The 66,161-nt window shown below is 51.3% G+C and overlaps 8 protein-coding genes across 13 annotated transcripts in view; 5 read left to right on the top strand and 3 right to left on the bottom strand.

Moving 5' to 3' along the window:
- Positions 1–6,701: 6,701 nt before the first annotated feature.
- Positions 6,702–10,321, top strand: Grep1 (glycine rich extracellular protein 1). Its single transcript, XM_050136126.1, has 11 exons — positions 6,702–6,728; positions 6,827–7,151; positions 7,278–7,322; positions 7,629–7,670; positions 7,784–7,813; positions 8,753–8,812; positions 8,907–8,936; positions 9,027–9,086; positions 9,231–9,332; positions 9,578–9,622; positions 9,719–10,321. Exons 1-11 carry the CDS (start codon positions 6,702–6,704, stop codon positions 10,009–10,011), a joined length of 1,059 nt encoding a protein of 352 aa, XP_049992083.1. The 3' UTR covers positions 10,012–10,321.
- Positions 10,322–24,235: 13,914 nt separating this feature from the next.
- On the top strand, positions 24,236–25,766 carry Cldn9 (claudin 9). The gene has a single exon (XM_050134519.1). It carries the CDS (start codon positions 24,583–24,585, stop codon positions 25,234–25,236), a length of 654 nt encoding a protein of 217 aa, XP_049990476.1. The 5' UTR covers positions 24,236–24,582; the 3' UTR covers positions 25,237–25,766.
- Positions 25,767–25,833: 67 nt separating this feature from the next.
- On the bottom strand, positions 25,834–29,064 carry Cldn6 (claudin 6). 2 transcript variants are annotated; one of them, XM_050134504.1, is made up of 3 exons: positions 28,960–29,032; positions 28,544–28,618; positions 25,834–27,115 (listed from the first exon to the last, which is right to left on the bottom strand). In XM_050134504.1, exon 3 carries the CDS (start codon positions 27,098–27,100, stop codon positions 26,435–26,437), a length of 666 nt encoding a protein of 221 aa, XP_049990461.1. In that variant the 5' UTR covers positions 27,101–27,115; positions 28,544–28,618; positions 28,960–29,032; the 3' UTR covers positions 25,834–26,434. The 2 variants fall into 2 exon arrangements, with proteins under 2 accessions (XP_049990461.1, XP_049990455.1); XM_050134498.1 differs by lacking the exon at positions 28,544–28,618 and having other exon boundaries at positions 28,960–29,064.
- Positions 29,065–30,319: 1,255 nt separating this feature from the next.
- Tnfrsf12a (TNF receptor superfamily member 12A) lies at positions 30,320–32,328 on the top strand. The gene is made up of 4 exons (XM_050134527.1): positions 30,320–30,478; positions 31,179–31,283; positions 31,493–31,627; positions 31,720–32,328. The coding sequence occupies exons 1-4, from the start codon at positions 30,385–30,387 to the stop codon at positions 31,773–31,775; spliced, it is 390 nt and encodes a 129-aa protein (XP_049990484.1). The 5' UTR covers positions 30,320–30,384; the 3' UTR covers positions 31,776–32,328.
- A 230-nt stretch (positions 32,329–32,558) lies between these two features.
- On the bottom strand, positions 32,559–33,871 carry Hcfc1r1 (host cell factor C1 regulator 1). Its single transcript, XM_050134538.1, has 3 exons — positions 33,724–33,871; positions 33,115–33,243; positions 32,559–32,902 (listed from the first exon to the last, which is right to left on the bottom strand). Exons 1-3 carry the CDS (start codon positions 33,807–33,809, stop codon positions 32,767–32,769), a joined length of 351 nt encoding a protein of 116 aa, XP_049990495.1. The 5' UTR covers positions 33,810–33,871; the 3' UTR covers positions 32,559–32,766.
- Thoc6 (THO complex subunit 6) lies at positions 33,858–39,976 on the top strand. Of its 3 annotated transcripts, none has more exons than XM_050134495.1 (13): positions 33,858–33,954; positions 37,595–37,710; positions 37,819–37,883; positions 37,971–38,074; positions 38,163–38,200; positions 38,283–38,331; positions 38,418–38,489; positions 38,578–38,680; positions 39,001–39,050; positions 39,125–39,187; positions 39,268–39,378; positions 39,463–39,597; positions 39,675–39,976. In XM_050134495.1, the coding sequence occupies exons 2-13, from the start codon at positions 37,628–37,630 to the stop codon at positions 39,753–39,755; spliced, it is 954 nt and encodes a 317-aa protein (XP_049990452.1). In that variant the 5' UTR covers positions 33,858–33,954; positions 37,595–37,627; the 3' UTR covers positions 39,756–39,976. The 3 variants fall into 3 exon arrangements, with proteins under 3 accessions (XP_049990452.1, XP_049990444.1, XP_049990454.1); XM_050134487.1 differs by lacking the exon at positions 33,858–33,954 and adding an exon at positions 34,129–34,275; XM_050134497.1 differs by lacking the exon at positions 33,858–33,954 and adding an exon at positions 37,009–37,112.
- Positions 39,977–40,016: 40 nt separating this feature from the next.
- Bicdl2 (BICD family like cargo adaptor 2) lies at positions 40,017–48,211 on the bottom strand. The gene is made up of 10 exons (XM_050134479.1): positions 48,125–48,211; positions 46,596–46,890; positions 42,998–43,213; positions 42,753–42,869; positions 42,530–42,676; positions 41,640–41,831; positions 41,375–41,524; positions 40,933–41,063; positions 40,593–40,713; positions 40,017–40,495 (listed from the first exon to the last, which is right to left on the bottom strand). Exons 2-10 carry the CDS (start codon positions 46,875–46,877, stop codon positions 40,334–40,336), a joined length of 1,518 nt encoding a protein of 505 aa, XP_049990436.1. The 5' UTR covers positions 46,878–46,890; positions 48,125–48,211; the 3' UTR covers positions 40,017–40,333.
- Positions 48,212–63,029: 14,818 nt separating this feature from the next.
- Positions 63,030–66,161, top strand: part of Mmp25 (matrix metallopeptidase 25) — a 17,016-nt gene continuing 13,884 nt past the window's right edge. For 2 of the 3 annotated variants that reach the window (XM_050137419.1, XM_050137434.1), the window contains exons 1-2: positions 63,857–64,293; positions 64,711–64,843. In XM_050137419.1, coding sequence (XP_049993376.1) covers positions 64,189–64,293; positions 64,711–64,843 — 238 coding nt within the window. In that variant the 5' untranslated portion in view covers positions 63,857–64,188. Of the gene's footprint in view, positions 63,836–63,856; positions 64,294–64,710; positions 64,844–66,161 lie in introns of those variants that run through there. The other variant, XM_050137427.1, reaches the window with a different exon arrangement.

Here is a 66,161-nt window from a genome sequence, read left to right on the forward strand (position 1 = left end):
CTTCTTTTTCTACTCCTCAAACTCTCGGACTACATCCAATTTTTCCCTTTAGGATTTGGCAATGGAAACAGTCTGGGGGCTCAGCCAGGTAAGTGCACTGGTGGAGAGGCAAGTGGGGGGCTCACCTGGGGACCCTAAGGCAAGGTTTTTAGGAGGTCACACTCATTTAACCAATCTCCCAAATGTGTCCTTGAGCCAGACCTGGTGCTGAGCCCCATGGACACCAATGTAGCCCAAGTTCAACTATACACAGACAGGAGAGTTCACTTTATGGACCAAGACCCAAAACTCCTGTAGGGCATGGTGGCTCAAGCCTGTAATTCCAGTGCTCAGGAGGCCAGGAGCAACAAGAGTTCCAGGTCAGCTTGGGAGGACAGTGAATTCCAGGCTAGACTGAGCTACAAAGCTAAATCCTGCCTCAAAAAACAGCATCGTCAGGTGGTGGTTGCTCACGCCGCTAATCTCAGCACTCTGAAGCAGATGCAGGTGGATTTCTATGAGTTCAAGCCCAGCCTGGTCTACAGAACTAGTTCCAGGACAGCCCAGATGACACAAAGAAATCCTGTCTTGAAAATCCAACCAATCAAACAACAACTAACAGAGAAAAACAAAACAAAACTTGAAAACAGGGCATGGTGACACAAGTAATCCTAGGATTTGGGAGGTAGAGACCCTTTATCAAGGTCACCCTAGGCTAATGGTAACTTAGGGGCCAGCCTGATACAGGTAACATTGTTTCTAATACAAAACAAAACCGACAAAACTGAGCTTAGTGATAAGGCCCGTGTGTGTGTGTGTGTGTGTGTGTGTGTGTGTGTGTGTGTGTGTAGCCCAGGCTATCTTAGAACTCACTCTGTAGACCAAGCTTTCCTCAAACTCAGAATTCCACCTGCCTCTGCCTCCTGAGTGCTGGACTTGAAGGCTTGTGTCACACTGCCTGGCTAATGATGAGGGCCTTTAATCCCAGCACTCAAGAGGCAGAGACGTGACCATGAGCTCTCCAGCCTACTCTACATAAAGAGTTCCAGACCAGTTAGGGCTACACAGGAGACCCTGTCTCAAATCAAACAAACAAAAAAGAAGTAAAGATCCAACCGGGAAGGAATTTAAAGGGTCAAGAACAGGTCCATGGACCGGCAGATGGAGCCAGGAGCTGACCAGTGTCCGCTCCGCACCCATTCAAGTGCATCCGCACCTCCTATGCCAGCTCCCTCTACCCCCTGGTCAGGTCCTGCAGCTCAGAATGGCTTTGGAGCAGGTAAAAAGAGGACAGAAGCAGGGTGTCCCAGGCTGAGGAAAGAAGGGAGCCCAGAAATGAGGGTACCTCCCTTACGCGTCTCTTCCAGGCTTTGGAGGGGTTGGAGAACCCCAGAAACCAGATGAGCTCTTGCGGTGCCCATCCTTGGGCTTACACCCCTGCATTTCTCCTGACCCCCGATATCATTTTCTTTCACTGTTTCCCCAGGACTTGGGAATGGAAATGGGCAGGGTGCCGAGGCTATCCCAGGAACTGGAGCCCAGCCAGGTGAAGCACTGTGATTTTTCAAGCACGCCTGGGTGGGAGTGCAAAGGTGGAGTCTAAAAGTCTCTCTCCTTCCCCAGGCCTTGGAGAAGGACTAAAACCCCAGAAGCCAGGTGAGACCCACCTGTTTGCTTTCAGACTTAGCCTCACACAGCAACCGCTCATCCAACAAACCACACCCATTCCGGGCTGGTCAGGTGTGGAGCCCAAGGCATGATGGGAAAACAGACAGGACATTGGCGCGGTACTGAGGTTGTCACGAGAGCCACCCTGAGCATTCCAGAACAGAGGAAGTAGAAACTGGGGAGTTTGCTGTGGTTCACTATAAACTGGTGGAGACCGGAGGAGCATGGTAGAGACGTCCACAGAAAAAGGTTGCGGGCCCTAGAAATGGCTGAGGGGCCAAGAACGCAGAAGATAGTGTGGATAAAGGAGAAAGATGGCATCGAGAGCTTTCGAGGGGCAAGACCTAAAGGAGGTTAAAGGCACATCGCGGAAGACAGAACCATCACTTTCCAGAACATGAGCAGAAGAAAGGAACCAGGAAAGAGACTGAGCAGCAGAGGACAGACAAGGGGCAGGAGTGAGGGATTGCCAGAGGCAGACCTGGGGACAGAATCCGGGAAGTACTGCCATGAGCATTGCGGATACTCAGGGGCCACAGGATTGGCTGCCTCAGGGTGGGTGTCAGGAAGGTGTCAGGAGAGAGCACACAGCATTGACTCACGCTAGGACCCTTGCACAGCTGTCTGGAGCTCCAGGCCTTGGGTAGAATTTCAGGAAGAAGCCTGATATTTAGTCTCTTTCTTTTCCCCTACTAGGTCCTGCACCTCAGAATGACTATAGACCAGGTAGGCTGGGCTCCTTGGGAGGCCCCCAAATGGGAATCCCAGGTCCCTCACCTTGATCTTTGTCTCTCCTCCAGACTATGGAGGTGTGAAACCCCAGAAGCCAGGTGAGCCTTGTCCTGACCTGTTCCTCTGCTAGTCTCTCCCTGGGCCCTGAATTCCCCTTCATTCACACTTTTCTTTGCCTCCAGGATTTGGCAACTGGAATGGACTTGTCCTGGGAGCCCAGCCAGGTGAGGGTGTTGGGCTGTCTTAGGGGCAGTCTGCATGCCCACAGCCCACCTTCCCTCTCAGACTTCAGAGGATAGGGCCAGCCAGTGAGGAGGAGGGTTGGGCAAGTCCTCAGGAACCCTGGTTTTTTTTTTTTTTTTTTTTTTTTTTTTTTTGCATGACTTTGAAGTGGGGGCTGACTGAGGGCCTTTGCCCCTTGTTCACTTTGCCCGTTGCCACAGGTCCTCCAGCTCAAAATGGACACGGACCAGGTATAGGAGGGGATGAAGGAATTGGGGTGTGTGCTAGGGTTGGGGTTCTGAGGAACTCTTAATTCCTTACCTAGTCCCTATTTCTTTCTTAGCTATCAGAGTGGGCATGAAACCTCCAAAGTCAGGTGAGGTCTTCCCTGCCCCAGTGTCCCTGTGCGGCCCACTCACCTCTGCATAGCCTGGCCTCCCCTTACTCTCTACCACTGTCTGCCAGGATTTGGCAATGGGAACGGAATTGGACCTGCAGCCCAGCCAGGTAAGGCACCAAAAACCTGGGAGGAGTTACAACCAAGGTACTAGGGTTCTAAGAGAGGCATTCCTGGAGTTCTGACTGGTCCCCATTTCTCTCTCATGCTTTGGATCGCCTGCAAAACCCCATAAGGTAGGTGGTACTCACTCCTGCCAATGATTTTGTCTCCTGCCAATGATAGTGCTCCCTCTTAAACCATCTCCATAACAGTGCTCCCTCTTGAACCATCTCCACCATAATAGTGCTCCCTCTTGAACCATCTCCACCATAATAGTGCTCCCTCTTGAACCATCTCCACCATAATAGTGCTCCCTCTTGAATTGTCTCCACCTTCACTTATCCCTCCAGGGTTATGGTAATGGACTGGGAGCCCAGTCAGGTGAGATAAGACCTGAGGGACCCACATCTGGGGTGTCCTTCTGTGCTCCCCTCCCAGGCCTCAGAGGGCCAGAGTTGGTAGAGAATTGAGGCAGTGCTGAGAGCAGGCTTCTAGGACTCTAGATTTCTAGTTTTGTACAAGAGAAAAGTTGCACCTCCACCTCAGTCGAACCCCACATCCTACACTTCCCCCTTCACACAGGTCTGGCAGCCCAGAATGGATTTGGTGTAGGCAGGTGGGGGTCCCAAAGGGACTGGCAGACTTTTATACAGTGTGTGTATGGGACAGGGGTGAGCAAGCAGGGTTCCTCAGATGTGTGTGTCTCCTACAGGTTTTGGAGGTGGCAGGAAACCCCAGAAGCCAGGTGAGTACTATCTACTTTAGGTCTGTCCCTGCCTTAGTTTGGGTTTCTATTACTGTGATAAAACACCACGACCAGGGTGGGCAGTGGCACGGTGGTGGCGCAGGTCTTTAATTCCAGTACTTTGGAGACAGAGGCAGGTGGTTCTCAGTGAGTTCAAGGCCAGCCTGGTTTACAGAGTGAGTGCCGGGATAGCCAGGCTGTTACACAGAGAAATCCTGTCTCAAAAAAAACAGAAAGATGACGCTGGAGAGATGGCTCAGAGGTTAAGAGCATTGCCTGCTCTTCCAAAGGTCCTGAGTTAAATTCCCAGCAACCACATGGTGGCTCACAACCATCTGTAATGGGGTCTGGTGCTCTCTTCTGGCCTGCAGGCATACATACAGAATATTGTATACATAATAAATAAATAAATAATAAAAAAAGAAATGTTTAAAAAAAAAAAAAGCTAGTTCCAGGACAGAGATACCCTGTCTCGCAAAATCAAAAAAAAAAAAAAAAAAAAAAAAAAAAAAAAAAAAAAAAAAAAAAAAAAAAAAACACCAAGCTGGACGGTGGTGGAGCACGCCTTTAATCCCAGCACAGTCAGAGTTTGNTTTTTTTTTTTTTTTTTTCCCCTTGGAAAGATTTTATTTAGGCTTAGATGTCCTGGTCACAGTCCATCATGAAGGGCAGACAGGACAAGAACTAAGGCAGAGGCCATGGAGGGGCACTGATTATTGGCTTGCTTCTCTTGGCTTCCTCAGCCTGCTTTCTCGCTTTCTCACAGCATAGCCCCGCCCACAGTGAGCTGGGCCCTCCATCTCCATCAGGAAAATGCTCCACAGATCAATCTGACACATTTCTCAGTTCAGAGTCCCTCTTCCCAGAAACTTCAGGCTTGTGTCCAGTTGACAAAGCCAGCCAGCACAGGGCCCCCGGCCATGCCCCTGTGCCTCCCTCTCTGTGACAATGGACTGGGACAGGAAAGATGAACACCTACAGCACAGACAGGCCGGCCTCTTAAAGAGCCTAACTGGAGGCTTAGATTCTGTGTCTTCCTTCACCTGGGAGGGGTATGAAGCCTCCTGGCTGGAGACTTGGGAGTCCAGAGGAGGGGATAGCCCTTATTCCCCCTGGCCCCTCCTCTGGAGGTCCTGTCTCACCCCATCCCCTTTCTCCCCAGGTTATAGGAATGGAAATGGACCAGATGCCCTGTCAGGTGTGGTCTCCTGGGCATGTGTCTTACAGTGATGTTGGGAAACTGGACAGATGGGGAGGAGGATTAGGGACAGATTTCAGGAGGACAGAGGGTTGAGGGGACTCCGGTCAGACCCTTTCTGTCTCTTGCCAAATGTAAGAGTAGGCGGGAAGCCTCAGAAGCCAGGTGAGGATAGCCCATGTTCTTTCTCCTATCTCTGTCCTCACCACCCTAGCCCCTCAGCTCATGGTGGGAAGGGGGTCTCCTAGGCCTGTCTTCAAGGAGTCCGGCCTTAGGTCCTATGAAGGAAATATATAAATCAGTAGGAATGCTGGGGATTATGAAGCCAGGGAGGGAGGTTAGAGGCGCTAAGGGGCCCCTCATTCTGGCCTCTTCTTCCACGGCTTACCTATAGCATCTTCCCTGTCCTCCCATAGGCCCTGCTGCTCAAAATGGCTACAGACAAGGTAGGAGCAGGGTAGGCTTATGAGGCCCAGAGGCAGGGGACCCAGCATCCCTCACCTGTACCCTGTATCTCTTTCAGACTATGGAACAGACACGAAGCCCCAGAAGCCAGGTGCGGCCAGCTCTAGTCTGAATTTCCACCTATCTGCCCCACTTCCCCCCACCAAACTTCCCTCCCTCTTTAATGCCCCCCTCCATCTGTATCCCCAGGATTTCAGAATGGACATGGGCATGGAATCCAACTGGGTAAGGGAGTTTGTATTTGGTGTCCAGTCACTGTCCCCCGTCAGGTCTGCAGGTCCAAAGGAGTCTCTAGCTTCTGGCCTGACTAAAGGGGAGGCCCAAGTCCCTTCCTCTCTAACGCTAGTTCCATCTTCCTCCCAGTTCAGAGCGGCAATAAGCAGGTCCTAGGGGGTTGGGGGGTAGGGAGCGAGGGGCTGGAAAAGTCGAACAGAGGAAGCAGTGGATAGATATTCACTAGGACCTACCTGAAGGACCCCTGGCTTCTGCAAAACCTGTCCTCCATCTCTCTGCCCACTAGACCCTGCAGTTCCCATCAACTACGGACCAGGAAGGGGAGGAGGCATAGATGCGTAGCTCAGATGCTAGACACAGATCAGAGAAAGGTCTTCGGAGGAGGGGTAACCCCATTTGTCTCCACAGGGTACAGAAATGGGCTGGGAACTAGAACCGTCCAAGGCAAAGGACCACAGCCAGGTAAGGGGCACAGAAAGGGGAAGAAGGCACCTCAGGCACAGATGGTCCTCGGAAGGGCAGGGGCGGGGCGGTCCCCATGGGTGGGGTCCCCATGCTCTGTTTATCTCACCTCAGGCCTGGAAACCTTCTGAAGCTAGGTGAGGCCCTTTCGGTCCCTCTTGCTGCCTCCCTTGTAATTCCCACACCCAGTGGTAGCCCAGTTCTCATAGCCTGCTTTCCTCCCAGGGTACATGCCCGAGAACAGGCTAGGGGTCTTCACAGGTGAGTGTCGGGGGCGGCAGAGGTGGGGAGGGATGAAGGTGGGTGGGGTAGGGGGGGAGGGAAGGGTGTGTGTATGTGATCAGTTCTCTGTCTCCACCAGGCCTGGGAGGGGCAATGAAACCTCCAAAGACAGGCAAGTGAGAACCCCCCTCCCACCTTCCGTCCTCCCCTGCCTCCCCTGCAGGCCCGCCCCAGCCTGCCCTTCATTTACTGCGTTCCCTCCCCAGTTTACAGCAATGGACATGGAATGGCAGCCCAGCCAGGTGAGTACTCCAGTCTGGTCAGGAGAGGGGTCAGAGGGCATGGCTGGGAGGTGGAGGGGTTGGGTGGGCTGACAGCAAGCGCCCTTTGCCTGGCTTAGCTACCCTATGCCTCTGAGCAGTACGGCCCACAGAACTTGGCTGTCTCGCCAGGTAGATGTCTCTGGGAGTGCTGTGAATGTCCTGGAAGCCACTGCAAACCATGGCTTGTCCTGACCCAGGTGTCCCGAGTGGTACAGGGTGAAGAGCCACCCGGAGCCAGCTCCTCACACTTTGCCTCCCGCTCTCCCTCATTAGGTCCCTGCAGTGGTAGGGTGGCCTCACCACAGCTCCTCCCCAGGTCCCCCACTCCAGGAGTCCCTGCAGACAAAGGAGGTAGCCTGAAATTGCAGCTCCTACCCCCAGTGCAGAATAGTAAATTTCCAGGTCAGTGTGGAGCCTGGGGGTAGGGAGGCGCCAGGAGGCACGTGACTGTGACGCCCGGAGGGGCTGGGCCTGGCTGAAGTTCTGAGAGACCCTGCTCAGGGCTCATTTCTGTGTCCCTCATTCTAGCACCAACCCCTGCCACCCAGTGGGGACCGAAGCCTCAGAAAGCAGGTGCGAGTCTGTCTGTCTCCAAGTCCTGAATCTCAGAGGGACAAACCCTCAGCTTCTCTATTCCTGTCTCTCTCGGGTATCAGGTCCTCCCACCATCATTATGGTCGAGCTGCCTCGATACCCTAAAGCCAGGAAGACCCCCCTGCAGTCTACCTCAAAGTCTCTTGCCGTTTCTAAGTTCTTTGACTCTGTTCTGTGTAAGCAGGGCAGTTCCTGCTACTTCCTCAAGGCTCCTAATGTCAGCATATGTCCCTTAGGAGATCTGCGGTCTCCACCCTCCATCACTAGCCTCCACCCTTTTCACAGGTTACCAGGCCTTCAATGGCTATGGAGCTGAAGCAGAACCCGGTGAGAATGATGTTTCTCTGCCCCTTCCCTTCCTCCATCTCTTTCCTCTGTGTTCCAGAAGAAGGGAGGGAAAGGCCAGGGTCATTTCTGACCCACAGTCTCTTTTCCCTCAGGCTTCCACGGCCTCAAGCTGCAGAAAGTTGGTAAGCCCTCAAGCAACTGTCTCATGGACAGACTTCTTATTTCCGGCTCTCTCTCTCTCTGTCTTTGCTTTCTGTCTCTCTGTCTCTCTCTTTGTCTCTCTGTCTCTCTCTGTCTCTGCTCTCTGTCTCTCTCTCTGCTCTCTGTCTCTGCTCTCTGTATCTCTGTCTCTCTCTGTCTCTCTCTCTCCCTCTCTAAGACAGAATCTCACAGTGTCGCCTTGACTGGTCAGAATTCATAGCAATCTGCCTGCCTCTGCCCCTCTGCCTCTAGAGTGCTGGGCTTACAGGCATGTGCCACCACTGTTCTATTTCTTATTCATCCAACCTCCACTCCTCCACGGTGGTGGCCAGTGACTGTTGTGACCCTGTCTGAGGTGGGTACGGTGACAGTCAGAAGGAAGTTGGGGAGAAAGCAGCTTTAGAAGTTGCCCAGGAGGGAAGTCAGGGAAGCCTTCTGGAGAAGCACCAGGAAAGCAGAACTGGGGAAGGCTGGATGAGGAGGTAGATGAGGGAGCCAGGAGGATGGAATCTTTTGGCTGACCTGTCTCCCGAGTACTGGGATTAAAGGCGCATGCCACGACTGCCCAGCACCAGAGGACAGCTTTATGTAGTCAGTTCTTCCCACCTTTATGCGGCTTCTGGGAACTGAAGTCAGCACATCAGGCGTGCAGAGTAGGCGGCAAGTGCTTTATTGGCTGAGCCATCTCAGCAGCCTTGCCTTTCTGTTTGGAGACAGGGACTGGTGTAGCCCAGGCCGACCTTGAGATTTTGGTTCTCTTCCCTAGGTCTCCCAAGTAGCTGAAATTCCATGCCTGCGCTACCAGGGGTAGGGGTGGGATGGGGTTGGGGCTCTGCCTCTTCAATCTGTATCTCCTTGCTGAGAGCTAACTATCTGGCTGCCCTGCCCTGGCCCTCCCTGCTCCAATCTTTCTCCTGCAGGTTTCCATTATGGAAATGGAGCTCTGGAAGCTGGAATTTTCCCTGAGATCCTGCAGTCAGGTGTCTGAGGAGGGGATGGGTGTGGGGGCTGAGACGTGGGGCAGGAAGCTAGACTTATTACCACCCTCACTAAACCTTCTCTTTCATTCTCCAGGGTTCCCCATAGCCAGTAGTTTTAGGAATGGTGAGTTGGACCCAGGGTACCAGATACAGTGAGGAAGGGGATGGACCATAACCAGGAGCTGGGTAGGAATAAATAACGGATCTTTTGCAGGATTTGGGGAGGAGACTCGTCTGTATCCTAAGACAACAGTTCCAACCCTACAGAGAAATGGTAACATGATCATAATGATGATGATGATGATGATGATGATCCAGCAAGGGCAGTCAAGAGGGTTCCAGAGCCAGAGAGGGACAGGGACCTCCTGAATGCCCATTTCTGTGGGATAGTGTACCCATACTAGTTCTCCCCCTGCAGGTCAGGCTGAAGCCCTGCAGGGCTCCCCCTGGCCAGCCCTCCAGCCCTGGGGGGCTGGAATGAAGCCAGGCTATGGATATGCAGGCCTTGGGAACCAAGCAGGTAAATGGGGTGTGTGAATGAGGGTGGGTAGGCGGTATCAGGCCCTGAGTCCAGGCCTCACCCACAGCTGTGTGTAGGGAAGGAGGGAGCATACCCATGGCTGAGGTATAAGAGGGACTGAAAAGGAAAACATAAAGCTAATTCAGGGAGGCCCTGAGCCCAGCCTGAACGCTGTGCTGAGATTTGGAGGAAAGGAAGGGGACCCAGGGCTGTGTAAGTTGGCTACCCTAACCCTTCTTTCCCAGGACCCTATGGGCACCTGGGGCCAGAGCTGGGACTGGAACATTTTGGTGAGTGAGCATCTCTACAAGTCTGGGGTGCAGGAGCGGGGTAGGCAGAAGTCCCCTGGGGTCCCACAAGCCCCTGTCTTGTGGTCTGTGTTGCAGGGGGTCCTGAAGTGAAGGCTGATACCAAGAGCCAGCTAGGAAACCGTTACAGAGGTGAGAGGAGTCATGGTGGGCCACTGGCTCCATTCAGGGGCCACCACTGTCATCTCTCCAGGTGTCCCCAGTCCTTGGCAGGGATAGTAGACTCCATGGCCCTTAGACTGCTGAGTGATGACCTCAGAGACACCCCCAATGCCCGAGATGCTGTTCTGCCTCTCCCCAGGACACTGCCCTTCTGGGAAATGCTGAGCACGGAGCTTGACCCCTGCCCGCCCCAAGGGTCTCTGCATTAGATCATGGCTGGGGGAGCACAGCCGGGGATCTCAAGACTTGCCCAGGACACTGCCCTGCCTGTGGTGTCCTCTGGACTGAAGTATCAATAAAGCCGTGTGATTCTTTGTTGCCTCCATCTGTGTCATGGAGAAGTGCTGATTTGATGAGGGTGGCACAGCCTGACTCACCGCTCATCAGGTGACAATGGACTTTGCCAGACGCTCTACTCAAATGGAAGACATGACAACAAACCAGACTGTCTCCAATCTCGGGAAAACACATCCAGTTTAGGGGTCTTTTGGCTGGGTGTGTTCCTCAGTGGCAAGTCCCTGTCACGTTCAAGACCCTGGGTTTGGCCTCCAGCACTGGGGAAGAAAGACTGCCCCTGAATAGGGTCCCGGGGGTCTAGAATTTAGGGAGTGTTTGCCACGCAAAAGAACACTTTAGAACTTGTTTTAATTTGTAATCATTCACCTCAAGTTGTTAAAGACGCTGGGTGTGGTGGCTGTACTCTAACCTTGAAAGGTAGAAGCAAGGTGAGAAACTGACCAGGAGAATTCAGAGTTCAAGGCCGAGCACAGGCTACTACAGGTGGTGACCCTATCTCAAAAACTAAGGTGGGGTCTGGAGAAATGATTCAGCTAAGAGCATTTGGCTGCCCTTCTAGAGGACCAGATTTCAATTCTTAGCACTCACAAATCGGCTCACTGCCGTCTGGAATACCAGCGATTTAACTCCCTCTTCTGGCCCCCAAGGGTACTGCATGCACATAGTATACAGACACATCCAATGCACATAAAATAATAATTAAAATTAAAAATAAAAATATCATGTTTTCTAGTTTAATTTAACTTACTATTATTTTGCATGTGTATTATATTGTGTGATTGTCAGTGCGTGTGTACCATAAAGCAGAGGCTGGAAGACAACTTTTGGGAGGTAGTTCTCCCCTTCTTCTGTGGGTTCGAGTCCTTAAAGCCTGGTTACATGTCAGGCTTATATGGCAAGTACTTTTGGCTGCCAAGCCATTTGGAGACAGGATCTTATGTAACCCAGTTACATGAATTAGAAGCTGGCCTCTAATTTGCTATATAGCTGAGGCTGGTTTTGAACTTCTGATCTTCCTGCTTCTCTCTCTCTCTCTCTCTCTCTCTCTCTCTCTCTCTCTCTCTCTCTCTCTTTGGTTTTTCGAGACAGGGTTTCTCTGTGGTTTTGGAGCCTGTCCTGGAACTAGCTCTTGTAGACCAGGCTGGTCTAGAACTCACAGAGATCTGCCTGCCTCTGCCTCCCACGTGCTGGGATTAAAGGCGTGTGCCACCACTGCCCGGCCCTGCTTCCATTTCTCAAATGGTGGGATTCCAGGTAGGAGCAACCACACCAGGCTCAAAAACATTTTCTCCTGGGATCGCAGCCGCCCAAATGAATTTCAATCCCTTTGTGACTTCTGACCGAAGCAAGAGCCACAGACGGCATTTCAGTGTACCTTCTCACGTTTGAGGGAAGATCGTGTCTTCCCCTCTTCCCAAAGAGCTGAGACAGAAGCACAGTGTTTGATCTGTGCCCAGTAGAAAGGATGATGAAGCTCAGGTTGTCCAAGGTCACTACAAAGGCCAGCAGATTGGCAAAGTGGTCCAAGTATACAGGAAGAGATATGTCACCTACATTGAACAGGTGCAGCTAGGAAAGGCTAATGTCACAACTGTCCATGTGGGCATCCACCCAGCACGGTGGGTATTACCAGGATAAAGCCGGACAACAAAGACCGCAGGATGATCCTGGAGCCAGGCGGTGGTGGCGCACGCCTTTAACCCCAGCACTCGGGAGGCAGAGGCAAGGAAAGCCAGGTCCTGAAAAGTAGGGAAGGAGAAGGGTAAATACACGGAAGAAATGACTGAGAAGATACAGACGTGGGGGCGTTTATACATAGTTTTCATTAAAACTGCTTACGTTCTTTTTTAAAAAAAAGGTATTTTTTCCGAGTCGTGACCCAGCCTCAGAGGAAGCAAGATGTGACTGCCTCACGGAAAAAGGTACCAAGCCACATGGCTAACATAGACAAGAATTACGGGCTAATATAAGTTATAAGAGTAATAAGAAACCTGAGCTAATAGGCCGATCGGTTTATAATTAAAACAGTGTTTTTCCTTATAGATGTCACTGAATTAATAATTTAGTTATAGAATTTACTTTCACATTCTTTGACTAATGATCATTAAAGTACAGATACTTTAGAACGGCTTACAAACTTGATGAACTAAATTAGCTATCTCAAACAATTACAGACACCAGGGACCAGGGATATAGCTCAGTCACAGAGTTCAAGTGTGTGGATTCAGGCACCAGAACAATAACAACAAAAATAAGTAAATAAAAAATCACCTCAATTAAAAATACTATCTACTTGAGTCTATTGACCTCTAAATAGTGTGAGGGCACAGGTCCCACAATGCCTTCCCCAGCAGCCAAGGCCTCTTGAAATCCTTACTTTGGCAGATTACAGAACACTTCCAAATATTTCTTAAAGCCAGTCACTCGTCCTTACCCCATGTTAGCTCATGCTGCTGGGTGTTTTCATTTCCTCCTCTTGGAGCTGCAAATATGGACACACAGGCCTCCAAGGAAAGGTTCAGAATGAGGTTAAGAAGTTGAGCCCAGCCCTCCAAGGGTTATCTCCCAGATTCTCCTCATCTCACTATATGTTCTACTTCACAAGGCTTTCCTCCTTGCTGGAGAGCAGGATTGTGAGCCTACACCACCTGCTCCCAGTGGCAGCTCTCAGGGAGGTCCATAGACGATACCCCATATCCCACGCTGGAGATGGAGTCCAGGGTCTTGAACACGCTAGGGATGCACACTGTTGCAGCCACTCTCCCTGGGCCACCCAGCCCATTAACCCTAGAACCTTCTGGTGTCACTAATAAAAGCTCTACTATTAGCTGGGCGATGGTGGCGCATGCCTTTAATCCCAGCACTCGGGAGGCAGAGGCAGGCGGATCTCTGTGAGTTCAAGACCAGCCTGGTCTACAGAGCTAGTTCCAGGAAGGCTCCAAAGCTACAGAGAAACCCTGTCTCGAACCCCCCCCACAAAAAAGCTCTACTATTCCAATTCCAAATTATTATTATTATTTTTTAAAAAATATTTATTTATTTATTATGTATACAATATTCTGTCTGCATGTATGCCTGCAGGCCAGAAGAGGGCACCAGATCTCATTACAGATGGTTGTGAGCCACCATGTGGTTGCTGGGAATTGAACTCAGGACCTTTGGAAGAGCAGGCAATGCTCTTAACCACTGAGCCATCTCTCCAGCCCCAAATTATTATTTTTTTTAAATTTTGTTTGTTTGCTTGCTTTCAAGACAGGGTCTCTCTGTGCAGCCTTGGCTAACCTAGAATTCCCTCTGTAGACCAGGTTGGGCTTGAACTCAGAGAGATCTGCCTGCCTCTGCCTCCCGAGTGCTGGGATTAAAGGTGTGTGCATCACCGTGGCCTGGCATCCAAATTTTCTTTTAATTTTTTATTTTTGTTTATTTATTTTTAAAAAGCTTTATTTTAGCTTTATTTCATGTGCATTGGTATAATGATATCAGATTATCTTGAACTCGAGTTACAGACAGCTGCAAGCTGACATGTGGGTGCTGGGAATTGAACCTGGGTCCTCTGGAAGAGCAGTCAGTGCTCTTAACCACTGAGCCATCTCGCCAGCCCCTCCAAATTTTTTTTGGTTTGTTTTGTTTTTCAAGACAGGGTTTCTCTGTGGTTTTGGAGCCTGTCCTGGAACTAACTCTTGTAGACCAGGCTGGTCTCGAACTCACAGAGATCCGCCTGCCTCTGCCTCCCAAGTGCTGGGATTAAAGGCGTGAGCCACCACCGCCTGGCCCCTCCAAATTTTCTTAATTTTTAAATCTTATTTTATATGTGCTGACTGCCTTGTCCAAATGTATGTATGTTGAAAGAGGGCACTTGATCCCATAGAACTGAAGTTACGGATGACTATGAGGCACCTTACAGTTGCTGGGAATCAAACCCTGGTCTTCTGCAAGAGAAACAAATGCATTAGATGGTGGTGGTGCCCTCTAAATTCCAGGACAGGCTCCAAAGCTACAGAGAAAACAGAGAGAGGGGGGGGTGCTCTTAACCACGGAGCCATCTATCCAGTGTCCTCCAATACCAGTTTTGAAGAGATTAACCCTTTTGTCTTTTTTTTTTTTTCCTTTTTCCTCTTTGCTTCATTTCATGTATGGGGCAGAATGTCAGGTAGTCCAAGGTAGCCTTAAACTTGCTATGTCTGAGTCTGGCCTTGATCTCCTGGTTCTCCGGCCACCACCTCCCGGATGCTAGAATTACAGGCTTGAACCACTATTTATTTTTTCTTTAACAGAATCTCACCTGCTTGTCACTTACAATTATTGGCAACTTTAACGTATATAATGCATATTGCCCCCCCCCCCATCTCATCTACCTCAGACTAGCCTTGAACTTGGCTACGTGGTGGAGGGTGACCTTGAGCATCTTCTGATCCCCCCCTGCCTCCATCTCCCCTGAGTTAGAGACATTACACCTGATTTATGTAAGGCTGAGGACTGGAATCAGGACCTCATGCATGATACGGAAAGTACTTTGCGTACTCAACCCAAAACATTGCATCAGAATATTTTATTTACTGTGTGTGTGTTTGTGTCATGGGTTTGGGGGGGTCAGAGACAGCTAATAAGAATTGCTTCTCTCTTCCCATTTTGTGGGTCTCCGGAACTCTAGTCGTCAGGTTTAGAGACAACTAGTAGGCGTTGTCGTCATCTAGTACGCCCAAAACTTTGTTTTTTGAATTGTGATATTCCTTCTATATGGTCGTGGTCTGTAATCTCAGATTTAAGAGGTGCAAGTAGGAGGATCATAAGTGGGACGCCATACTTTGCTACGTATTGACACCAGCCTGGGACGTTTTGTCTCAAAAAAGAAAATGTGATGAAAATATGCATCAATCCAGAGTCACCACTGATAAATAGCAATAATTGCTGTGGCACATTCTATACTGGTGGGGCATGGCCTCAGAGCACCATCGGGCCAGGAGGGGGCGCCCAGAGCGCGTATTCACTCGAAGGATAGCGGGAGGCGAAGGAGGCACCGCGGGATACCGTGATTGGTTGGGGTGCCCAGGCTGTAAGCGCACCAGCTCGTGTTTGGCTGGAACGTGTTGCAGGCAACTCCAATTGGCTGGGCGGACCTCAGCGGGCTCCTGGATCTCGTTCCCAGGCTGCGGGCATCGCTCACTGGGCCCTGGGGTGGCAGCGGCGGCCAAGCTGGCGGCGCGGTGGCCCCGCTCCCGCTCCCGCTCCCGCTCGCACCCGCGGCGCGGCCGCGTGCACTCCCGGCTGAGCCGTGCCCGCGCGTCCCTGCCGCCCACCCCACCGCCCGCATCGTCCCTGCCGCACCCTCCGCTGCCCGGGTTACCTCCCGGCTTGAGCTCAGGACCGCCGCCGCCCTCGGCTCTTGCTCTGGCCGAGCTACCGCCGCTGCCCGCACTCCCGTTGCGCCCGGAGCTGCTGGCGCCCTGGGGCCCCGGGGTCCACCTGGCGCTGCCGGAGCTGCCGCCCGAGGTCTGCGCGCCCGCGCCGCCCCCAGCCGCGCTCGCCTTGCAGGACCTGCCGCGCCTGCCCGCACCCGCGCCGCCGCCTGCGCACCTGCCGCTGCCGCCGCTTCCCGAGGCAGCTATCGCTGCCATCCCGGGGCCCGTGGGCGCCCGCGGCCGGCCCCCGCTGATCGCCGAATCTCCCCCGCAGCCGCTGCCACCGCTGCCCACGCGGCCCTCGCCCTTCACCCTGCTGGCGCCGCCGCTGCCCCGTGAGCCCTGGCCGCTCCCTGCCTTTCCCCCGCCGCTGCCGCCCCCGCCCCCGCCCCCGCCGCCCTACTTCTACCTATCGCCACCCTGCTGATCGCCTGGCCCCGCTGGGCTACAAGTGGGTGAGTCCGTGCCTGGACACCGGTAGGCAGGTTCGGAAGACCGGGCCAGACCTCGGTTGGGGACAAGAGAAGAGAGCCAGGACTGCAGCCAAGGCTTGGGAAGAAAGAGAGAAACCTGACCTTCAGTTTAAGATGAGGGAAGTCAGATGGGGCTAGTGACACACTCCTGTAACCCCAACATTAGGGATGCTTAAGCAGGGGATCACGAATCAAAGGTCAGCCTTTGTTACTTAGTGAGACCCTGTCTCAAAACACTTAAAAAAAAAAAGCCGCGTGGTGGTGGCACCTTTAATTCCAGCACTCTGGAGGTAGAGGCAGGTGGATCTCTGTGAGTTAGAGGCCATCATGATCTACAGATCTAGTTCCAGGACAGGCTCTAAAGCTACACAGAAAAACCCTGTCTCAAAAAAAAAAAAAAAAAAAAAAGATTAGGGACTTTTGCCACCCCTTCTCTGGCCCTCCAGTCTTGCAGCGTCTCCCTTGGATATTTGAGAACAAAACTCATCTAAGTGCTGATAAAAGTAGCTGTTGCCTAAGGAAGAAACCCCGGTCAAAAGGATGACAGCAACAGTTTGATTCTTTTTTGAGACAAGACCTCTTGAACTCAGCAATTCGATTAACCTGTCAGCCTTCTGAGTGCAGGTGTAATAGTTCGCAGCCACCAAGTTGGGTTTTGAAAACAGAATTTCAGACGCTGCAGCCAGTGTCCAGAATGGCACGCTGTCCCTTGTCCAGGGTGTGTGCAAGGCTAAGACCTTCCTCGCTTACCTTTGGAAACTCCCAAGCCTTATGAGTCAAACTGAAATAGATCCCAGGGTCCCCCAACCCCCAAGGGGTGATGATGGACAATTGATACTGGGCAAGAGGAAGTCATCCCCATGGGGAAAGAGAGCTCCAGGTAGATTCCTGAGTAGAAACTCCTCTCTCCTGCCTTTCAGGCCTCTCACCCCCACACCGGTTTCTGTGCAGCCAGTACAACTTAATATAATGTTCTCTTTGTTCCACAGGTCGCCTGGGCTCAGGTAACCAAGTGGATGGCAGAGCTCTTCAGCCACTCAGGAGTGGTGGTGTCAGGAAGCCAGCCTTGACCTTGGGGGACCTCTGAGAGCCCAGGTCCCGTCAGCAAAAAGATCAATTTATTAGGTTCCATAAGGAATTATGCACACTAAAGGCCTGGGACAATAGGAATTTGTTCTCTTAACAGTGCTGGTGGCCAGAGGCCTAAAAAAGACCTGACAGTGTCAATAGCAGCCAGAGACCGGCTCTGGCTTTTGCCTTCCTCGGCAGGACCTTGCTTGTCCTCTGGTGCTAGGAAAGGACTTCTATCATTGCCTTTCTTGAAGCCAGGTTGACTTCATATTGAGATCCTTCATTGAATCATGTTTGCAAAAATAATTTATCAGCCGGATGTGGTGGCGCTCGCCTTTAATCCCAGCACTTGGGAGGCAGAGGCGAGTGGATTTCTGAGTTGATAGCCAGCCTGGTCTACAGAGTGAGTTCTGGACTAGCCAGGACTATATGATGAGACCTTTAAAAAAAAATCCAGTTCATACAGTCTAAGCCTTCTCCGTCGACCAGGCTACCTTTGAACTTGGAGTAGCTGGGTTGCAGGATTATGTTACCAAGCCTGGCTTAGGCCATGCCGGTCCCGCCTTCCTTCTGTCCCAGAAGACTTTTCTAGATCCTGTCCTTCACTGACTTGGGGCCCTGAATGGTGCATGAGCCTGTGGACAGCAGCTGACACACTAACACCGCTCAGGAAGAATGTATGCCTGTCTTCCCAGTGACTGTCTCTCTGCTTCTTTGTTCCTTAGCTTGATGCCTTCCCTCTCTCATGTGTCCAGCTCTTTTCCCTGCTCAGAAGCAGGAAGTATCAGGAGGGACAGTGAACGTATCTTTTAAAGACAGCTAACTCTTGTGGGAGCGCACCAAACTGGAGAGCTGTGTGCTGGAGGTTGAAAGCTGATCAAAACTGATAATAAAGTTAATTGTTACCCAGTCCGTGGTTGTGACCTATCCAGGTGTGCAAGTGAAACTACACTGCTCCTGACAGAACACCTTTGTCTGAGACGGCATGGGGGTGGGAGCCTGGGCTACTGCTCGGTAAGGTTTTCCACAGCAGGGACCCCAGCACTAAGCTGCTTCACACAAAATCTAGTGCGCACACACATGCACGTTCGTACATAGGAGGGAGGTTCCGTCCAGAGAATGGACAGGTCTTAGGGACCTCCCCAGGGGGTGTAAGGGTGGCAGGGGAAAGGAGCCACCTTACAGTCCACCACCCCTGCTGATGAACGGGCGCTCAGAGGCCTGCTTTCCTGCCCTGTTGAGGGAGCGGCAGACTAGAAATCAGGTGTTTTCTGTGGCCTGTATGTATACACAGCCTAGCCTTTTTAGTGCTCTGGGCTTGTTTCCTATCTATAGTAAGTGACTAGTGAGCTGCTGAGAATTCAGGCTCTTCAGTCTTGTTTTAGGAGGCATTGAAGGCTCAGGAGCTAAGGAACTGGCTCCTCTAACCATAAAGCCAGGTGGGCCCTCAGGCTCCTCCAAAGGCAATGGGGGTTGTAGAAAGCCAGGTGGGCCCTCAGGCTCCTCCAAAGGCAATGGGGGTTGTAGCCTGAGGTCCCCTTCTAGGAGAGCAAATGAACCCACCTAGGCCACATTCAGATAAACTGAATCCTGGCTCATGATGAACTCAGCCCAGACAAAGAATGTTGTTTAGTTACTTTAGATGGGATGGGGGATGGGGCACACCTCCGTTTCCTCAAGCAATTAGAGCATAGGGGAAAATTCCTCATACCCTTCCTAGTCTGAGGAGAAGGGGGCTGGGGATTCTGGAGGACCTGTTAAAGTCTCATTGAGATGGTAACTGCTTAAAGGGGCCCTACCTCTCCACATCAGTGTTACTGTGTTCCAGTCCAGAGGTCCAAACTTTAACCTTTTAGTTCCCAGGACTCAACTGACTTTCCTGGTCTCAGATAGATAAGAGATAAGGCAACTCTAGGACTACCCAGGAAGCCTCCAGGAAAGCCAAGGGCTTCCTTGTAAGCAGACTTTTGCAGCCTGGCCTAGAGTCCCCCAAGGAGCAGCACCCAGTCCTTCAGGCTTCTGGAATGTGGGGGTTCTTCCCCACATTTACTGTCCCCCCCCCCAGACCTGAATGGAGCTTGTGTTAGAATCAGTGGAAGACTTGCTGCCTGAGCCGCTTGAGGACCAGTCCAACCACAAGGGGAGGTGCGTCCCTGTCTGCAACACATACTTCCCTGTGGTTGATGAGTCCCGGGCAGCATGGGTGCTCCGTGCTATGTTTCTAGATAGAAGATAGGGAGCACCCCACACTTTGGGGCCACCGAGAAATTGGGGACCTTTTGACCTCTGTTCTCTGAGAAAGAATGCTTACTGTTTTCATCTTTCTTTCTTTCTCTCTCTCTCTCTCTCTCTCTCTCTCTCTCTCTCTCTCTCTCTCTTTTTCTTTCTTTCGTCTTTTGTTTGTTTCTTTGTTTGTTTTTGAGATGAATTTCTCTGCCGAACAGCACTGGCTGTCCCAAAACTCACTCTGTACTCTGTAGACCAGGCTGGCCTTGAACTCACACATATCTGCCTCTGCCTCTGCCTCTGGGAATACAGTTTGCAATGCCACTGCCCAGCTGAGAATGCTAACCCTTAATGGGTTGTGTACTACCACACACAACTCTGTCAGGGGGTCTAGAACTATCTGTAGCAATGGTGGGCTACCTGGCAAAGCCTTCCATAGGTTAGCCAACTCTCCCAATCTTGGATGTAGAACTTAGTCCTCAAACTCAAAATATCCAGGGCCAACCAACCATGGTGAGTTTGCCTCCAACACCCAAAGGTTAGACTTTGTCTACTGCTGGGGAAGACACTCCAGGCTTAGGGCTGCAGAGGGTAGAGTTGGTGGCCCCTAGACCCAAGCTTGCAACAGTCTCAGACACCTAACCAAACCTGTGTGACCAGATTCCTGGAGGCCCCTGGAAGGCTTCAGAGGGAGTCTCTAGGCAGGCTGGGCTCCATTAGCCTTGCTTTGCAGCCACTCCCTCATAACCTACTGTGAAATCCCTGCCCCAGGAGGCAGATGAGCTGGGCAGGTCTGACCCCATCTGCAGAGTGCTGGAAACTGGCCATTGATCTAAAGAGTCTCCCAGTTCTGACTTGGAGACCGCAGAAAAACCATCTCCGTCGGCCACCAAATGGCTCGGTGTGTAAAAATGTACTTGCCAACTAGCCTGACCATCTAACTCCTGGGACCGTGAGGAGGAAGAAGAGCAGCACCAACCACTGCAAATTGCCCTCTGACCTCCTCCCACATGCAGTGATACCCGGGTGCTCACATACACACAGCCTACACAAGTAAGTAAAATTTAGCAAGACTGTATCAGCTTGGAGGCTGGAAAGAGTTCTGAGTGTTCTGAGAAGCAGTTCTGTTCCCAGCACATATGCCGATTGGCTCACAACCACCTGTAACTCTGCTTCCAGGGAGCTGATGCCTCTGGCTTCTGCAGGCACAGCACTCATGAGCACATATCCACACATACTCCTTCCCACAAAATTAGGATTCTTATTTTATTTTATTTTAGACAGGGTTTCTCTGTGTAGCCCTGGCTGTCCTGAAACTTGCTCTGTAGACCAAGCTAGTCTCCAACTCAGGGATTCACCTGTCTCTGCCTCTGCCTTTGGAGTGCCGAGATTGAAGGTGTGCACCACCACGCAGGGCAGAAAAGAACCTTCTAAAACTCTGAGAAGGCATCTCAGCAGAGAGAGGTAGATGGGTGGCCTTAGCCCACTTTCCAGACCAGGTGACTAACATGGGCCTTAGTCTGTTCATTTGGTGAGAAAGGTTCTCAAATTTTGGAGGTCACAGAAGTAATGAGCGCACCACACCCTGGGTTCCAATACCCAGCTTCATAGACAGTGAGCATTGAGATGCCTAAGCTGGTAAAAGGTTCTTGCTGCCAAACATCACTACCTGAGCTCCATCTCCATGCCCCAGATGATAGAAAGAGAACTACTCCTGCGAGTTATCCTTACACAAGCACGCGCGCGCGCGCGCGCGCGCACACACACACACACACACACACACACACACACACAGTGGTGTAGGCGTAGTAACTAAGAAAAACTTTAGCCTGGAGGCCCATGCCTTTAATCCCAACACTTGGGAGGCAGAGGCGGATCTCTGTGAGTTCAAGGCCAGCCTGATTTATAGAGCAAATTCCAGGACAGTTGGGGCTACACAGAGAAACCCTGTCTCAAAAGACCAAAAACCAAGAAACAAACAACTTTGTAAAGGCCTAAAAACATAGTAGGGGAACACCTAAATCCCTAAGTGTGTGTGTGTGTGTGTGTGTGTGTGTGCGCGCGTGTGCGCGCGTGTCGAGCGCATGCACGCAAGTGTGCATACCTTCCAGTCCTGCTCAGTTCAGTGTTTATTCTATAAGAGGAAGAGGTTGTCCTCTTGGGTGTGGTAGCACGCGCTTTTAATCTCAGAGCCCCAGAGGCAAAGGGAGGCAGGTGTGTGAGTTCAAGGCCAGCCTGGTCTACAAAGAGAGATCCAGGACAGCCAGGGCTGTTACACAGAGAAACCCTGTCTTGGAAAGAAAGAAAAAAAAAGAGGTTGAGGTTGTCCTAAACTATCTCTTGAGAAGCCCCTTACTTCTCTGAAGGAAAAAAAAAAATGGAAGGGATTGTCTATACCCTGGTCTTTTTCTCAGTGCTGGAAATGGAACCCAGGGCCTGGTGTGCATCAGGAACACGTTCCCTACCTGAGTCACACCTCACCTCCATCACCTCCCTTTTATTAGTGCATAGCATTTACTCTCCAATACCACAGGTGTCTAGGAGACATTTTCATAATATATTATCATGTAGCCTTGCTAATACATACTCCTTTTCTTGCTTAAAAGTTTTATGTGGCCAGGGACCAGCACTCGGGAGTCAGAGGCAGGCAGCTCTCTGTAAGCTCAAGGCCAGCCTGGACTACAGAGCTAGTTCCAGGACAGGCTCTAAAGCTACGCAGGGAAATCCTGTCTCAAAAAAAAAACAAAAACAAAAGCAACCCCCCCCAAAGATTTATGTGTATGTGGGTGCAGCTGAGTATATATAGGATCCAGGATTGGAGGTATTGGTATATGTCACCATACCAGGCCCCTTTTTTTCCTTTTGTTTGTTTGTTTACTTGGTTTTTTTTGTTTTGTTTTGGTTTTTTGAGACTGGATTTCTCTGTGTAGACATTGCTGTCCTAGAACTAGCTCTGTAGTGCAGGCTGGCCTGTCTATGCCTCCCAAGTGCTGGGATTAAAGGCATGCACCACAATGCCTGGCTTTTCTCATCTTTCTTTTAAAAGACAGAGTTTCACTGTGTAACCCAGATTGGCTTTGAACTCTTGGTGATCCTCTACTGTGTCAGAGTCTGCAGTGCTGAGATTGGCATAAGCTATTATGTCCAATCCGTTTGTGTGCGCATGCAAAGTTGTACTTGCCTGTGGATGCTTGCACACATGTGGAAGTCTGTTGACATTGGGTGTATTCATTATTCCTTTCTCTCTCTCTCTCTCTCTCTCTCTCTCTCTCTCTCTCTCTCTCTCTCTCACACACACACACACACACACACACACACCAGATTAGCCTTGAACTCACAGCGTCTGCCTGCCTCTGTCTCAGGAGTGCTGGGATTAAAGGCATGTTCCACTACTGCTTGGCTTGAAACACCTCTGGACTGTGGCCGGAGAGATTGTTCAGTGGTTAAGACCACTCTTTCCAGGTTTGATTCCCAGTACCTACCTGGTGGCTCACAACCACCTGTAATGCTAGTTATAGGGAATCTAATGTTCTCTTCTGGCCTTTACAGGCAACAGGAACACATGTGCAGATATACATGCAGGCAAAACACCTGGGGTTCAGGTTGCTGGCCTGGCCTCTTTTTTTCTTTCTTTCTTTCTTTCTTTCTTTCTTTCTTTCTTCCTTTCTTTCTTTTTTTACCCTAATAGTCCTCAGAAGTTGAGCATGGTGGTACACACCTTACTCTTAGGACTCAGGAGACAGAGGCAGGCAGATCTCAGTAAGGTCCCAGCCAGTCAAGGCTATAACTCTGTCCAAAATGAAAAAAAGAAAGAAAGAAAGGAAGGAAGGAAGGAAGGAAGGAAGGAAGGAAGGAAGGAAGAGAAAGAAAGAAAGAAAGAAAGAAAGAAAGAAGGAAAGAAAGAAAGAAAGAAAAAGGCCTCAGAAGTTCTTAGCCTGCAGAAGGGCATTGCTCATGACTCCCATGACCTCTCTGAAATGTGCACATATTGGCAGGATTGTGGTCCCTTGTGGAATGCAGAATCTAAGTTTTCTCAACTCAGTCTCCGGCCCAAAGAGGTTAAGACACTTAGTCCTCCCTAGTCACCCCGGTAGGATCAGAATTTAAGCTGAAATCAGGCAGCATTCTGTGAATGGAGACGCTAAGGGACCGGAAGTCAGGGCTCAGGGACCTGACCCCTTTGCCCACCTCCGTAGTGTCTGGGCTTGGCTGGCTATTCATGTAACTATCAGAAGTCCCTATCCCAGAGTCCCCTCCTTGTCCCTTCTTGCCCCAGGCCCCTTTCTACCCCTCCCCATCGCCACAACGGGCTCTTTATCACCAGGCCACTAGGGACTTCCAGCCGCTCGGCTCAGCCCCCTAGTTTCGGCAATGGGGGTGGAATGGGAACACCTGAGCCGAGGTAGAATCGTATGCGTGTGTGTATGGGGGGGGGGGGAGTAGTTTTCTAGGCCGTTGCCTTGGTAATGCCACCTGAGCTGGGCGCCAGGCACCTGTTGTCTGGGAAACTGTAGGCGGGGCCTCTCCCCTAGGAGCTGCCGGGGGTTATTGAACTGAGACTGGAGACAGATCGGATTCCAGAGAGTCCTGAAAGGGTGGGGGTGGAGAGGGGTACGATGATGGATAATGGGGGCATATTTTCCCCACAGAGTGAATCAGACAGGTGGCAAAGAGGGCGCAGGCTGAGGCTGAGAACTCATCGGCCCATTTCTCTGTTCCAAGCCAATAAATTGGCTCCTCTCGTCCCTTTTCTGTGCGTCCTGTCTTCCCGGAATTCCTTTGACCCCGGGTTTCCACTTGGTCTTGGCACCCTACCCTAAACCCGAGGGCCCCCATCCCACCCCCTTTTCACCACTGCCCTGGTTCTGTTACCCAATGGTAGCCTCTAGGTCCCTTGCCCGGCTCCTCCCCTACCTAGGCCTTAAAACCCCGCCTGCAACCAGCGCCCTCAGACGCCCCAGGTGACACCTCACAGTTCTGTTTTGAGACAAGCAGTGTACCGGCCGAGAGGACTTCAACCGAGAGAGGACGGGAGCAGCCAGCAGAGAGGACCGCGGCTGTTCTGAGTCCATGGCAGGTTTGGAGGGTCTCTGATGGGCCACAAGCGATCCTGATCCTGCTGAGCAAGACCTAAGGACGTCTTGGTATTCAGTGAGTATCAGATGTGCGAGGCCCGCCGATGTGAGGTCTGTCCTGGCCTGTGAGCAACAGATTCACCTCCTGAGCAGTGAGACCCACCCGAACTCGGACTCCGCGCCCCCAACTCTGTCGAGTACGTGATTCAGGCTGAGAGCTGAGAAGACCCGAGGAGCAGATGGCTTCAACTGGTCTTGAACTCCTTGGCATGACCCTGGCAGTGCTAGGCTGGCTAGGGACCCTGGTGTCCTGTGCCCTGCCACTGTGGAAGGTGACTGCCTTCATCGGCAACAGCATCGTTGTGGCCCAGGTGGTGTGGGAGGGGCTGTGGATGTCCTGTGTGGTCCAGAGCACTGGCCAGATGCAGTGCAAGGTGTACGACTCGCTGCTGGCGCTGCCCCAGGACCTGCAGGCTGCCAGAGCCCTCTGTGTTGTTGCCCTCCTGCTGGCTTTGCTGGGCCTGCTGGTGGCCATCACGGGTGCCCAGTGCACCACATGCGTGGAGGATGAAGGTGCCAAGGCCCGAATTGTGCTCACTGCAGGGGTCCTCCTTCTCCTCTCGGGCATCCTGGTGCTCATCCCTGTCTGCTGGACAGCCCATGCCATCATCCAGGATTTCTATAACCCACTGGTGGCTGAAGCCCTCAAGAGAGAGTTGGGGGCCTCCCTCTACCTGGGCTGGGCAGCGGCAGCACTGCTCATGCTGGGTGGAGGGCTGCTCTGCTGCACGTGTCCCCCGTCCCATTTCGAGCGGCCCCGTGGACCCAGGCTGGGCTACTCCATCCCCTCCCGTTCGGGTGCTTCAGGACTGGATAAGAGGGACTATGTCTGAGGCTTCCCCCAGAAGCTGGAACGGGCAGCCTTATGCCCAGGCACTGGGCTGTGCCCTTGCATCTCTCATCAACTCATGCGCCGCTCACTTCTTTGTTTGGTTAAGACTTGGCTCTAGGAGAATCTCAGCTGGTCCGTCTTGAGCCAGCCCTTTGCAGTGGTTGTAACCTTGTGAATGCGCCAAAGCTACTGGGTACCCTGGCCCTTCCCTGACTCCCAGGGTATTGCTGTGGTCTCCTCTCCTGAACTGACTTAGTCTCTGTTGAGTTCTGCCTTACCCCAAGAACCTGGACCTCAGCCTCCTTGCCTTCAAAATAAGATGCGCACTGTGACCTAACAGCCCAACCGCTGCCTGAGTCCAAGCTGCTTGGTGCCCTACTCACTCCCCAACTTGAGCTGGGAATAAAAGCACATTGTAACTGCGCTTCCTCTGATCTGTGGAAAGGCACGGGGGTGCGGGGTGCTCCAGGTTCCAGCCAGCAAGCTTACTGGCTTATAATATGGGGTCTGAGCCAGAAAAGCTTGGAATTGATTATGGAACTGCCACCTCCCTCTAGTTACGCTTGTACCAAATACCAAGTGACATCAAAGGCACATTATAAAAACCATGTTTTATTTAGTAAAATGTGTGGGCAGGGAAATGTGCAAGGTTAGAGAAACGGTGGTGGAGGGTCTACCACACAGCTGGGACCTGATCTGGGGGAGATCATGGTAACTTTGGTAAGGGGATGTAGGGGCCAAAGGTTGGAAGACTTGGAGTAGAAAATTCTTTGGTAACTTATCACCTGCCCTTCCAGGACTGGGGACTCTTGGAACAGGCCATCTTGGGGTTCACAAAGGCCAGATTCACATGTGGCCTCAAAACAGGTTCCACAGAAGATTCCCAGAGTGAATAAAGACACAGACTAAAAGTGTCACCCCTCCCGATGCACGACCAAAATGCCAACAGAGTCTGGACTGGTTGAGGCAGGAAAACCAGAACCTGTCTCAAAAACAGAGCCAACCCTAGGGGCAGGGTATCATACAGCTCATCGGTAGAGTGCTTGCCCCCCAAACTTGTGGGGCCCCCAGGTTCAGTATCCGCTACTGCAAAAGAAAAACAAGAAAAACAACCCAAAACTCCTAGGCATTGTCTCTTGATGGCTCAGCTCAGGGTCCTAAGGTTCCCTGGCCAGTAAAGCCTCACTCCCCAGTAAGCATCAGACATAATTCTTGGTGGGGTATTCAGAGGGTCCCCGAATGGCCGAATGTGGGGCAGATGTAGAATAACGGGCCATGTAATGGCCAGGTCCCCGGGGCCCCCCAGAGGAGCAGGCACAGCACAACAGCCCTCCACCCAGCAGCAAAAGGCCCGAGGCTGCCCAGCCCAGATAGAGGGAGGCCCCCAGCTCCCGCTTTTGAGCATCAGCTACCAAGGGGTTATAGAAGTCCTGGATGACAGAATGGGCAGTCCAGGAGACAGGAATAAGGGTCAGGACACCGGAGATGACAAAGGTGATCCCGGAGATGAGCACCAGCCGAGACTTGGAATTCTTGTCTTCCACACAGGTAGTGCATTTGGCTCCCGCGAGGTAGACCAGCAGGCCAATCAGGACGACGAGGAGGGTGATGACACAGAGGGCTCTAGCGGCTTGTAGGTCCTGGGGCAGCGCCAGCAGTGAGTCGTACACCTTGCACTGCATCTGGCCAGTGCTCTGGACCACACAGGACATCCACAGCCCCTCCCACACCATCTGGGCCACAACGATGCTGTTGCCGATGAAGGCTGTCACCTTCCACATGGGTAGAGCACAAGACACCAGGGCGTTGACCCAGCCAAGCAGGGTCAGGATGATCCCCAAGATTTGCAGACCGGCAGAGGCCATGATGAGGTTGAGGGGCTGTGTAGCGTGGAAAGATGAAAATAGGAGTGTTAAAAGTGTGGCAGGCCCAGATGTTCTGTATCTTGCCAGCTGCGATACCAACAAGTACCTTGGCAGTTGGTTACTCTGTCCTGCAGTGTGGGTTAGATACACTTCCTGGGCCAATCAAAAGTAAAACAAGGCCGGGCGGTGGTGGCGCACGCCTTTAATCCCAGCACTCCGGAGGCAGAGTCAGTCGGATCTCTGGGAGTTTGAGACCAGCCTGGTCTACAGAGCTAGTTCCAGGACAGGCTCTAAAACCACAGAGAAACCCTGTCTCGAAAAACAAAAAAACAAAAACAAAAAAAAAAAAACAAAAAAAAAAGTAAAACAAGAATTTAATTTTTTCCTAGTCTGTGATGGGCAAAGCACGAAATCCTGTTGCTTTTTTGTACAGGTGACAGGACAAACCTTAAACGCGGGCCAGTGCAGTGATCTCGGACACTTATTTTATTTGAGACAGGGTCTAAGGTAGCACCAGCTAGCTGAGGATGACCTTGAACTTCTGACCCTCCTGCTTTCAAGGAGTGCTGGGTAACAGGTGTTTACCTGTAAGGCCTCACCTAGATAATGGCAGCGCTGGTGACCGAACTCAGGGCCAGGCAAGCCCTCTACAAACTGAGAGGCATCCTCAGGTACAGTTTATCAGGTGAGCAGAGTGTCACAAAGAGGGTGAAATGTAATGTCAGGGGTGTAATTTTGGGACGGTTGGGCTCTAACTACAAGTTTCAGGTCCAACCTTATCACTTCAGCCCTCAGGTGAGATCTCAAGCTTCCTCCTATCACCCAGGCTCAAAAGGAAACCCCCAGCTCCGCTCCAGGCTCCACTTCAGGTGGATCTAATTCCTTGAAATCCCAGGCCTAGCCCTCCCCCACACTCCAGGTACCTCTTCCCAATAGCTGGGAGTGGCTGGAGGCCCTTCCACGCCAGGCTCAGCACGCCCTGGAGGGCAAGAGAGAGGAGGAAAAACAAACCCTTTCTTCACCCAAAAGCAGATTTTTCTAGGCTACCAGCCAATTCTCGGTCCAGCCTCCACCTCTAAGGGTCAAGGTGCAAGCCCTAAAGATGGGAGCATTCTTTTGAATTTTACACCAAAGGCCATGCTTCCTTCCCTCTCTGAACACAGCCTCCCAAGGAGCTAAAATTCAAGACCCCCAGTGCCTTCTGTGACAGGCTGCACCTGTGTCCTTCACGTCGCACTTCACGTAATGTTGGCGCTGAGGGAATCAGTTCTGTTCGGCTCCAGGCTGTGGCTCCCCATTACCCTGGGTTCTAAGTGTGCACCTTGCACCTAAGAACGGCATAGGCCCTTTTCGACACCTCTCCCTTGCAGTCTCACCCTGGAGACCCGTGTCAAGATCTGGAGAGACATCCGCCTCTTCTCATCTCTGTCCCTTTCCACTTACCGAGTACTCTCTCAGCTTTGTCCGAGGGCGTCTGTAAGGCTCGGCCACCCGGGGCTGGCTGGTTATCTATCAAGCCTAGAAGTGCGCGACCAGGAGGGGCTTAATGGCGGCGCCCGAAGCTGGGTCCGCGCCTGCAGGTGAGGGGGAGGGGAGTCCCGCCCCAGAGAAGCCAAGCAGGTGGAGGAGGGGCGTCCCGGGTTTCGGTGCCTTTGTCCCAGGGAGGGGGAGGGGCGCTTAACTTTTCCAGGGCCGCGGGGACTCGATCACCTCGCGGGGCTCGAGGCACCACTTTCTACCTAGGGACTTGAGAACCCAAGTGGCTGCCGCTAGGATCGAAGTTCCAGCTCTCTGCACACGCCCGCACGCACCCTGGCTCATCCCCGGCTAGCGTATCTCCACACTTGCCCCAGGCTCACCTGCGAGAGACTGCAAAGATTCCCAAGTCGAAAGTAGGGACGAGGGCGGAGGCAAGGGGTCTTAAAGTCGCAATTACGTCACTGGACCACCTCCCTCTGGGAGGGGCAGGACTCCCCCCCCCCCCACGACGGCAGCCAGTGTGCGTTTCTCGGCAGGGTGTCTTAGTTACTGGCGACTCCAAAGTCAACACCTGCTACCCGCTGAGTTCAGCGACTGGAGTTGTGACTTGAGAATTCACTCAACTTTTCATAGTCCGTCTGCATGTAAGTCCTAAGGTACAAATTAAAGGGCACATGGCGGGGGGGGGGGCGGTGTGTGGCTGTCATACTGCGTACCTGTGATCAAAAGAAGGCTAGCAATGGTTCTGGTCTTCTCTACCGGCCCCGGGGATCGAACTCCAGATTGACAGGCTTGGCAACAGGCCTCCTTAACCGCTGAGCCATCTCGTTTTGTTATACCCTCGAGGCCCTTAAGAAAGCAGCTTGTGGGTCTGGGAAGATGACTCACCAGTTATGAGCCTTTCTGCTCTTCCAGGTCACCGGTTTTTTTCTTTTTCTTTCTTTCTTTCTTTTTTTTTTTTTTGCACCCAGCTTATAAGCACCTGTAATTACATCTTTAGGAGATCCGTTGCCCTCTCTGGACGCCAGGGACACTCATACACATGTGGCGCACACACGTACACAAAGATAAAATAAATATTTTTTAAAAAAATAATGTAGCGTGCAAAAACTCGCACATACTACAAACGTAGTGCTGTTTACTGATACAGGGGAATTCGGAGATAGAGACTAGCCTGGGCTACAAAGCGAGATCCTGCCTAACAAAACCAAAGAAACCAAAGAAGTATGGATATGGAGGCGCCTGCCAGCAATCAAGCACTTGGGAGGCGGAGACAGAATTGTTTTGAGTTTGAGGCTAGTCTGGGATACAGTATGAGACCCTGTCTCAAAAAAAAAAAAAAAAAAAAAAAAAAAAAAAAAAAAAAAAAAAAAAAAAAACCAAAAAAAAAAAAAAAAAAACAAAGCAAGCGAACATAAAGGCTGTGTGCGCAGAGCTCAGTTGCTTGCCTGGTGGTTCCACCCCAGAATTGAAAAATAATAGATAATTTCTTTTTACTTATTTTTTTTTTTTTGTAATTGTCTTATAGCTGATTTTCCCCGCTCCACACCCTTGGGACTAAGGCTCGCAGAGGGTGGATCAGGGTAAACGTCTTCGCGACGTCCTAGACACTCGAAGGGACTGTGTTGAATGAATGGCTCGTTAGCGGACTGCTTGCTCTCGGCACGCAGAGCTCAGAGTGGATATTGGGGCGGGCAAAGGCAAGGGCTCCGCCCCGGAAGGCGGGGGCGGGGCGGGGCCCCAGCCCTGAGTCTTGGCCCGCGGATAGTGGGAAACAGACTGCTGTTGCAGCGGGACCGGCAATCATGGCTCCGGGTTGGCCGCGGCCTCTGCTGCAGATCCTCGTGTTGGGACTCGGGTTGGTTCTGATACGCGCCGCGGCCGGGGAACAAGCACCAGGTATGCTTGGCTCAGAGGACGGTGAACCTCGGACTTTGGGGCGGTCAGGAATGGAATTTGAGTGCCTGGAGATCTGAGTGGAACCGGGTAGACATGGGGTTCTGGGATCCATGGTCTTTAGGTAGTGTGTTTCAAGTGGGGAAGATCTCAATCCACTCCAATCTTTATCCACAATCCGAGTCTCAGATTCGCTACCTGTCCAATCAGGTGCGGGGTCTTCTGTCTCAAAAGTTCGAGCCAGAGTAGAGAGAGAAAGTAAACTTTGAGGGAAGGACGTTTGTTTTGTGAAGTGGGCATGCCCTCACCCCGGTCTGTGATGGAATCTGACCAGTCCCGATAGCTAAGAATCACGAAGGGGTACTGGGGTCTTTGCCCTCTATACCATGTGGGGGTGCCCCTTCCATCCGGTGACTTCAATGCCCAGTTATGCGGGAGGAGGGACTGGGGTCGGGCCCAGTGCCCAGGAGTGAGTCACACTGGCGGTGGGGGGGAGGATATCACCCCCCCCCCCCCAGTCGCGCGCTACCGGACCCCCTCCCGCACTGCCGTGTCTTGGTCAGGCGGTGCGGTCACCTGTGAGGAATGCGGGGGTGTGGGGGGGCGATGGTGACTCACGTTATTTGAGCCGACTGACCCTGACCTCAGCCCCCAGAATAGCCGCGCCCAGCCGCCAGCTTCTGACTTGCAGCCCCCTCCCCAGGCACCGCCCCATGCTCTAGCGGCAGCTCCTGGAGCGCGGATCTCGACAAGTGTATGGACTGCGCTTCATGTCCATCGCGACCGCACAGCGACTTCTGCTTGGGATGTGAGTGGGGGCGGGGCCGGTGGCAAGCGGATCCTAGAAGTGGGTAGAGGGTTGCTGGGGCGTCGAAAAGGACCTCGGAAGTCAGGGAAGACTGACGGGGAAGGGGCTTCTATCAGGTAGGGGAACACTGTGTGGGACAAAGCTTGAGACTCCCTTGAGGGCGGACTGGCTTCCCAAGGGCAAGATCTGATTTGAGTCCTGGCCACTAGGCGCAGCGGCACCTCCCGCTCCCTTCAGGCTGCTCTGGCCCATTTTGGGAGGCGCTCTTAGTCTGGCCTTGGTTTTGGCGCTGCTTTCTGGTTTCCTGGTCTGGAGACGGTGCCGACGGAGAGAAAAGTTTACTAGTAAGTGACCTCCCCACCCTCACTCCTCCCACCTCCCCCATCACTTCCCTAAATGTCCCCTAATCATGACAACCCCACTTCTTATCTTCCAGCCCCCATAGAGGAGACTGGTGGAGAGGGCTGCCCAGGTGTGGCACTGATCCAGTGAGGAGCACTCGCGCTGGGTCCCACTCTTCGTCCGTTCATTCATTCTGGAGCCAGTCTGGCCTTCCAGACACAACCCTAGCCAGACTCTTCCAACCACAAGGGGGTGGGGTGAGGTGGTGATTCACCTCCAAAGACTGGGCTTAGGGCTCAGGGGAGTCTTCCAAGGTGTCTAGATTGCCCTGTCTCTGGTTCCAGGGCAGAGAGCCGTAAGCTGGGTCACAAAGCGACACAATACTAAGGAACTGCAGCATTTGCACAAGGGGGTCTTTTGCTCTCCCCAAGTCCTGGAGGCCTGACTGACTTGAGGGACAGACACACTAGGTCCCACCCACTCCGATGGGCTAAAATTCAACTAACACTGAGTTTCAGCCCTGGAAGTGGGTCAGATTTAAGGACCTGTTCCTAACACTAAGGAGGCTGGCCCTCTGGGAGGGCTGGCCCTAACACAAACACACACACAACCCATCCCCTAAAAGGGGGGGGGAATATTTATTTTGGGGATAAAGTTTGGTGGGGAGGGAGAATTTATTAATAAAAGAATCTTTAACTTTAAATGGTTTGGAATATGGCCTGATCCCTAGCTTGACTCCCCAGAACTGGAGGAAGGGAGGGAGTCAGTCGGCCACTGCGGGGGCGGGGGGGTGAGGCTCTGACTCACACATTCTCAATGCCTGGAGCCCGGCCTGCCAGGACCTGGCTTGCCCTCACCGTTTTCCAGGGAAGATTTTGAGGAGGAAACCCCAGCATCCAGCACTCCACCCTCCACAAAGGCTGTTGAGAAACCTTCAACTGCTCAGAAATCTTTATTCTCTAAATAGGGTGACACTTTCCCCTTCCCAAGCTGCTGCCCCTCCCATTTAGGGTTTCTCTGAGTTCAGTATCATCTCTCCTGTTACAGGGGGAAGGATCTCTTCCTTCTGGGGGAGTTGGGGGGTGGTTGCTGGTCTTTGTTGTCCGGGAACAAGGTGGGGAGGGACACTGGCCGTCAGCACTTAGAGCTCCATGATGTCCCCAGATGGGGATGCAGGGTAGAAGGGACTGGGGGTATCCCCCAGCCTCAGTAGCCTGAGGGCCTCAGGGATCAGGCTCCCAGGATAGCGCCACAGAAGCAGCTCTGGGCAAGAGCTCCTGAAAGAAGAAAAAAAGACAGTGAAACTATGGGGCAGAGGCTGGCCTGGCAGAGCCACCTCCTACCAGGTCCAGGTCCCCTGGAGCCAAAGATGGAAAACAGCACAGAAGTTGGCTAGAAGCTAAAAATAGCGGGATGAGGCAGGGTATGAGGAGGGGCCCTGACGACTGCACGGGATCCTCTAGAAGGCCCCGCAAGGGGAGGTGCCTACCTGAGTGGTGGCAGGACCTGGGGGAAAGTCACAGGGGGACTGCAGTAGGGGTGGTCATTATGTAGGCTGAGTCGAGAGAAGTGGGTGGCCATGTTCTCCTCGGAAAGAAACTGCTTGTGCAAGGGCTCCCTGGGGAAAGACCAGAGAGGAACAGAGCAGGGATGTTGAGGGTGGAGGCAAACTGATGAGGAGGGCCAAAGGTGACATCTCAGGGGACCCATCTGCCCCCAAACTTAAAGCTCCTTCTCCAGGGGTCTCCGTGCTCATGGGCACAGCTCCAAGGAGAGGGGAGCCGGGAAACCGAGCCAGGTGTAGCCCACTCTCTTGGCCCCTTCCCGAAGATCTGCCCTCCTGAGCTTGCAAAGTAAGCCAGGATTCCAGAATCAGTCTGGTCTGTGTGGCCTAAGCCACCTTCCTCTCCCAGGCCGTCATCCACCAGGCTACCTCGGAAATTCAGACCGTGGCTTCCCAGCTCCAACACAAGCTCGAGCACCACGGTTTCCTGCATCACCTCGCCTCACTTCCCAGGATCACCCTGACCGGCCCTGGGTCCCCAGCAAAAGCTCTTGCCCTCCGTTAGTCCGGCCCACCCAGGGACTGCTTACGCACCTGGCGTCCAGGCCGCGAGCCACCCCAGTGGTGGCCCGTGGGTCCCGACTTGGGGGGCCTCGCTCCAGGGGCTGTTGTAGGATCATTACGTTTCAGGGTCCTGCAGATAGAGGGGTGGGATCCAGGCAGCAGAGGCGGAGCCTGTGAGGGCGTGGTACAGCGCGAGGGGCGGGGCCACCGGCGTGCGCACCGAAGACGTACGACGCAGGCGTGGAAGGCGAGCAGCGCGAGGTTAGAAGGCGGGACGGGCCGGCGGGATGGGGGAGGGGATCCGGCGGTAGCTGGACAGTCCCAGACGTTATTTAGCGTAAGGGTACTTCGCGGAGCTCTCCCAGGTTTCGGTGGTTCGAGACCATACGGGCCTGCCGCCTTAGTTGTTGAACGGCAGGCAGTGCCAGGTCCTGGGGCGCAACGAGAAGAGCCACTCTCAGGCACGTAGGGATTCGAAAGGTTCTGTCGAGCGTCGCGAGGTTGTGTCGCGCGTAGAGCCCTCTGGGAGTTGTAGTTCCGAAGATGGAGCACGCCGCACCGTCCCCGGTGCCTCTGGGTCAGGTGAGTCGAGTGTGCGCACAGTGCCTTCTGGGGTTTGTAGTCTTGCCCTCACCGGGTAGCCAAGGAATACTCCAGGATGCCCAGTGTAGGTAGGTGGTTTGTGGAACTCGGACTCTGACCCACAAAATAGTGATCCCCGATCTTTGGGATCTAGTAGGGAGAGTCATAGAGATTAGATGTCAGTACATTTTACACTATACAAAAAAATTTACACTTTAAAAAAATTTAGCACCATTGGATGTGGTGCCTCACACGTTTAATCCCAGCACAGGGGAGGCAGAGGCAGGCGGATCTCTGAGTTAGGAATTAACCTGCTGCACAGAGAGTTCCCGGTTATCCAGGGCTACATAGTGAGACCCTGTCTTAAAAGAAAAAGTCATCATTCATGAGCCTTTTTTTTTTTTTTTAAACCCAGGGCCTTGGGCATGGTAAGAACATGCTCCATTGTTTAGTTACACTCCAGCCCAAGACCTGCTTATAGTTTGTGAGATAGTCTTATGTATCTCCAGCTTTCTTTGAACTTTCCTATATAATGGAGAATGATCTTGTTCCTCCCGCCTTTATCTCCCGAGTCTTATGGGCTAGCGGGTGTGCCCTAATGCCCAATATATACAGTGCTGGTGCTCAAACACGGGACTTTGGGAAAGAATGGGCTTTAGCGGTTGGAGAGATAGGAGAGGACCCAAGTTTGGTTCCCAGCACTCAAGTTCCAAAGCTTGTAATTGCTTATATCTCCAGCTCCAGGGGATTTGAGTCCTCTGGCCTCTGTGGACACCTGTACTCTCTTGCACACACTCCCTTCACACACATATGCACATAATTAAAATAAATCTTTAAAAAGAGCACGAACTGGGGGTGGCAGTGCATCCCTTTAATCCCAGAACTTGGGCGGCAGAGAGAGGCAGATGGATTTCTTGAGTTCAAGGCCAGCCTGGCTGGTCTACAGAGTGAGTTTCAGGACAGCCAGGACTACACAGAGAAGCCCTGTTTCCCCACACACACCCCCAAAACAAAAACAAAGAGAAGAGAGAGCATGGTCTACCAATTGAGTAGTTACCTTCAGCTTCAAGGGCCACTTTATCTTTTTCTTTTGGATCGGGCTGGACTGGAACTCAGAGATCCGCCTGCCTCTTCCTCTCAAGTGCTGGGATTAAAGGCATGCGCCACCACACTAAGCCCACTTATTTTCTTGTAAGATTTATTCATTGTTTTATGTCTATAAGTGTTTTGCCTACATGTTGTATATGTGCTATGTGTGCTTATGGTATTCTCAGAGGCCAGAAGAGGCGTCACAGGGGGCCGGAGAGATGGCCAAGTGGTTAAAAGCACTTGCTGCTCTTCCAGAGGTATCAAGTTCAGTTCCCAACACCCATATAGGAGTAGGTTTACAAATGCCTGTAATCCAGTAGGCCAGCTTGATCTACATAGTGAGTTCTAGGAAAAAGAGGATGCGTGGGATAATAGGTAATTTAGTGTGAACTTAGTCACACTAATAATAATAATAATAATAGTGAGTAATAAATTGTGACCTATTATGGACAATTCACACTAGTATAATTTCTTGTATATTGATACAAGTTCAAATTATATTTGTTATTTCTGTTTACAATATTTGTACACCTATGCAAAGTTATTTTGTCATATTGTATGCATGCATGTTTCTACCTCTAAGACATTTTGTATATTGATACAATTTTAGGATATATTTATCATATTGCATTATATATTTCTACCTCTGATCAAGATATTTATACATTGATACATTGTTTACATTTTGATGTCATTGTCCTGTTTTACTGCACAGTTGTTTAAAGATTGTTTAATATTCTGATATGAAGTCTTAATCTTTAAGTTATATAGGTATTAAGTATTATAGGTCAATAGTCATTCATATTTGTTAGTCAGACTAATTAGGCTCTTTAGATACAGACAGATTGTATTCTGCATAGAAAGGTAACCTTCAGTCACTTCAAAGATCTGTAGAACATGGCATCTAAATAACTTAGGATTCTGTTGATGTGAGACAGGATTGCTTCCACAGCAAGAGGGCTTTTTTTTTTTTTAATATTTTTATTTATTATGTATACAGTGTTCTGTCTTCATATATACCTACTCGCCAGAGAGGGCACCAGATCTCATTACAGATGGTTGTGAGCCACCATGTGGTTGCTGGGAATTGAACTCAGGACCTCAGGAAGAGCACTCAGTGCCCTTAACCTCTGAGCCATCTCTCCAGCCCAGCAAGAGGGCTTTTTATGAGACCCTTTCTGGGGGTTGGAGAGATGGCTCAGCAGTTAAGAGCATTGATTGCTCTTCCAGAGGACCCAGGTTCAAGTCCCAGCACCCGCATGGCAGCTTACAGCTGTCTGTAGCTCCAGAGGATTGAATACCCTTATACAGACACACATGCAGGCAAAACACCAACGTACATAAAATAAAAGTAAATAATTAAAAAAAAGGGCGATGGTGGCGCACGCCTTTAATCCCAGCACTCGGGAGGCAGAGGCAGGCGGATCTCTGTGAGTTTGAGACCAGCCTGGTCTATAAAGGAACCTTTCTGGGGGAGGGGTGACGTGACGTCAGATCTGCTGGAACTAGAGTTCCAGATGGTTGTGATCTGCCGGTGGGTTCTGGGGGCAGTCCTCTGCAGTGCACACTTACCTGCTGAGCCATCTCCCAGACACATCCCCACACACCGTTTTTTAAAGATTTATTATTTTTATTCACTTAGTTTTTTGAGACAGGGCCGACATATTTCAGGCTGGCCTGGAGTTTGTCTTGGAGTGGAGGAAGTCCTCCTGCCTGCACCTCCTCAGTGCTGGGAGCACAGGCCACAGGTGTGTGCTTGCTTTATGCAGTGTGCAGGGCTGGGGAGTGAGCCTAAGGCTTGGTGCATGCTAATCAAGTGCTCTCACAACTCAATTACACCCTCAGATGTGTGTGTGTATGGGAGACTATCTCATGTAGCCCAGGTTACCCTTGAATTCACTATATAGCTGAGGATAATCTTGAATTACCACTGACCCTCCTACCTGCACCTGGCAAGTGCTGGGATCACCGTTGTGCACTACCCCACTTTACAAAGCTCTTATATTCCCTAGTTTACCTCGTTATAACAGACTTCCCTGTTAGGTCAGCTGACAGGAGAGGCTTGGTGCTTGCTGTAAGTCCTGAGCACTGTGCCTCAGTTCTCCCTTTCGCACTGTCCTGGACCCGCTGTTGTATGGGGTGCTACCTGTGGTTGTGACTGAGAAGGGCTGGAGTCTGTAGGATGAGGCCCCAGCATCCCAGACTTTCCTCATCTGCCCTCTTCCCACAGGCTGAGATCTTTCAGGCCCTGCAGCGACTGCACATGACCATCTACTCCCAGAGTGTCTCACCCTGTGGGAAGTTCCTGGCAGCTGGCAACAATTATGGGCAGATTGCCATCTTCAGGTACCCCCTCCCCCAATTCCCACCACACATGAGCCCGAGCACTGGTGCCTTCTGAGATTAATGCTCCCTGCTTGACTCTTGGCTCCTCCCTCCCCACTTTTCTTTCAGTTTGTCTGCTGCCTTGAGTTCAGAGGCCAAAGAAGAAAGCAAAAAACCCATGGTGACCTTCCACGGTGGGTATAGCTGTTGGGTGTGGTTCAGGAGACCTCAGGATAGAGATGGGGACACAGAGCTCATTAACATTTTCTGTGTCTCTTTAGCCCACGATGGGCCTGTCTATAGCATGGTCTCCACGGATCGGCATCTCCTTAGTGCTGGCGATGGGGAAGTGAAGGGCTGGCTTTGGGCGGAAATCCTCAAGAAGGTAAGTCTGGAGCCTGGGGACAGGCTGGGCGTCCCCGCCTGGGGAAGTTTGGGGCTCATTCAGTGTTTCCTCCTGTGTTTCTCTGAAGGGCTGTAAGGAACTGTGGCGTCGTCAGCCACCATACAGGTGAGCGGGGACCATGTTGACAGAGGGCATGTGAGGTCAGACACTACCTATGTGATTCTGATGCTTCTCCTCCTCCACCTAGGACCAGCCTGGAAGTACCTGAAATCAACGCCTTGCTGCTTGTCCCCAAGGTCTGAGTTCCTTGTGACCATTCTAGGCCAAACATTGCTCCTCTACACTTTCTCTGCCCTGACGGACACTGACTGCTTCCCCACAGGAGAATTCACTGATTCTAGCCGGGGGAGATTGCCAGCTGCACACTATGGACCTGGAAACTGGGACCTTCACAGTGAGTGAGGGTCTGCAGCCAGGGCAGGTCGGGGCCAAACGTTGTATGCTTCCTGGGTCTCCCTCTGAGCCTTCCCTTTTCCCTGCAGCGGGCCCTTCGGGGCCACACAGACTACATCCACTGCCTGGCACTGAGGGACCGCAGCCCTGAGGTGCTGTCTGGTGGTGAGGATGGAGCTGTGCGGCTTTGGGGTAAGGAAACGTCCACTTAGTAAGAAAGTAAGCAGTGGTGGCGCACACCTTTAACCCCAGCACTTGGGAGGCAGAGGCAGGAGCACCTCTGAGTTAGAGGCCAGCTTAGTGTACAGAGTGAGTTCCAGGTTAACCAGGGCTATGTAGAGACTCTGTCTCCAAAATAGATAGATAGATAGATAGATAGATAGATAGATAGATAGATAGATAGATAGATAGATAGATAGATAGATAGATAGATTGATTAAAAATAAAAAAGGATAAGTGGGGGTGGGGCGTTGTGGCTCATCAAGAGTCCTGGTGGTTTTATTTCCACACAGATCTCCGTATAGCCAAAGAGGTTCAGACCATTGAAGTCTATAAGCATGAGGTGAGGAGAGACCCACGCCCTTGTCTCCTTAATTCTCCATCCTCCAGTGTCCTCACCTCCTCTCTCCTTCCCAGGAGTGCTCGAGGCCCCACAATGGGCGCTGGATTGGATGTTTGGCTACTGACTCAGACTGGATGGTGAGCTGGGCAGTGTGGGGTTGAGTGGCCACTAAAGTCCATGACTCACAATGACTGGGGCCTGCTGCCTTTCTGCCTAGGTCTGTGGAGGCGGCCCAGCCCTCACCCTCTGGCACCTCAGGTCTTCCACGCCCACCACTGTCTTTCCCATTCGGGCACCGCAGAAGCATGTCACCTTCTACCAGGACCTGGTGAGACCCTCTGTCTTGATTCTGTCACCCTGTGCAGTGCCCCTGCTTAGACCTGACCCCTGAACTCCTCTTTGTCCTCCACAGATCCTGTCTGCTGGCCAGGGCTCTTGTGTCAACCACTGGCAGCTGAGTGGGGAGCTTAAGGCCCAGGTGCCTGCTTCTTCCCCAGGGCTGCTCAGCCTAAGCCTCAACCAGCAACCAGCAGCCCCAGAGTGCAAGGTGGGTCTTGGACTGGATGTGGGAATCTCAAGGGGCCTATGGGATGGGTGGGTCAGCCATGTCTTCCTGGCTTTTAGGTCCTGACTGCTTCAGGCAATAGCTGTCGAGTGGATGTCTTCACCAACCTGGGCTACCGCGCCTTCTCCATGTCTTTCTGACATCAGGATCCTCCGTCTCAGGAGCTGGAGTTCACTGTTTGTGTTTTGGGATGGGGGTTGCTTTATGTTAGCCCAGGCTGGCCTGGAACTCACTGTGGCTCAGCTTGGTCTCAGACCTTGAGCACTCCTATCTATTGCGGAAGTGCTGAGATTTGGGCCCGTGAGCCACTGAGCTCAGCTTTTTTTTTTTTTTTTCTGTCAAAATAAAGTTTTAGGCTTTTCTTGTTTGCATTTTCTACCCAAGAATGGAGACCAAGTAAATGTAGTGATGTATATATTACTCTGACTTATCCTTACATATCAATGCCCATCCCCAACCCTGTCACACAGATAGGGCAGGAGCTGAAGCTTAGAAAAGATAGACCTATATAGATTTCGAAAAATAAACAGCTCTGCCCTGCCACCCTGTGGGCCTCCTGCCTCAAAGCTGGCCCCTGCTCCCGAAGTGCCTCTGTCCACCTCTTGGGGGAAGGAAGACAATGGCCTTACTTGGAAGTTATTCAGGCCCAGTGGTTCCATTGGCTGGTAAGAGGAAAGTGAGCCCGAGGGCCAGAAAAGGTAGCCCTGCCGCCCAGCCCTCAGGTCCTTCGGAAGAGGTTGCTTAGAAAGCCTCCATTCTGCCCTGATCCCAGGCGCAATGAAAAGCCAGTCTTCGTGCGTCTTCGAGCTGCGGCAGCCTCACTGAGCTCCTTCTGGCGCTGGGAGCGCACCTGCTGTCCAATCACCACCTGCATGTCGTCCTGCAGGAGGCGGAGCAGGGTGGGTATAGGTTAGAGCAGGGGTGGGGTCAGGTCAGGATGCTGGTCCACCAGTCCTACTCGGGCCCCGCCCTCTCACCTGCCAAGCCTCAAGCTCCTGTGTCAGCGCCACCTTCTGGCGGATGGCTCGCAGCAGTTCCCGGGACAAAGAGTCCCGCTCTAGCGAGACACGATTGAGCTCCAGGGATAGCTTCAGGGCCCTAGGAGTGGAAGGGGTAGAGAATGTGGTCTGAGGGCACTGGGTATTCTTAGACCTGGTGAAAGTCGCGGAGGAGGGGGTACTAACACCAAAATTAAGGAAGGCTGAAGCTTCTGAGTTAAAATGGAAGTTCTACTCTTGTCAGGGCGGTGGAAACCGGGCCCAGAAAGGACCAGAGAACAAGCCCTGCCGAGGCAGTGGGTGAGATTGCCAGGCTCACTTGTTCACTGCTTCATCCCGGTCAGCGAGCGCACAGCTCAGGGCTTCCTCGGGATTGTCCTGCGCCCTCAGCTCCTTCTGTCGCTGCAGCTCATCCCGTAGGGTCTGTAGCTCTGTGCGGTGCAGGACGATCTGCAGGCCAGGAAAGAAGGTAGACTGGTACATGAATGAGCCTTGTAGGACAACGTTGCCCTCCCGACCTGTGCCTGCTCCATAAACACCGCAGGCAACTAAGTCTGCTTCGGACTGGGACGGGGGTAGGGTAAGCTTTCAACAGGAGGGATGAAGGGAGACGTTTAGGGAGTGGAGCCCAGAAGGCTTCCTGGAGGTACAGGCCAGCTCAGGAAGCAACTACAGGTTCACTGAGGAGTGGGCTAGACAGTGGAGATGAGAAGGAACGGGACATCGTGGGCCTTTGCATCCAGTACCATGCCCTCTCCAACCTCATCCTGCAGCCTGGCCACTTCCGCCTCCTTCTGCTCCAGAATCTCCACTGGGCTCAGGGATGCTCTCTTCTTGGGGGGTTCCAAGCTCTCTTCCTGAATTGAAGGCTGGGGACTGGATGCCTCTTGTATCTCCGGGGACAAGATAATCTATAGGCCAAAGGAATTAATCAGTACTGCGTGGAACTTCCGGGGAAAGGGGGGCAGAGTCTGCGCCCCTCATTGGTTATTCTAACCAATACGAGGCTGGTAAGCTGAAACTCACTTGGGCTCCTTCACACTCATTGACATTCTGGTCTTGGTCGCTGTCAAGACTGTGGGCAAGCTCGGTCTGCAGGGAGGCACCCGACACTTCGGCGTCCTGGAGTCGCGACTCCTCCTCCAGCTCTGAGACCCGCCGCTGCAACCTCCGCAGTGTGCTCAGCGCCTCGCCAGCCTCGAAGCGAGCGCGTTCCAGCTGCAGATCACACAGATCATTCCAACTGTCAGCATCAAACCTGCGCTCTGCGGTGGGCCCGCAGGGGGCGCCCGAGGGCCGAGCAATGCCAGGGCAGCACCCCGGTGAACTAGACCTGCCCCCTCTCCTGAATCACAGAACAACCTGGAATACACCTCCCCTCTGCAGGCACCAATTTCCTTACCTATAAAGCAGGGAGTGCCTGGCATCATCCTCTGCCCCAGGCCTGGCCCCATCAGGTCATCAGGTCCCCTCCCCTGCACAGCCTTACTCTAATTCACCAATTGCTTTGATCAAGCGTTTATTGATCTCTCCTGAGTCTCACCCTACCAGTCCTTTGAGGTTTACGATGCCACCCCATCTCACAAGTGGGGGAACTGATGAGGGTGGGGCTGAGAAGCCGATATCTGAACTCACGCTGCCCTCTCTTCTTACTCTCTCTCGTCAAGTCCACAGCCCCAGACCAGGTATTTCTGTCCTGAACTCTGACCTCAGTCCTCTTCCTGGCCTTCCATCTGCCAGGCTCTGATGCACTTTAAGAGTGCGTTTCCCTTGCTCAATACTCTTTCTTGGTTCTCATTTGCCCTTGAAGTCTGGTTGCTTCTGCTCTTGGTCATTTAACTGATCACATCTCCCAGAAAGTCCTGAGGCATTGTCAAGGGCCTAGCTGGCTGCCCCCATCCCACCCCTCTGATCACCTCTAGTTTGTGCTCTTTCCTCTCTCGACGAAGCAGCAGCAGCTCCTCGTGGGTGGTCTGTAGTCTGCTTTGGCCTTTGTCCACTTCTTCACGAAGGCCTCGGATCTGGGTCTCCAGGTCCTGCCGGCGATCCTGCAGCATCTGGTTCTGGGGACAGATGTCAAAGTTGAGGCAGAGGTGGGGGGCTGTCTGGCTAGTCTCAGAGAAATGCAGCTGCTACTACCTCCGCCTGCAGACTCTCCAGCCGAGTTCTCAGCTCTGCCCCTGCCAGGGCTTGAGTCTGACACTGTCCGCGAAGGGTGTCCAGCTCCCGCTGCAGTTCCTGCTCCGTCCTAGAGGCCTGGGGAGGGGGAACTGACAATGGAGCCATCCGATGGTCTGGGTTCAAGACTAACCCAGCCTGCCCACTAACTTGTCCCCTACTGAGGACATCAGGTCCCACCTCTCCAGGGGTCAGGGTCATTCTACCTGGGCCAGCTGCTGGCTGAGTCTGAGGTTTTGCTCGCTGAGTTCACTGAGGGCCCTTGCCCGTTCTCGGCCACTGTCCTGCTGCTCTGACCGCTGTTCCCCAAGCTGGGCCCGCAGGGCTTCCACGTCTCCCTCCAGCTCCACAGCTCTGGCCTCCCACTCAGCACCACGGGCTGCCAGTCCACGGCGGAGCTCATGATTCTCCTGCTGCAGCTTCTGTGGGGGAGGGGAAGGACAGGAAGTCACCTGAATTGGCACAAACTCAGAGTCCAGGATGGAGGGAGGATCACCCAGATCAAAAGAGGCCAGTCTGTCTAGGACAGACAAGAAAGCAAAAAAGGGGAGTCGGTAAGAGTAAATGACACCGAGAGAGCTAGAAAGAAGGTTCCAGGCCAGACAGGGGTGAGAGTCACAACTCTGATGCCCACTCACCTCCTGCTGCCGCCTGGGCTTCTGGACCCGAAGTCGTAAGCGGCGTTTTTGGCGCCTGAGCCTGGTAGAATTTAAGCCCCGGCCCATGGCCTCCCACTTCGCAGTCTCCAAGAACTTCTGTAGGCCGGCTTGGCCCAGCCCCTCTGCCCGGCTCCCCTCTAATTAATACTGGGCTGTCCCACTCAGAGCCCCACCCCTCTATCTGCCCTCCTCCAAACCTGTTGGACCAGCACACGGGGGGGGGGGGGGGGGGGGGGGGAGGGACGCGGGGGGGGGGGCACTGTCTCCAGACCTTCAAAGCAGGAAGGCACGGGATGGGCCAGGTGACTCTGACTACAGTTGTTACAATTATTAGCAGGTGTTCCAGCCAGGTGTTTAGCTGGTTCTCTGTCTGTATTACTTAATTTCACCCACTAGAGGGAGCATCAACATCCTTAGAGGAGGAAACAGAGTCTGAAGCTAGTTGTGCAGGCAATCTAGGTAGTCAAACTCTTACTCAATATTGCTAGAGCAACAAAGCCCTGGGCGGCTTCGGGATCCAATTTTCCTGCCCGGTGCTTAGCTCTGCTACTGTTATGTGGTTTTAACAAGTCTTAAAAAAAAACTCTTAAAAATTGATTCATGTATTTTATGTATATGAGTGCTCTATTTGCAATGCTTGCATGACAGTAGAGGGCACCAGATCTCATTACAGATGGTTGTGAGCCACCATGTGGTTGCTGGGAGTTGAACTCAGGACTTCCGGAAGAGCAGTCAGTGCTCTTAACCACTGAGTCATCTCTCCAGCCCCTCAACAAGTCTTTTTAATATCTGCAAGTCCCTTTAACATCTTCAAATCCCTTGTCCATCGATCCCTACTGTCATACATCAGCCCTATTCAATATTTCCTGCGTTCCTCTTAATCTAGGGTCTGGCTATTAAGAGTTGAGGGAGACCAGCAAGTTCACGTTCACTGCCAGAGGGTCCAGGTAAATGGGCACATGCCTGAATCAGGCAGTTTCAGAGAGGAACTCAGGGAAATGAGGAGGAGGAGCTGGGGGGGAGTCATTTAAGAAGGGACTGACATTGCATTGGCCCCTGCAAGACAAGGGAAGCCAATCAGAAAGAGGGTTGTAGTGGAACAGCAAGTGCTAGCCATGAGCAATGACACACATCTGTGCACACATCTGTAATCTCAGCATTTGGGAGACTGAGGTGGGAGGATGGTGAGTTCAAGGCCAGCCCTGAGCTGTGTAGCAAACCTGACTCCAAAGTGGGGCAGGCAGGAAAATGTAAAGGCCCTAAGGGAGCGGGACTGAGTCACTTAAGGAACTGAAAAAGACCCTGTCAGAAGAAAGATGTCGCTGACACCAGAGGACAGCAGTTCCAGGACTTTTAGGCCACAGGGAGGAATTTCAGTTTCATTTTGACTTCGATGGGAAAGCTGATACAGAAATAAAGTAATGGGGTTTTTAAAAAAAAAAATTTTTTTTTTGAGACAGAGTTTCTCTGTGTAACATCCTTAGCTGTCCTGTAATTTTGCCAGGCTAGCCTCGAACTCAGAGATCCCTCTGCCCCTGCCATCTGAGCGCTGGGATTAAAGGTGTGTGCCACCACACCCGGTCCGCTTGCACTTTTTCTGTTCACTGTTTTCCAAGTCACAGAGTCTGGGACACCTGGGGCCACTGTGGGGATGTTGTAGAGCTTGAGGCAGAGACGTGAGGGCTGCCACCTGCTGGAGCTAGAGAGAGAACGAAAGATGGGCTGGGGAATTCAGAACCTGGCTTACAGGTGTGCACAGGGTCCTGAGCACCCTTCCTATGCAAATGCTGGTCGGTGGCCTGGTGGAAAGGGTGGGGGCAGTTGTCTACCAAGGTCAGCTTGGGGCAGGAATCCAGGTCTACAACAGGGGTCCATGAAGGTGCTTACAACTACAGATGTGAGCCCCAGGGTGAGAGTGGCTGACAGAGTGAGACCCCATCCTACAACCCAGGAATGGACAAGAATGAAAAGAATATACGTGGGGGGCATTTAGCAGGGTGAAGGCAGGGAGCGGCTCCCAGAGTCTGAGTTCACGGTGGATGGCTGATGAGCTAGCCTTTAGATTTAGAGGGCCAACAGCTTGCCCAGGGCCACACAGCCAGACAGGGATCTTGTCTGTCCTTTATTTATGTCATTGAGACAGGGTCTCACTATATAGTTCTATATAGCCTGGGACTTACGGAGACCAGCTTGGCTTTACTGATACCTGCCTGTCCCTGCCTCATGGGTGCTGGGATTAAAGGTGTGTGCCATTACATTAACCCTGAGATTACTTATTTATTGCTGTGCTGGGTACCAAACCCAAGGCCTTGTACGTGTTAAAAAAAAAAAAAAAACTTCACTACAGAATTATACCTCCAGTCTAGTTTCTTTTTTAGGGTCTCATGTAGTCCAGGTTGGATTCTAACAGGATGGCCTTGAACCCTTCTGAACTTCCTGCTTCCACTTCCCAAGGGCTAGTTTACAGACCCCACCATGACTGAATTTATGTGTTGCTGGAGTCCAAACTCAGGGCTTTGTGTTTACTTGGCAAGAATTCTACCAACTTACCTCAACCCCAGTCTACTTCTTTTTCTTTCTAGTTTTGAGACAGGATTTCTGTGTGTAATAGCTCTGGCTGTCCTGGAACTCCCTTTGTAGACCAGGCTGGTCTCGAACTCACAGAGATCTGTCTGCCTCTGCCTCCCCAGTGCTGGGATTAAAGGCATGCGCCACCATTATCCAGATCCACTTTTCTTTTTAAAATGAATGTGTGCATGTGCGTGCTTGCTTTTCTTTTCTTCTTTTTTCCTTTCCTTTCCTTCCCTTCCCTTTCCTTTCTTTCTTTCCTTTTTTTCTCTTTTTCTTTTTTAGACAGGGTCTCACTATGCAGAATAGAACAGGCCACCACAGAGATCTGTCTGCCTCTGCCTTCCAAATGCTGGGATTAAAAGCATGTGTCACCACGCCTGGTTCTTTTTCTTTTTGGACAGAGCCTTCCTCAGCCTCTAGAGTGCTGGGACTACAGGCTGGCACTATCCTGGTTTCCCTGCTCAGATTGGTTTGAGAGGCATCACTCTGCCCTTTTATCCTCCCCATGCTCTGGCTCTTCTCCCTGTCCACTCCAGCCCTGCCCACCCTCCGTCTGCCGCAGAGGCCAGCTTACTTCTTCACGCTCCAAGTGCTGAGTGTTCAGCGTTTCTAGCTGCCTCCGAAGCTCCTCATTGCGTTCCAGAAGCATCTTGCCGAGTTCAGCGGCCAACAGCAGGTCCTTCTCTTTCTGTTGCAGCTGTAGGGCCAGGTCCTCTGGTTCCTCTGGCCCTGGGCCCCCTCCCAGGAAGGAGTCTCGGCGCTCCAGCACGAACGGGAAGAATCCTTCATCACCACTAGGAGATGCACCCCCTGAGAGCAGCCCAGAAGAGAAGCTTGGCCCACCAGGGGAGTCCATGGTACGTGAGCATCTGTGGAGACAGTTTGTTGTGGATCCTGCCACCCTGCGGCAGCCCCGGGACTGGGCCCCTGGTGGCAAACATCTAAGCCTCCCAATCTTGCAGCCAGGGCCTCCTTGAACCAACAAAGGTTAATGACCCATGATGGCTGCTCAACTCCGTTAATGACCTCAGGGTAAACTGAGGCAGGAAGCAGCATGAAATCAACCATCTTGCCTTCAGACTCCTACCTTCTGCCTTTGTCACATGGTCTTTGCCTTCAGGAAGCTTTTGCCCCTGCACCCTGGTGCTACAAGTTACTCTCTGACATTTCCTGCTCCTCTTCCCAGTCCCTCACTTCCTGGGCACTACCTAGAATTCTGGTTCACACAGACTCAGCTACATGAAGAAAACAGCTCCTTCTCCTAAGAGCGCAGGGCTCGCTCACCATTAGGAACCCAGGTGTGCCTTGATGGTTTAGCCACAAGGATCCAACTCCTGGCCCTTCCAGAATCTCGAGCCCTTTGCCTTCCTATATCCTGGTTCTACTTTCTCAGGACCCAGGTGTTTTAGACTTGCTCAGCTTTGTCAGTGTCCCTCTCTCCTGAATTCCCAGTGGAGTCTCTTAGGTCTTTATTTTAAGCAAGACCCAGGATTTCCTGCCTCTACCCCTCCTGATTTAGGAGCCCTCATCCCCAGACCCCCAATTTCCCTGGGCCTTGGCGCTGACCCAGCGTAGGGCGAGGTAACTGGTTGTGCCAGCCAGCACACCGCCGCCGCCACTTCGGGTTTCTGTTTACTTCCCGGCCCGCCCCTGGGGATGGGAGCCCAGTGCTCTGCGAGGTCCGCCCAGGGACAGGGGCTCAGGGGCTCAGGAGGAAAGGCCTGACACCCTGGCTTCTTCATGTCAACCTCTGGGAGGGTACCCGCTCCCTATTTACCCCAGAGCGCATGCACACCTGTCCCCCTCCTCTCGACAGGTGTCAGGTACAGCTGGGCCCGAAAGTCCCAGGTGTTACAGAAGTCCCTACAGTCCAGCTGTGCCAGACCCAGACCCAGGGTCCCCCGCAGTGGGGACTCCTGCTTTGGGTACCCAGTGCCTGACCACCACTCTCTTTGCTGCTTGTGTTCTGGCTTCCCGGAGCTTTTTCCAGAGTCCCTAGAGGCCATTCCTGCGCTCCCTCCCTCATCCTGCCCGGATGACCGGTCTTCCCCAACCTTGCCAAAAGTCTGGTTGACCCGCCCTCTGCGCCCCCTAGGCTCTCACCTGTCGCCGCCGGGCTCCCTCCGAAGTTCCCCTGATCCCCGATGTCCTCTTCCGGAGGCGGCGCCAGGTGCAGGTTTGCACAGGTGAGGGGGCGGTGCCGCGGGAGGGGCGGGGACGCCCCCTGGTGGTGGGAATGGCCAAGACCTTGTCAAAGGAAAGTCACCTCCATCCTCTTAAAGGCCCATCTTGCTTCTACTGGGAACAGTGATTGAACATTTACTACGTGCAGATCATAGGCTGATCATAGAAGTCAACTTCTTACTCTTCATGCTTGCCTTTGAGATAGAGAATTATTAATAAGAATAACCCGGTAAGCCCTCCACTAAAAAAGCTCTTTTATAGAAATTGCTTACCTTTGTGACATCCTAAAGAAGCAACAGCTACTGACGGTCTGTTTTATAGAGGTGCAAGCTGAGGTTCAGGGAAACCACTGGCTTTGTTTGGCGCACAAGTTGGTTATTGTCTTAGTTACTTCTCTATTGCTGCGATAAAGCATCATGACCAAGGCAACTTATAGAAGAAAGCATTTAATTTGGGGGCTCCTGGCTCCAGAGGTTGAGCGTCCATGATCATCATGGCAAAAAACATGACAGCAGGCAGACAGGCGAGAGAGAGAGAGAGAGAGAGAGAGAGAGAGAGAGAGAGAGAGGTCTGGTGTGGGCTTTGAAATCTCAAGCCCACCCCAATGGCACCAACAAGATTACCCCTCCCAACCCTTCCCAAACAGTTCCACGTACTGGGGACAAAGCATTCAAATGTGTGAGTCTATGGGAGCTATTTTAATTCACACCACCACAATTATGAACAGTGAACATGTGACATTAGCATCTTTTTGGATGGCGGTGGCAGAGTCTCGTGTATCACAGGATGGCCTCAAACTCACTAAAGAGTAGAGAATGACTTGAGCTGCAGGTGTTTCTGGCTCCGCCTCCTGGGGGCTAGGTTGGCAGGCGTGAGGCCTGCACCATCACACACTCACTGTATGCTGGGCTGGGGTTTGAACCCAGGGCCTGGCGTGTGCTAGATAATTTCTCTACATACTGACTATAGCCCCAGCTCTAGCAACTTATTCTTTCTTACGTTCCATGCTTCATACAAGGTACTGATGACCGGGCACCTACGGTGGTTTGCCTCTGAGCACACCTGAGTCCATATGGCTCCAAATATGGGGGTCTCAGTTCTTTCATTCTGCAGAGTTGGGCCCCATGTTCCAGCAAGGCCAGCAGCCATGCATGGAGGGATAGGATCCAAGGCAGGTGATGTAGGACCAGCCCACAAAGTAGGACCCCAGCCTTGACTCTGTGGTTTCTCATAATTCTCTTCAGACACCATGGCCTTCTGAGGAGACACACAAGACAGAAATTCCAGAACACATAAAGAGGACAAACAGAACTGAGCAGTGGTGGCGCACGCCTTTAATCTCAGCACTCAGAGGCAGAGGCAGGCGTATCTCTGTGAGTTCGAGGCCAGCCTGGTCTACAGAGCAAGCTTTATGACAGCCAGGACTGCAACGTAGAGGAACCCTGTCTCTGGGAAAATGGTCTGCTGGCAACTGTTTAACAACAGTCTCTGGGGAGAACAAAAACCACAGCTTGTTACATTTGCCAGTTTCTGTGGGATGATTTGAAGCTACTACCAGGATTTCAGCTGGGAGAGAGAGAGCCATGGAGGCAGGAGGGAGAGATAGACTGGAATAGAACCCACGGCCTCCACTTTCTTCTACCCGGGAACGCTTCCTCCTAATCATCTTTTCCGGCTAGCCATTTTATTATTTGCTCTGCGTGTCTCTGGCTAGCATTTAGGACACCTGAGTCTTGGAAAGTTAGAGGACTTGGATCTAAAGATTAGGAGATAGACTAGGCAGTGGTGGTGCATGCCTTTAATCCCAGCACTCAGGGCATAGGTAGGTGGATCTCCCCCTGCCTCTCTGTGTGTGCGTGTGTTGAAACTCTAGCTTATGGGGAAAGGGACACGGGACACAAGGACTACTGGAAGAGGTAGTTCAGGGGCTGGCACTCCTGGGTGCTGGGGACGAGACAGGTTTACTACCAGCAGAGAGTATGTGGGACACAAGTCTTTGGAAAGGAGCTAGAGATTGAAAACTGTCTGACCTTCTTTCAAGAAAGTCATTTGTGGCCCCCTCCCCAGGACCTGTAAGAGCAAGCTGATGGGCGTTGGAGAGCTGAAGACAATGCGTCCTCTCCTTGGTCGGGCCACCTGACCCCTTTGAAAATCAAGCAAAGTGCCCAGGCAGTGGTGACTCAGGCCTTTAGTCCCAGCCCTCAGGAGGCAGAGGCAGGAGGATCTCTGTGAATTCAAGGCCAGCCTGGTCTACAGAACAAGTTCCAGAACAACCAGGACTTCATAGAGAAAAAAACAAACAAAAGTCCAAAATACCAAGAACAAAAAAAGAAAAAAAAAGAAAAAGAAAAAGAAAGAAAGAAAAGGAAAAAGGAAACCAATGGCCAGCCACTTGGACCCAAGCCAGCGCACCATGCAGGGCTCTCCAATCAGGCAGGTGCTGAGTTCATCTGGACGGGATGAAACTCTGGGAGGTTCACAGCACACCCAAGACGTGGGAGGGGTGTAGACCTATAAACTGGAAACAAACCAATAAAACAAGAGAGCAAAGGAGCTTGGTTCCTGGGTGCTGACATCACGTGGCTTCAGTTCTAATTCCAGTTTGGCTATTGGCCAGAGGTGTGTGTGCCTGTGCCGTTCAGATGACCTCAGTTTCCTTATCTGTAAGGAGGGGCAGCGGCAGCTCCTGGCTGGCCCGAGTGTGAAGAGTCAATGTGAGTGACAACTGCGCTTGGTGACTCACCCCTGTGTTCCATTGTTTTCCACCCCCAGGACAAACCTATGAGGTCATCCCAGTCCTAGGTGAGGAACCCAGATGTGAGGGGTAAAGCCGATTGTTTGTAGGCACATACAGACCCTCGCGCCAGATTGTCTAGCACCGACTAGAATGGAGTCTTTCTGTGTCACCAGCACTGGCTGTGGACACCCAATCATCCTGCTTTCCTCTCCAGAACAGCAGGGGTTTGGGAATTTGTATCTAGTTTCCAGCTCTGCACCTAGCTGTAGGTCACCCTACACCTGGAGACGTCCAGTCCCATCTCCTTTTCACTACTTATGTGGAGGACGATGGGCAGTAGGGACAAAGTGTCCCCAGGGAGGCCCTGGAGATGCTGGATATGAGGAACCATTCAACAGCTCTCCCGTGCTCTTCAGTGGGGCTCCCAAGCCAGCCAGGCATCAGGAGGCCTGTGTCTGGCTTCCACACCTATTCCCATCTCCTCTCTATCTAACTAGCCCCTAGTGAGCCATGGCTAGGAGTGGAGGGAGGGAGTCTCCTTCTTGCGGAAGCCTTCCCAGATGTTACAGTACCTTGACCTAGTTGTGCTGGGCATCTAGAGGCCAGGAGAACAACCTTAGAGTCCTCCCTTCTCTTTCACACAGGCAAAAGGGCAGGAAGGGCTTGGTTCCAAACCACAGTGCCTTTGGGCTTTTATGCCATGTATGAAGTCTATGAACAATAGGCATATGTGGGGAGGACTTAAAAGCTTTGTATGAAATATTTCATACTTAGCACACTGTTAATTTATTTTTTTAAATTATGCAGAAGCTTTCAGAATGTCAAGAAAATAGCTACAATGCTTTTTAGCAACTACAAAGTAGCATTTAGTACTATAGTGATATCATATAGGCTATAGCAAAACTAGATGAAAGACATGCTGCTCCTATATATAGCTCGTTTATTCTGCAGGTCAACAAGAATTGCTTCAGAGCCTGCATGTAGGAGGCCAAGGCTGGAGAATGGTGATCTTGAGTCCAGCCTGAGCTACAAGGCAAGATGCTGGCTCAAAACCCAAGACAAACAAGCTTCTTAAGCCTTGCCTCTCATTTTCTTCCTTAGAAAAAAGGAATTATGCCGGGCGGTGGTGGCGCACGCCTTTAATCCCAGCACTCGGGAGGCAGAGGCAGGAGGATCTCTGTGAGTTTGAGGTCAGCCTGGTCTACAGAGCTAAAAGAGAGAGAGAGAGAGAGAGAGAGAGAGAGAGAGAGAGAGAGAGAGAGAGAAGGGGGAAGAAAGAGAGATGAAGAAAGAAAGAGAAGAAGGAAGACCATCCTGGACTACAAGCAGGAGACTCAATCTCAAAACACTGGGCAGGAGAAAATAGTTTGCTGTGTTTGGGATGGGAGAGATGCTCTATAGACAAGGAGAAAATTCTCCTGGAACCAAGGCATCCTTCATCTTCTTCATCATTCTCTTGCTCTTTGATCCTTTGCCCCCCCTTCTAATTTTCTATTCCAGGTTATTTAACTCAATGTACAATAATATTCTTTTCCAGTGTTCTCTTCAGTTTAGCAGGGTTTTGTTTTGGTTTATTTGTTTTTTCAGTACCAGAGATTAGATCCAGGGTCTTGCAAATAGTGGGCAAGTGCCCTTGACTTAAAAAAAAAAAAAAGTCTTGACTATTGGGATACTATTGCCAGCACCCTTTTTAGAAAAGCATTTTGGGGGCTGGAGAGATGAAGCACTGACTGCTCTTCCAGAGGACCCGAGCTCAATTCCCAGCAACCGCATGGTAGCTTACAACTGTCTGTAATTCCTGCTCCAGGGGATCTAACACCTCACACAGACATACATGCAGACAAAAACACCAATGTATATAAAATACAAATAAATAAATTATATAAAAAAAAGCATTTTGAGTTGGGCGGTGGTGGCACATCCCAGCACTTGAGATGCAGAGGCAGGTGGATCTCTGTGATTCTGAGGCCAGCCTGGTCTACAGAGTGAGTTCCAGGACAGGCTCTAAAGCTACAGAGAAACCCTGTCTCAAACAACAACTGGTGTGGGACAATGGTCTGGATTCTGTCAATTATATTTTAAATAAATGCTGATTGGCCAGTAGCCAGGCGGGGCAACCAGATAGGAGGTAGAGGCAGGTCAATGAGAACAGGAGAATTCTGGGAAGAAGGAAGTCCTAGTCTGCAGTCCTGTTCCAGCCATAGAAGAAGCAAGATGTGACTACCCCACTTAATAAGGTACTGAGCCATGTGGCTAACACAGATAAGAATAATGGGCTAATATAAGTTGTAATAGTTAATAAGAAGCCTGAGATACTGGGCCAATCAGTTTATAACTAATGTAGACTTCTGTGTGATTTCTTTGGGACTTAATGACTTCAGGGACCAGGTGGGACAGAAACCCCAACAACAAAGTGTTTTGAGCCTGGGCTTGGTAGCAGATTCCTGTAGAGGCAGGCACATCTCTGAGTTTGAGATCAGCCTGGACCACAAATTGAGTTCCAGGACAGCCAGAGCTGTTACACAGGAAAATTCTGTGTTGGAGTGAGTTGAGTATTTTGAGGAATTCCAGCAGTTGGCAGGCAGATCTCTGGGAGTATGAGACCAGCCAGGTCTACATAGTGAGTTTCAGTACAGCCAGAGTTATGAAGTGAGCCCCTGTCTCAAAACAAAAACAAAAGGGCATGGAAGAAGAAGAAACTTTGCTTTTGGTCTGCTTGTCCCCACTCTCCACGGCAGGTTCATCTATCCTGTTGCTGAAGCATTCCTTCACCAATATGAGAACCGACTTCTGGATTCCAGTGTAGACTGCAGACCAGCAGTTCTCCAGGAATATTCCAGGTCTTCAGTGCCAGACCGGGACTGCTGAGACATTCAGTACCTCCCAGGCTTGTCCAGTGTGAGACAGCCATTGCTGGACCACACAGACCACACCCAACACAGCTGCTAACCCAGTTCATCTTCAGCTCCTTTCGACTTGGGATAATTCCATCCAAAATGGGTCTAAGTTCAAAGTACCAGGTGGGTAGGCGCTTGTGATGCAATTATCGCCTAGTTTTTCCGTCATTCTCCGTGTGCCTCCGTGGGCACAGGGCCACCTCCTCCAGAAGAGTATGAAGACATTAGCTCTGGAGTCCCTTGGATGTCATGTACCTGCCATCACCTGCTGTGAGAGGGATGCCATGGGGCAGCACTGCCAGCTCTAGGTGAGGGAGGCCTGGAATTCTGAAGACCATGCTTCGGAGCCTAGAATAGGGACCTGTGCCCAAGGTTAGGTCCTCGGTCACTCCCTTGTTGTCAAAGCTGGGCCACCACTATGAGGACATCTAGAACTTGGGTAAGGAGCATCTTGCTGAATCCGGTGGTTTCCTGACTTGGGCCTTTTGGGGACACAAACCCAGAGAGCTTCCTGAAGCAGGAGGAAGAGCCCCTGGCTCGGTTTCTACACCTGCAATGCAGAAGTAGGCATAAGTATCTCCGGAAAGCAGAACCCTCCGGCATACCTACCCAGAGCCCACCCTCCAGCTCTTCAGCCCTCTGTTCTCCAGGGAGCAAGCACTGGAGTCTGGGAAACCCTGCGTTGGTGATTTAGAATAATGTCCCTTGCCTGCTCCAGGCCAGCCACCACCTAGGGTAGCCAGAATCTTGTTGCCGGCTAACCCCACCCCAGTAACAGTGAATCCCCAGCTTCTTCCTCCCCCTTCCTTTGGTGACAAGGATCCAAGAGTTTTCTAGGTTCTTCATTGGATGGTCCTTTGAAGGCAGGTGGTCTTACCTAAGCCCCCTGCCTCTTCACATGTCATGGAAGGCTCCTGCTTTTGGCATGCTACACATCTTTTTTTTTTCTTTTTCTTTTATTTTATGTGCATGGGTGGTTTTCCTGCATGTATGTCTGTGAGTATCAGATCTTGGAATTACAGACAGTTGTGAGCTGCCATGTGGGTGCTGGGAATTGAACCCGGGTCCTCTAGAAGAGCAGCGGGTGCTCTTAACCACTGAGCCATCTCTCCAGCCCCATGCTACACATCTTTATCTAAATAAAATATCCCCAAACCAGGAAAAAATATTTGGAGACAGGTACTCACTATGTAACCCAGGTTGGCTCCAAATCCTGATCCTCCTGCCTCAACCTCCCAAGTACTAGGATTACAGGCTCATACCATCAGACTTAGCTTCTCCTCTGGGTTTTGGGTGATATTCAAAACAGAAAGAAGCCAAGGGAGGCCAGGTGTGATTCCAGCACTCTGACGCAAGGGGATTGCTGGGAGTCTGACACCAGCCTGGGCTATAGAGTGAGTTCCAAGCCAACCTGGACTACGTTATGAAATCTTGTCTCATAATTGAAAAACAAAACAGAAAACAACTGGGGCTATAGCTCAGTGCTTAAAGTGCTCATCTAACATCCGAGGCTCTAAATACAATTCCTAATACCACATAAACCAGGCATGGTGGTGCAGCCTGTGATCCCAGCACTGGGAGAGAAGTAGGAAGTCATGCCTGGGCTACATGAGAGCCTGGTCAGATGAAAAGAGAAAAGAAGAAAGCCACTGTGGGCCATTCAGATTCTTTTTCATTTCCCGTTTAGGTGGAATACAGGTTTTCATTTCTTTTTCATAAGGGCCTTTTCTAGTTCTGTTAGGTCATCAAAAGTTTTCTTTCTCTTTTGCAGATATAAAATATAATACTCTTATAATACTTATAATACTCTGAGAAAACGCTGTGTGTAGTACCACATCCTGAAGTCCTAACACATGGAAGGTAGCATCAGGAGCATCGGGGGTTCGAGAGCAGCTTCAGCAATATGAGTTCAAGGGGTGGGGGAGACACAGAGAGAGGAGAAAGAGCACTGTGATCTCTGGTTACTTCTTTCCTTCCCCAGGAAAACGCGTATCAGCACTGCCTGTGATGGCCGCCGTTTCTGCTCTGCCAAGTGTTCCTTGCCTGTGTCTTCCTCAGAGGCACCCCCTAAGGCCTGCTTACCCTCCATGGCCCTCAGCACTCACTGTAAAGCGTGTGTGTGCCTGAGTGCAGGTATGTGCACCACAAGTGTGCAGGAGCCCATAGAGGTCAGAAGAGAAACCCAGCTCTGCTCAACTTGCTGCTTTTTTTTTTTTTAAATATTGTTTTCAAGGTCTGGTGAGATGGCTCCACACCTGCCATTAAGTCTGACTACCTGAGTTCAAGCCCTAGGACCTACATGGTGGACGGAGAGAACCGACTTCTGTAAGCTGTTTTCCAACCTCCACACTTGTACTGTGGCGCCCTAGCACCTCACCAGATGCACTCAAAATGCATAAATAAGAATGTTTCCAAAATCCACCCCCAGTTAAAACAAGCTGGCTAAGTGTGAGGGTGGAGGCCTGCGATCCCAGCACTCCTGACGCTGAAGCCGGGAGGATTTCCATTAGTTGGAATAGCCTGAACTACATAGTAAGTTCCAGGCCAGCCTGGACTATATATCAAGATTTTGCCTTAGCCGAGCATTGAAGTAAACGCCTATAATCCCAGCATTCAAGAGATGTGCAGACAGGAAGGTTGGGTGTTTGGGGTCATCTCAGGCTCCTTAGCTAGTCCGAGGCCAGCCTGTGCTACATGAGAGTCTGTCTCAAACACAATAGCAACAACAAAACCCTATCCCGAAAGTCAAGAAAACAAACAAAAGTCAACCTATTGAGGTTGTGATTTTAGTTTCTCAGGACCGATAAAGCAAATTGTCACAGACTATGATTTAACAAGAGCAACATGCTTTTTCACAGTTCCGGAGAATGAAGTCCACCATCCGTGCCACCTTTGCGGTTTCCAGAGCAAGTGCACCTGTTTTCTCCCAGCCTCAAGGGTTTGAGAAATGTTCCCCACTTCTTGCCTTTCACCTTTCCGCCCAGGTTCCTCATGGCCTTGCCCTCTGTGTTTCTATGACTCAAACCACCATCGACAAGGATGTCAGTCACTGGAGGTACAGCCTGTCTAATCCAGCATAGTCTTGTGAGAAGATCCTTAGAGTCATCGCAAAAATCCTAGTTCCAAATAAAGTCACATGCTTAGGTCTCTGGACACAGGGCTTCTTCAAATATTCCAGGGGATACAATTCTCTTATCACAAGGATTAATATATAAGTTAAATGCTTGTTTGGTTTTTTGAGACTTTTTTTTTTTTTTGTATAGCCCTGGCTATCTTGGAACTGGCTCTGTAGATCAGGCTGGCTTCAAACTCAGAGATCCACCTGCCTCTGCCTCCTGAATACTGAGACTAAAGGTGTGAATCACCATGCAAGGCCAAATTTAAAATCTGAAAGTTTTTTTTTCCTTTTAACCTTTGATTTTCCATGAAGACACTGAACTAAAGCCTCCAGAGTGCTGGAATGTCTAACGTGGAACCACATCACAGCCCTTAAGTGTTTTTGGTTTTGTTTTTAGCTGATGTTGGCTTTGAACTTCTGACATCTGCTCATATCTGAGTGCTGGGATTACAGGCTTGTACCTGTACCACTGCACTCATTTTACGTGATGCTGAGGATGAACCCAGGGCTCCGTGCATGCTAAGTAAGTACGCTACTCACTGAATTGCATCCTTTAGGGAGCTCCCCCAAGACTGGTCAGGGTCAAACCCCTGGCTGCTGAACCACTGTTTTCATGGCTTTTCCACATTGCCTCCAAAGAAAGATTTGGGGGCTGGAGAGATGGTTCAGTGGTTAAGAGCACTGACTGCTCTTCCAAAGGACCCGGGTTCAATTCCCAGCACCCACATGACAGCTCACAACTGTCTGAAGATCCAGTTGTTAGGGGATCTGACAGCTTCACACCAATGCACACAAAATAAAGTTAGTTAACTTTAAAATAAAAATAAAAGAAAGTAGATTTGGGGCTGGAGAGATGGCTCAGTGGTTGAAGAGTAATTGCTGCTAGTACCTGGCTTTTTCTTTTGGGCCACCAACCAGCTCCCAAACCATGCCATGGTTATGAATGCTTGGCAGACTTAGGCTCATTTCTCGGTAGCTCTTGTAACTTAACCTGTTTCTCTTTATCTGCATTTGGCCTCAGGGCTTTTTGCTTTCCTTCTCTTTATCTTAGTTGCACTGCTTCTTGGGTCTGGCTAGTGGCTTCCTGGCTTCTGGGCCCGGGAGTCCCTCTCTTTCTTCCTCGTTCTCTCCTCCTCCTTCTCTCCTTTGCCTAGATTTCTCCTCCTACTTATTCTCTCTGCCCGCCAGCCCATCTCTCTTCTCCCTAGCTGTTGCCTGTTCAGCTTTTTATTAAACCAATCAGGTGCCTTAGGCAGGCAAGGGGAAACAAGTGCAACGCCTCTTCACGTAATTAAACAGATGTAACCGTCTTTGCCTAGTTAAAGTCACGGTCCGCCACAGCTGCTCTTGCAGAGGATTCACTTCTCAGACCCACATGGTGGCCCGCATCTCTCTGCAGTTTCAGTTCTAGGCGATCTCACGGCCTCTTCTGGCGTTCTTGGGAACCAGAGACACATGGTGCACATGAACGAATACAGGCAAACCACTCATACACATAAATAAAAAGTTTTTTTAAAAGGAAGTCATAGATAGGATGTGGGCCTTTGGGTTTGACACTGTGTGTGTGTGTGTGTGTGTGAATTGTGTAAGAATGTTTTTGTGGTGTGTTCATATATATATATACACACACACATACATACATACATACATACATACACATATGCACATGTGTGAGCATACATACGGAGGCCAGAGGTTGGTGTTGCATGGCTTTCTTCAACCCTTCTTTATCTTTATTTTTAAAACATTTTATTATTTGACTTATGTGCATGAGTGCATATGTGTGTGCACATGCATGCAGGTGGTACCTACAGAAGCCAGCCCTTCATCTTTTCTTTCATTTGCATTTTGCTTGTTTGTTTTGTTTTGTTTTGTTTTTGAAAGAGGTGTCTCACTGTGTACCTCTGGCTGGCCTGGAACTCATTCTGTAGACCAGGCTGGCTTTGAACTCACAGAGATCCACCTGCCTCTGCCTCCCAAGGGCTAGGATTAAAGTCCTGCGCCACCACCCCAGGCTTCGTCTTTGTTTTTTTGTAACAAGATCTCTCGCTAAGCCTGGAGTTAACAGGTACAGCTAGGCTGGCAGGCCAGTGTGCCTCGGGGATATGCTTATCTCTGCCTACTCTCCAGCAATGAGGTTATAGATGTGGAATTCTACAAGCACTTTACTAAATGAGCTGTCTCTTCCCTAGCTCAGGCTGGCTTCTTAAGATACTAGGATGCTCTGACATTCACTATCACTAGGTTTGAAAATCCTTCAATTAAAGAGCTTGTGGAAGAGTGTAATGGATGCTCACCACTTCCTCTCAGACTGCGAACACTGCATAGACCAATGCACATTTCCATTCTGGCTAGACTATTGTCTACTTTAGCTCGTCTCTCCTGAGGACAAGTGTGCACCACTACCATCCAGCTGCAGTTCGCTCTCAGTTTCTTTTCTTTTCTTTTCTTTTCTTTTCTTTTCTTTTCTTTTCTTTTCTTTTCTTTTCTCTTCTCTTCTCTTCTCTTCTCTCCTCTCCTCTCCTCTCCTCTCCTCTCCTCTCCTCTCCTCTCCTCTCCTCTCCTCTCCTCTCCTCTCCTCCCCCCTCCTCCCCTCTCTTCTCCTCCCCTCTCCTCTCCCCTCCTCCCCTCTCTTCTTTTCTTTTTTTTTTTTTTTTTTTTTGGGGACAGGGATCTCACTAGCCTGGAACTCACTATGCAGATCAGACTTGCTTCAAACTCACTGGGATCTGCCTCCCGCTGCCTCCTGAGTGCTGGGTTCTTCATATTTTCAATAACGTGAACACATCTAGGTCTAGGAATGTGGCATTTTAACTAATGCACTAGATCCTGTCTAAAGAACAGCATAAAACCAGACATGGTAGCCCGTCAGAAGGCATCCTCGGTATGTAGCGAATTTGAGCCCAGCCTGGTCTGCCTGAGCATCTCTATGGACACCCGGGAGGGAGTTCCACTCTGTCTTATACACAAGGGTGGAGTTACTGGGTGGAGGGCTCCAGGAACTCTTGCTGGGTAATAATTACGAATTACCTTCAACCTAGATGCTTAACAGCTTTTTTTTTTTTTGGGGGGGGGGGGGATGGACCAAGGCCTTTCACAAGCTAGGTAAGCACTCCATAGAGTCACACCACTAGATCAACAGTTCCTAAATCTCTCACACAGGTGTGAAGTTGGCAGAGCCCTGCCGCTGGAGGGGGGTGAATTCAGTGGAAAGTTTCTTCACACCCACACCTGGTGTCTGGGCTGCCTGGCTAGATCAGCCCAGGATGGGGAGATTAGATAGCATCTCCTAAGTGACAAGGGGTTGCAGCTATCTTTCATCTTCACGGTGGCTAGACTCGTCAGCTCTGTCTAATATCAGCTGCAAACTAGCTCCTGAGCAGTTTCTGGCTCTCACCGGTAGCAAGGATTCGGACTCCATTGGATTTTATTGTTTGTTTGTGGCTTGTTTTGTTTTGTTTTGTTTTGCTTAGTTTTTTGAGACCTGTTTTCTCTGTGTAGCCCTAGCTGTCCTGGGATTCACTCTGTAGACCAGGTTGGCCTTGAACTCACAGAGATCCACCTGCCCCTGCCTCCCAAGTGCTGGGATTAAAGGTATGCACCACTATCGCCGTTGCTTGTTTTTGAGGTTGGGTCTCATGTAGACCAGGCTGGCCTCTTGCTCACTACATAGCTGAGGATGGCCTTGAACTTTGAGTCTTCTATCCCTCCCTACGTACTAAGTTGATGATGGGGGAGTGTTACCATGTTCATTGTAGTCCCTGCTGGGATGGAATTCCCAGCTTCCTGAACACCAAGCAAGCCCTCTGCCATCTGGACCTCAGCACCTTTCCTGTCTCCTTTTCTTTTTTTTTTTTTTTAAATATTTATTTATTATGTATACAATAGTCTATCTGTATGTATGTTTGCAGGCCAGAAGAGGGCACCAGACCTCATTACAGATGGTTGTGAGTCACTATGTGGTGCTGGGAATTGAACTCAGAGCCTTTGGAAGAGCAGGCAATGCTCTTAACCACTGAGCCATCTCTCCAGCCCTCTCCTTTTCTTTTTGTTGTGTTTTGTTTTAAGACTAAGTCTCAGTCGTGCAGTCCTGGATGGCCTGGAACTTGCTGCGTAGATCAGGTTAGCCTAAAAAACCACAGGGATGCCTCTCCTGCTTGTTGTGCCTAGCTATTTGTTTGTTTGTTTGTTTTTTTTTTAAACAGTGTTTTATTTTTTGTTTTTTTGAGACAGGGTTTTGCTGTATAGTTCTGGTTGTCTTGGAACTCACTCTGTAGACCAGGCTGACCTCGAACTCACAGAGATCTGCTTGTCTCTGCCTCCTGAGTGCTGGGATTAAAAGCATGCGCCATCACCATCACGGCACTTGTTCTTGTTTTTTTGGGGGGGCAGGATCTTACTATATAGTTCTGGTTGTCTTGGAACTTGCTCTGTAGACCAGGCTGGCCTGGAACTCCAGAGATCCACCTGCCTCTACCTCCTGGAGTGTTGGGGTTAAAGGCGTGCATCACCACTGCCTGGCTTGAAACAGGGTTCTTACTATTTAGCCCTGGCTAGCTTGGAACTCACTATGCAGACAAGGCTGCCCTTGAACTCACAGTGCTGGGGATGGAATCAAAAGCATAGACTGCCACCGAGCCTCTTTGTTTTTCTGTTTTGTTTTTGGACACGACTTGATGTTTCCCATGCTGGTCTCATTCTTTGATGTTGTGAAGATGACCCTGACCTCTTACATGTCTTCTCAATTGTTTCTATGTGTATGTTACTAGGTGCTTTGCCTGCATGTCATCTGTGCACCATGTGGGTGTGTTGCCCAAGGAGGCCAGAAGGTGTTGGGTTCTCTTGGACTGGAGTTACAGTCAGTTGTGAGCCACAGTGTGGTGCTGAGAATTGAACCCTGTCCTCTGGAAGAGCAGCCAGTGCCCTTAATTGCTGAGTCAGCTCTCCATCCCTGACTTTGACAAGCATTGGGAGCACAGGGGTGCAGCCCGATGCTGACCTGCCTCTGAACCCCCTTGCAGGCTGGAGAAATGGCTAGGCTCACAACCACAAAATAGTGTTGACTTGCCAATGGCTTTAAAATGTGCCTTCCATACGTCTAAGCAAGCTGCGACCTTATGTTCCCTCACTCTGGAGAGATTTAAAGCTGGAAAGCCCTGGGCAGTTTCAAAGAACTCTTGCCACAGCCTCTCTAGCGGTTGAGGCAAGGGGATTACCATGAGCTCAGTGAGCTAGGGTCTAGTACAGAGTCCCGAGCTGCAGAGTGAGGTTCTGCGTTTTTTTTTTTTTTTTTGTTTTAGAGACAAAGTTTCTCTTTGTAACCCTGGCTGTGCTGGAACTCGCTCTGGAGTACAGGTTGACCTCACACCCAGAAATCCTCCTAACTCTGCCTCCCAAATGCTGGGATTAAAATTAAAGGCCTGGGCCACCACCACCACCTGGTTAATTGTAATTTATTAGGGGGATATCCATTGGAGGCTAGTTCTTTGTTTTTGTTTTTTTTTTAATATTTATTTATTTTATTATGTATACAATATTCTGTCTGTGTGTATGTCTGCAGGCCAGAAGAGGGCACCAGACCTCATTACAGATAGTTGTGAGCCACCATGTGGTTGCTGGGAATTGAACTCAGGACCCTTGGAAGAGCAGGCAGTTCTCTTAACCACTGAGCCATCTCTCCAGCCCTGTTTTTGTTTTTGTTTTGTTTTGTTTGTTAAAGGGAACAGAAGGAGGGGTGGATGGGGAGAGGGAAGGAGAGAGGTGGGAGGAGTGGAGGGAGGGAACTGCCATCAGGATGTAATGTATGAGAGAAAAAAGTGCAAAAGAAAAAAAAAACCAAACTAAAAAACAAAGAAAAAAGTTGGTTATGGTAAACCAAACGACTGGTGTACCCACAAGGGGAAGACAGAGCAAGGCTGCCATACAAGCAGACAGTGACCTCTGAAAAGATAACAACCCTCTCTATGGCCAGAGGCCTCAGGGGAAACCCACTGTGCGGTCTCTTTGACCTTCTAGGACTGTGAGAAATGAATTTCTGTGTGAGTCACCCAGTCTGATATTTGTCCACGGCTCTGCAGAATACAGGATACCAGTGTTTTAGTTTACATCTGCAGCTCGCTCATCCTGTCCAGTTATTTGTTTTGTCTGAAATGCAAATGGTCCTCCGCCTGCTGCTCCTAATGCCCAGCGTCAACACGCTGTCCACTGACCGCTTTCCTTCCATTTGTCCTCCACGCGTCTAGTCTCCTCGCTAGAGTCCTCTGGCTGGAGGTGGGCGCGGGAGGGGGGCCTCTGCTGGTCCCCAGGTCGTGCCCTTTCCCCAAGGATGGCCTCTTCCATCTGTTGCTATCTCCTCTTTGTGCAGGTTTGGGGTTTAAATGCCTAGTACCTGGGGAGAAAACCACGAGGCGGGAACAGCCGAGTTTGGGGTCTAGAGAAGCCAGCGCCGGGTGCTCTGAGCAGAGCCTTTTAGGCTGGTTTGAACAATGAATGGACCGGGCAATCACGCTGAGCACATCTGGCCCGGGCTGGGATCCTGCGGTGAAGGAAGCATCTTCAGAGCTGCCTGCCGGCAGGGCAACAGGATGCGTGGGTGGAGGAGAGCTCCGGCTATCCTCTTCCCGGCTCACGATCCTACGAAGCAGAAGCTGAAACCCACGTATCTGGGAACAGAAACTTTTGACGGAGGCTGTGGATGAGACGACAGATCAGACCACTTGCTCCACCTCTAGTCCTTGAGCTCGCCGGAGAGTCAGTCCCTGCAGCCCAGTGAGGACCAGCGCGGGGGGCGGGAGCGGGTTTGAACCCCTGGTCCTCCCCTTCGTGCTGGACATTGAAGATTGGACTACTTCCCCGCCGCGCCCTAAGCACTTATTGCGGTGAGCCCCGCCCCATCCAGGCTTTCACTTGCAGGTGGGGCAGTTGGCGCAGCACCCAGGCCGGGACCGCACTTGGGGGCCGGGGGACAGGAGAGGTCCCCGTAGTGGACCTCTTTATCGGACCTCTGTCCTTTCCTGTGCCTTCTCCACGCTCCCAGGACCCCAGCCCCACCTCGACTTTCGGCAGTCGCCTGTCAGCCCCTGCTGTGTCTCCTAGGATCCCGGATCTCTTCTGCCCATCTCCACTACCCTGTGTCGGCTCCCTTGATCTTCGCCGGGTACCTCCAGACCCCCAGGGCGGACGGAGTCGGGGCCCCTTCGAGAGTGTCCCCTCGGACCAAGCTGAACGCGCCATGAGGCTGCAGGCACTCGATCTCTGGTTACTGGTGCTACTGTTGGTTCTTCTGCTTCAGCCTGTGCACGGAACTCCCAGGGCGCAGGACGTGAGCCTGGGCGTGGTGAGCTCGGGTCCGCTGGCTCCTGGGATCATAGCCTGTAAAAGGAAAGGGGTAGGGCGGACTCCTGGGTCTGAAGGAAAGAGGGGGCTGGATTCAAATGTCCTGAAGAGTGTCTGGGGATGGACTCTTGGGCCCCTGGATTACTGGCTCTATCTGGAGGTTTGGTGACTGGGATTCAGAATTGTGGAAAGGAGCCAAATTGGGAAGCTGGGGCCTCACCTGCTGCGTCTATCAAGACTGACAAACCCAGAGCTGGGGCGTGGGGACCCTGGCTGTATGTATAAGGGAGGTGGGTTCTATCATCCAGGTCTAGGAGCTCTGGCTCTGGATTCCCTAGAGGGTTGGACTTTTCAAATAACGGTGAGAAGGGAAAGCCCCATTGCCTTAGGGTTTTACCATTCCTCTCCTATGCCCCAGGACTGGCTGACTCGCTATGGCTACCTGCCGCCGGCTGATCCTTCCCAAGCCCAGCTGCAGAGCCTTGAGAAGCTGCAGGATGCGATCAAAGTCATGCAGAGATTTGCCGGCCTGCCTGAGACAGGTCAAATGGGTAGGTAGGCCACCAAGGCACGGGGCAGTCCTGCCTCTGCCTTTAAACTGCAGGGAACGCTGCAGACCTTGGAGGTCTGCGGGCATCCAGCTATCCTGTCCTGGCTTTGTCAGCAGGGCTGGAACAGATCTGGTCCACACTCTCTGGAGCTGGCATTATTAGGGAGAAAGAAACAGACCAAGAACCTCAAACTTGAGAGTCTCCTGCCTCAGCCTGAGTCTGCACCTAGCTGGGCAGGCCACTCGGAAAGGTGTCGTGTGAGCTTATAAGCTGAGATCACAAAAAGGAGGACGCAGCCACAGGACCATGTGGGAGGAAATGGCCCCGTAACTGCAGAAGAACTGCGGCAGGCACAGTTTATCAGCCTGCAGTGAAGGGCAGAGGGGCTTAGGCAAGGGCGTGATTAGGTTACCTTGAAAGAGGTTTGTTCCAAGTATAATAAGAAACCAGGGGAGCAGGGCTGGAAGGAGGGAGTCAACTTCATCTGACTTTCAGGATTTTGTTTTTGTGGGGGCAGGTGTTCTTCTCTGTGTTGCTTAGGCTGCTCTTGAACACGCAGTCTTCCTGTTTTAGCTTCACTGAATGGGTCGTTGGGAAACAGTGGCCATGCCATATTGCTCGGTTCTGGTTTGATCTTAAGCTTCTTTTGTCTGTTGATGAGGAGTGGAGGGTGGGTGGAGAACCAGAAGGAGCCTTTTGCAGGTGGTGCTGGGGAGTAGGGGTGGGGATGTGGCAGAGAGTATATTTTGAAGGTAGAGTCAAGGGCTTGCCTGTGGAGTTAAATAGAAAGACAGAGGGAACTTGGAGAATCTTCAAGGAAAAAACCCCTCCCTCCCTGTTCCTTCTTAGCCCAGAACAGAGTATGACGTCACTATGTTCTTGGTTACTGTTTGCTATTGCTACCAGTGAGATGCAGTTTGACCTCACTTGAAGCTGAAATGACTCCTGGAAAAGGGGAGGTGCTAGAAAGGGGGGTTACAGATGGGCCTAATGTGAGAAGGGATGGCAAGGTGCTGCAGACTAAAGACCCCTGCTGGTCTTCAGACTTTGATCAGCATCCCATGAGGACTTAAGCCAGGTGGGATGGTGGTGGTGCTCGCCTTTAACCCCAGCATTTGGGAGGCAGAGGCAGGCAGATCTCTTGAGTTCAAGTTCGCGGCCAGCCTGGCCTACAGAGCAAGTTCCAGGACAGTCAGAATTACACAGAGGAACCCTTTTTTTTGAAAAACCAGGAGAGAGAGAGAGAGAAAAAAAAAAAAAGAGTGACGGACAGCGTTAAGGGGAGAGCACAGTCGTTTGGATTCTGGTCTTAAAGGAA

This window comes from Alexandromys fortis, unplaced genomic scaffold (assembly GCF_014885135.2).
Source record: "Alexandromys fortis isolate MF-2015 unplaced genomic scaffold, M_Fortis_MF-2015_v1.1 scaffold_29, whole genome shotgun sequence".
In the NCBI taxonomy this organism is placed as follows: Eukaryota; Metazoa; Chordata; class Mammalia; order Rodentia; family Cricetidae; genus Alexandromys; species Alexandromys fortis.

Excerpts from the sequence above, each read along its gene's own strand:
- Grep1 (XM_050136126.1), top strand. The coding sequence starts at position 6,702 with ATGGACATGGAATGGCAGCCCAGCCAG. Across the intron at positions 7,814-8,752 it reads CCTCAAGCTGCAGAAAGTTG|GTTTCCATTATGGAAATGGA; the intron begins GTAAGCCCTCAA and ends TTTCTCCTGCAG. Across the intron at positions 9,087-9,230 it reads TCCAACCCTACAGAGAAATG|GTCAGGCTGAAGCCCTGCAG; the intron begins GTAACATGATCA and ends CTCCCCCTGCAG.
- Cldn6 (XM_050134498.1), bottom strand. The coding sequence starts at position 27,100 with ATGGCCTCTGCCGGTCTGCAAATCTTGGGGATCATCCTGACCCTGCTT.
- Hcfc1r1 (XM_050134538.1), bottom strand. The coding sequence starts at position 33,809 with ATGATCCTACAACAGCCCCTGGAGCGAGGCCCCCCAAGTCGGGACCCA. Across the intron at positions 33,244-33,723 it reads GCTCGCGGCCTGGACGCCAG|GGAGCCCTTGCACAAGCAGT; the intron begins GTGCGTAAGCAG and ends GTCTTTCCCCAG. Across the intron at positions 32,903-33,114 it reads CAGGTCCTGCCACCACTCAG|GAGCTCTTGCCCAGAGCTGC; the intron begins GTAGGCACCTCC and ends TTCTTCTTTCAG.
- Thoc6 (XM_050134487.1), top strand. The coding sequence starts at position 34,237 with ATGGAGCACGCCGCACCGTCCCCGGTGCCTCTGGGTCAG. Across the intron at positions 37,711-37,818 it reads GGGCAGATTGCCATCTTCAG|TTTGTCTGCTGCCTTGAGTT; the intron begins GTACCCCCTCCC and ends CTTTTCTTTCAG. Across the intron at positions 38,681-39,000 it reads TGGAGCTGTGCGGCTTTGGG|ATCTCCGTATAGCCAAAGAG; the intron begins GTAAGGAAACGT and ends ATTTCCACACAG.
- Tnfrsf12a (XM_050134527.1), top strand. The coding sequence starts at position 30,385 with ATGGCTCCGGGTTGGCCGCGGCCTCTGCTGCAGATCCTCGTGTTGGGA. Across the intron at positions 31,284-31,492 it reads CAGCGACTTCTGCTTGGGAT|GCGCAGCGGCACCTCCCGCT; the intron begins GTGAGTGGGGGC and ends CCTGGCCACTAG. Across the intron at positions 31,628-31,719 it reads ACGGAGAGAAAAGTTTACTA|CCCCCATAGAGGAGACTGGT; the intron begins GTAAGTGACCTC and ends CTTATCTTCCAG.
- Bicdl2 (XM_050134479.1), bottom strand. The coding sequence starts at position 46,877 with ATGGACTCCCCTGGTGGGCCAAGCTTCTCTTCTGGGCTGCTCTCAGGG. Across the intron at positions 41,832-42,529 it reads GGAAAGAGCACAAACTAGAG|CTGGAACGCGCTCGCTTCGA; the intron begins GTGATCAGAGGG and ends TGTGATCTGCAG. Across the intron at positions 40,496-40,592 it reads AGGAGCTTGAGGCTTGGCAG|GACGACATGCAGGTGGTGAT; the intron begins GTGAGAGGGCGG and ends CGCCTCCTGCAG.
- Cldn9 (XM_050134519.1), top strand. The coding sequence starts at position 24,583 with ATGGCTTCAACTGGTCTTGAACTCCTTGGCATGACCCTGGCAGTGCTA.